This window comes from Watersipora subatra, chromosome 2 (assembly GCF_963576615.1).
Source record: "Watersipora subatra chromosome 2, tzWatSuba1.1, whole genome shotgun sequence".
Classification (NCBI taxonomy): domain Eukaryota; kingdom Metazoa; phylum Bryozoa; class Gymnolaemata; order Cheilostomatida; family Watersiporidae; genus Watersipora; species Watersipora subatra.
In genome coordinates, this window is record NC_088709.1 from 56,384,589 (window position 1) to 56,456,677 (window position 72,089).

Genomic DNA, 72,089 nt, shown 5'->3' on the forward strand with positions numbered 1-72,089 from the left:
AATGTGTGAATTATATTTGTAAAAATATTTCAAAAATTAAGGTTGAATGAAAATGTTAACAAAAGCCATCGTATTTAAATACGTCTCGTTAGAGCCGTTTTAAAGAAGGATTCTAACCTGTCGCTTTTTCATGATGGCTGCGATTAGCTATTCGGGTTTGTGCTTTTAGCACTTAAAAACAGCGAGTAATACATGGTGAATCTTCTGCTACCAAATAACTGCACTGCGAATTTTGTTGCAAGTCAAACTTTAAAAGGATCATGGTTGTTCCATAACTTTTATATCGTTATTTTGTTAGGTTGTTTTTATCTTTTGTCTCTATGTCTGTTCTCTGACTGCTGAAGTTGGCTAGTCTGATACCAAATTCTTCCTCTGCAAACACTGCATGGCATCTTTCCTAAAGTTTCATTATTTGCCTTAACAAGTTTTTGTTCCAGTTGATTGTATTTGGCTTGAATGGCACTGATCTATGGCTTATAGAGTGAATGTTAGCAATAATCAATGATCTCAACTTTTGTTAATTATTATCTACCCTTTTATACTTAACTAATTCAGATAATATCAATGTAGCTATATTACAATTGTCACACACAAGGCTGTGGTATACTATCTGTGTTAAGCTATCTGAACACCACAAAATAAACTGTAAAAAGTGTTTTTTGTGTTTTCAAATTAGTGGCGTCATTTTTAGTTTTAATATATCTTATTATGAAAACACATGACAGGCCACATTGCAATGGTATTAGATACTTTGTTCAAATTTTGCAATTTACGTCACACATTTTTCAATTGGTTTGCAGGTAAAAAAACATTGCCCTTCAATAAATAAAATGTTATATAAATAATACCTAATCCTATCTTTATCTATCTTTGAGTTTGTCATAATGTTGGGAGTTGTATGTCAACATTTACTTAATTCATTCCGGTAAGAAAAGTTACACGTAGTTCAAAGTATGCTGGTTTCATCAATAAACTCTCTGTCTTCTCGACATGCCATATCTAGAGAAACTCAAACTTTCCCTTAGCTTACATATGCAACTTTCTAAAGAAATCTGATGCACTTCCCATGGACTAATTTCTATTTTGTATTGTAAGGCAGATATGAGCAATTATACAAAAGCTAACAAGTTCCTAAAAAAATAACTATGAAAATACATTTATAAATAAGCTTACACAAAACTTTAGTAGGTTTTATTCAAAATTATCCAAGTTTTTTTAGTATTTGTGATTGTTTTTGATGTTTGTCGTAATCTGACTGCAAGGATGTTTTATGATAATAACCTACACAAGTTTTATTGCAGTTCAAATGCTCAGATCAAGCAAAAATGAGATGAATACATCTGCATGTATAGTTGCAAAGAGACCGACAGAATAGAGAAGTACATGTATTATGCTTCATCCTAAACGAGATAGCCGATATTGATTATAACAATAATGGTAACTAGCAATTTAATTTCATACATTATTTTTCAAAATTTTTAGCCACAATGAAGTTTTATAGATTTTAATTTTGAAACATCCTGCCCATCATATTACCACAAACATATAAAAAACTCTTGCAAATGATAAAAACCCCCAATATTTTTTGATAAAATTATCTAAAGTTTAGAATAAGTTCAACTTTAAAGTTTTAAATTATAAATAAGTTTGAGTTTTGAAACAATCTTACATTGTGAGCGTATGAAATCATACTGAAGCATACTAAAACAATAACTATTTATAATTAGGCTGATGGTGAATATATCAACCTGTATTTTTGTTGAAGCTAATAAGTTCCTATCTCACTCTTGTAAGCAATATTCCCATTTATTACAAAATAACTGACCTTTCTCACAAGTGTTTCCAGGGGCAATGCAACTTAGACAAAACACCTGCAGGCACACTTCACAGCCCAAGTTGTAAACTTAAGTTTGTGTTGAGCATATTTCCTTGTTTTCAATTGGTCAGCTTGGTTGGTAAACTCAGTCATAGTCCCAGCCATGTGATCTTTATCTAAACCAAAATTAAATATTTTAAATTATTGCATTTAAAATTTTAGCTGGCATTGCATGATGGTTGATGATTTTTATACTATTTGCATAGGTGCTGCAAAATTTACCATTAATAAGCTATGTTTTAAAATGTTGGCATCATAATTTTTTGACTGCAAAGATTTTTATTACCTAATGTTACTAAGCTCACCAAATTTTGGCTTGTTTCTTGTTACATACTTTGTAGAGTTAAAATCAAAAGTTATCAATACATCTCTTGAGTTAAACTCTTGATTTGAACTGATTGTGTATCACTAGAGAGTGAAATGATTTGTTAAACAGTATATGGCGGATCAGGTGATTCTAAAATGTATACATCACAATGCTCTGCAAACCCAAAGAGGAGTTTAAGCAGGTGACGACAGTAAGTGATAGTTTGTGTAAGGTGGGAAGATTGATAGTGATGAATTCAAGTGTTTTTTTACCTCAGTTAATAGTTCAGGAGCTCTCAGTTGGTTCCGTTATTTGAGCCACATAGAATTTACAGTCTTTATCACCCACTTGCTCTATGAATAAATTTAGCAAAGCCCTAATGCCCATGATTTAACATACCCCAAAAACTATCCATGGGCATGAAGGGGATAGATAGAGGCTGTGAACTGTATGTAACTTAAGGAACCAAATCAACAGAGAGTTTTACTGTCATTTAAGACAGCCTCAGTAGAGATTTCGCCAAATTTACGGTATGGTTTGCTATGTTTAGACACCGAGTGCTAGAAACTCTTTTGGGTTTAGCATTTGTTATGATGGATTGAATTTGATAAATGAATAGGATTTTGGAAAAGGTCACAAATCGGGAGCAAGGTATTGCAAACTCCTGAGGGAAATAAGCAATGGCTCAGGCTAGTCCAGACTATAACAACCACAGTAAAAAAGGTGGTCAGGGATGAAGCCGAAAAACCAGGTTGTTATTTGGTACAGATTAATAATAAGCTGTCGAGGAGTTGGAGAGTACATCTGAGATAGAAATTTAGGTTTTGTATAAATTATGAAAACACCGAGAATATTAAGATAAATTGAGTAGGTTTTGTCGTTGATGGTTCATATGCCCGTAATGTGGCAAATGCAGAGGTAATTGGGCATAGAAAACAAGATAGAGTAATCAAAGAACTATTATGAATTTGTGTTTTCCGACGAGAGAGTTGAAAGTGTGATAAGAAATCAGGATGAGATTGACAGCAAATAACAAGGGAAATTTAGTGGTGAGAGTGAATAAACTGATGAATAGAAATATAATTTGATTATTGGATATAATATATTAAAAAAATATAATTTGATTGGTTGGTTGGCAGAAGATTATGTGATTGATACCAATGGAGATTCAAATGAAAGCTACTTGGCAATAAGACTGTCAGGTACCTGAACATTAAAGGCATCAATTTTATTTGTCAAAGAGGTACTGTGCTGAAAAAAATGACGAATAACCTGGGAAGACTTAAAGTTTGAAGCTAGTGGTCATCAGGATCTAGGCTATTTCGCTACATGATCTATTAATAGCCTGTTTTAAAAATATTATTATATGCTAAGAACTCTAGCAAGACTACTTTACAAGAAGGTGTTATATTAGATCCAAGCTATCCAGGGAGAGAGGTCTCACATTGCTAAAAAATAGGAAGATATACGCGGTAAGAGTCTATACAAAGATGGAACCATAAAAGGGAGATGTTTCGTAATGCTGTGACTTTGAACACTGGAAATTATCAGTTGGGTTCACTTCTAATTGTTTCAAAAACGTATTATGCTAATTGAGCAGATTATAAGCAAGTGGGGTCCAATAAAAAAGATGATTCACTGGCAAGCTTTGCACATGATTATTTGCTAGGTTTCTATTTTACTAGTTAAATATTTTTTGAAGGCAACGTCAGTAAGTGGAAAAACTCAAAGGTCAAACAATCGCTTGCATTCAAATAAGTAAAACACACATTTCACATTCTACATTTTCTTTGCTGCCACTTCTCTTTAAAATTGAGACCAGATTGTAAAGCACTATTCAACTTTTTGGAAACTATATTTTTAACCAATTCACAAGCTTCAAAATATACGTAGGATTTTCTTGTTATTTTCGGATCACGTTAAACATTTCACAACTATAAACCATTTGGCTGCGGTTATTTCCTACACAACCCAACTTTTGTTCATGAACTAAGCAAAATTTTAAACAACTAAAGTTAATAGAAACCTGCACAATCAGTTTCAAATTATGACACATTTACAAAATAGTTTTTAACAATTTCTTTGGCGCGGAGCCAATGAAGTTGATTATTAAAATAAAATGATTCTTGAAATTGTTAGCATTAGTTATAGCTGAAAATCTTGTGTTCACAACAAATACATACATGTATAAGCTTTATACTTCTCTAACATATTGTTTTCATCAATGTTCTTAAGGCAGATTTTCATAAAGACATCCGTGATGAAATGGTTGCTGAACATTTATGAATTTTGACTAGTGCTAAACAGGATCATAGCAGGCCTTATGTACAGTGCAAGAAGTTTCAAAGTTTATATATGCTATTTGATACTATAATATCAACTATTTAACAAGAATATAAATAGTGTTGTATAGAAATTTTTATTATAAATATGTACTAAAGCTGGTATCAAGATGATTTCGCTTATCTTGAAAATTCAATACTTTTTATAGAAGCAGTTATTAGCTACTGTGTGAATATGTGCTGTAATAAGGGCAGTATATCTAGATCAATGGCCAATAAGAGTAAATAGTGCCACCATTTTTATTTTAAAATCCTGATCAGAAGTCATGTATAATGTAAAAACGATGTTACTTGGCTTGTTAGAATAACCCAGCTATAAAATATACCTTATTTAAACGTGTAAGTATTTAAACTAATTGAATCACAAAATCACTTTTTTGAGAAAACCGAATGAAGTGTCTAAAGTAAACGTACAGCTTGAAGCTGTTAAGGTATATATACAACATAAACAAGTAGTAGTAAAGTGAATAGTAAATTGAGAGTATTATTTAAAGTTGTGCTAATTGCTATCTTTGAGTATTAAAAGTCAGCTATCTTTGGAGAAGGTTAAATAGTAGATTGTATTTATTGTTCTTTGTATACGTATCCATATTAACAGAGCTAGTAATCCTCTAGTCTTCTAGGTATTCTTTGTTCTCCAGCTAAGCCCCACCCCTCCTTCGTATAGGATAGCTGGCATTTTGAGTTAAAGGTGAACTCATGCCCTCTGAAAAATCCAGACCAGGTCCCTGCGATCTTGAATAGTCAGCTTCTATTGTAATTATTCATAGTGGAACCTGGAACTTCTGAACTCTCAGAAAAAGCAGAGAAGTTTTAAGTAATGGCACCCAAGGGCTCTCTTTCCGAATAGACACCAGAGCACTCCTGTTTCTTCCGATTGTTACCTTAGCAGTCTGCATATTATAAGAACCTAAATCAATGTTACTAAGTAATGTGCTCTCCTATTTTATGTTTCTACCATAAACTGGTGAGCCAGGCTTGACCCTTTGTAACTTTGGGCTCTGTGTCATTTTTTGAAGTTTATCACGGTCCTTTCTCGTATTTCCTTTTTTTGTATAGCAATAACTCAGTACTCCTCTGCCAAAAAAAATTAGCAAGAATAATTGACAGAGTAGTTTTTTGAAGTCTGTCTTTCAAGAGCTCCGATGGTGTAAAGCCATTCTAAAGCGTAGCTTTGCAATTCGCCAAGATCAGATAAGGATCAGATGGTTTCATTTACATCTTCTCCACAAGGCCAACAGTTCTCGCAACTTATTTGTTTGACTTGGGATAGCGGGGAGATCTTGTAATATTTCAATGGCTATAAAAACAAGATAACTCATAAAATTCGGTAGAGCTGAACTGAGGATCTTTATCAGATATCATGACGTGTGGAATACCATACACTGAAAAGATAGCCTTCAGTTGGTCTATGACAGTAAGAGTCTCAATTGAGTCCACTTGTCTGACCTCTAAAAAGCGGTTATAAGAGTCCACAACCAATATATATTGCTGTTTCTTGAAACTCGAATATGTCTGCCACAAATCTTGACGGAGCATTGTCAATAAGTGTTTTGCTTGATTATGAGGCTCTCCAGGAGCGAGTGAGCTGATCTTGCATTAGTGGAATCTTTGCACTATCTCTTTTATCTTTACTGACATTCTTAGCCAGCAAATTTATCTCCTGGATCTTCCTAGACATTTTTAATGCCCTGGGGAACCTGGTGAAACTGATTCAAAACCTCTAGCTGCATTTCATTGAGAACAACAGTTTGTTGATTATATAAATGAAAGGCAAGACCATGTTTATTGTCACCCATATAAAAATTTTGTTTAAACTTTCTGTGATCATAATTTTCTGCCAATTAGTGAGTAAACCTGTTCAGACATACATAAAAAGGAACGTTTTCATCATGAAATTCTTTTCTCATTATGATATGGGGCATGCAATTAGACTTTCTGGCATAGTGTTTGACACACGGGACAATAGGTCATCTTCTCTCAAACTTTGACATTTTTTCTGAAATAAAGTTTGCTCTTCTTTTATAATGAAAACAAAATCAGTTTTTAGCACAGGTTTTTTTTCCTAAAAAATGCAAGTTTTCCTTACCATTCAGGTGAGCAAATAATACTTTGTCCCGCTCGTCAGATTTTAGTGCATTTATTGCAGTTTGTTCTTCCTAAGTTATCTGATGTAAAACAAATTTATCTATAATTTGATTTTGCGCTACTAAGCCTTTGCTCCACTCGCTAATTTGCCAAAAATATGGCAAGTTTCTTTTTTATAAGCATATAGAAGTATTTGTGACACGCGAGACATTTTTAATAATACAACCATATCTGTTTGAGATTTTGTTTAGATACTTTGCATGTGCAAACAACACTTCATATTATAAGTCAAGAATGTCAGTTTCTTTCAGAAAAATAAAAGATTCGGACTAATTTATGATGTTTTTAAATCAGAAAATAGAATTTGTAGAGATTATCCTACTGATACCCACACTTGGAGTGATGCCACCAAATCATAAGGTAGTCTCCTAACAATATGTTCATTTTTAAAGTATGGCTACTAAAGTTACATGACACGGCAAAGGTGCAAGAGCTGGTATTGAAGAAGATCATCCAACAACTGTTACAGGTTGTTGGAGTATTGTTCCGGAAAAGGTATGTTGTAAACTCGGCAAAGTTATTTGTGGAAGCTGCAACTAAAACAACTTCCAAAGCAGCATAACTTTGACTCTGAAGTTATCAATAGAGAAATTCTCACAGCGGGAGCCAATGAAAGTAACTACACTACGAAGTACATGTACCATGCACACAATGAGTTCATGTGGCCAAACCTCAATAACAAAAAAACCATGCAGAAGAACTTTCCTGCATTTGCACCAGTGAGAATTATCAGGTCACCGAGATACTTTTTTAGAAAATTATGAAATAACAGTGGCAGAAAAAGACGATTTTAAGAAACTATGGTTTACTGCATAAAAGCCTGACAATCTTTTAATTGTATAGGTTTTATGTTTCATATTTAAACAAAATGAGTATAATGTATACTAGTTTTAAATTACCACACGTATATTGATGTTGTAACTCCAAATTGTCACAATGTGTTGTCTAACAACTGCAAAAACGTAGAAAAATTCTAGATTTTACATAATGTTATTTTTGTCTCACCTGTCACATTCCCGCGCGTCACAGGTATTTGCTTTCTTTAAAACTTCACAGAATCATTAAATTTGGGCTTAAAAACAAAACAGTACATATTTGTAGTCGAAGGATAGTAGAGATATGAGTTTGCCAAAGAATAATCTCATGAGTCAAGTGCTTCGGAAGATTTTCGCAATTGATCTCTAATTAGTTTTTCCTGTCAAATTATGGTCCAGCTCTTCACACTAGCTTTAATATTTAATAATACCTCAGTTCATTGCATGACCAAGATAGAATCTCATTTAAAAATAGTTGGTGTCAAGTGCTGCCTCTAACAGCATAAATCACAGTGAAAGTTCAAATGTAGGCGGAAAAGTATTCAAAGCGTTCAAATTTCCTGCCCGTCATAATCAGGCCAAAAATGGCTTTACCTTGTAACACATCAATCTCATTGAAGTGTCCCTCCTCGTTCCAGTATATGATTTTTGCAATGTTGGTATTTGTCTTTTAAGTGGACTAACCTAGTCTCATTTACTTCAGAACCTCCTGACAGATAGTGTCAGCCTACTGCCTTTTTTGATCTTGCTAATCTGTGGATCATCGGTTGCTATGGGTGTAATAGAGATGTTCAGTTGTGAAACAAAGCCAATATCTATGACAGAAGGTTCCTCAACAGGTGCCCCAAATAGAGCATCAGATAGACTATTCTGACTGCCTTGATCACGCTCAAATTTGGGAGTATATCGTATCAATCTAATACACATTCTTTAAACTCTGGCTGGCACCTGATCCAGGTCTTTCACATTCATAAGTCAAGCAAGTGGCTTGTGGTCAGTTTCGAAAATCAAAGCTAGATCTCTCGAGAACTGAACTAACTTGTCACAAGCCCACGCCATTGCAAAGGCCTCCTTCTCAATCACTGCATAGTTCCTTTCAACATCAGTCAGAGATGCAAAATAAACTAGATGCCTTGTTCCATATTTTTCAATCTAAACAATAGTGGTCTCAACTATATACTTTCTAGCATCAGTAGTTACAATAGCTTGTACTAAACAGTCATAATGAAACACGAATGCTGATGAAATGAAGTTCTGTTCAATTTCTTGGAAAGCCTTTTTTAGGAAGTCTCCATACCCATGTCTTGTTCTTTTTCAACAATTCCCTCATTGGTGAACTCATTTACAAAATATGAAGTATAAAGCGAGCTAGCTATTTAGGCTATCCATTTAATTTTTTAGCTCAGTTTTTTAGTTGGTGCTGGATATTCTTGTAAAGCCTTTATTTTAACAGGATCTGAACTCACTCATCTAGCGTCAACTATGTGACCTAGAAACTTTACAGAAGTCTTGCCATTGTCACATTTTGCTTCATGGAGAGTGAGTCCTGCATTTTCAAATCTAGCTAACACTAAGCGCAGAGTCCTGTCATGGCTTTCGGCATCATCCATAAGCAAAAATGTCATCCATGCGACATATAGCATTTTGTATGCCTTTTAGTAACCCTTACATGGCTCGTGAGAACATTTCCAAAGCACTGGAAATTCCACAAAGCATTCTGCTATAACAGTACTGACCAAAAGGTCTCAGAAATTTTGTGAGCTGTCTGGGGCTTTTATTTAGACATGTCTTTAAAAAACTACTGTTGACATTAGGTTTTGAGCACACTTTGCTGTTTTTAAGAGGGGTATGCTATCATCATCTGATGGAATAACAAAGATTTATTTTTCAACTGCTCTTTTCAGGCCAGAAAAGTCCATACAGATTTGTACTTCTCTTGAAGGTTTTAGAACTGGCACTATGCCACTGCTCTAGTCAGTGGCCTTAGTCATACGGAATATCATTCCTTGGTGTACCATATCCTCAAGCTTTGGTCTAGCACTTTCTCCAAGAGGCAGTGATACCTTCTTTGGTGTGAATATACAGTCTGGTTTGCTCTCATGATGACATGATATCTTGCAACAATAACCTTTTAGAAGTCCGAGACCTCTAAACAAACTCGGAAAATCAGTTTGAATCCTTTTTGTCACTTCTAGTTAGTCTTTAATGTGAAAAGTGACCAGCTTTAGCTCTACCATATCTACTCAAAAATGAAACTGGTTGGTTTTTAATGACATTTGCTTTTTCTGCTATAAATCTTTCCTTGTAAGTCCGCCGAGTGATCTGGATACTTAAAATAGAAATTCGTCTATGACATAGCCCCTGTAAAGCAACATGTGATTCCTTTAGTTGCTAGTCTTTCAACCATGGCTCTTGATCACCAAATATGGTACCATTGACACCTGTGTTTAATTTGATTTGGATTTATTTCCATTAAAATATATTTCCTTCAGACAAATTTTCTGAGCAATTTGGTCTATACAGAGTTATTAAGTAAAAAAGGTCTTAGTCATTATTTTCAGAAGCTTCTTGTATTGCTGTACTCCTACACATAGACAGTGACAAAGCTTGCCACAGTTTCTGTGTTTTGCCTCTTTAGCAAGACAATCTCTTTTTAGCATGATATTGCTCCCACATCGCTAGCATCGAATTTGGTATGTGTTGGTGCTGAGCAGAAAAACTCTATGTCATTTCTGTTATGTTTGCAAAGTCTGTTGTTTATAGTCTGTTTGTCTTGTTGGTTGGCTATTGATATGTCCTTGTAAAGCATTACTTGAATATTGACTGCTGTCACTATTGTTCTAGGGTCTGTGCTTACAGTCGACTTAACTTCATTGCTTCTGAAAACCCTAAGTTTTCCGTTAGTTGTGAATTGTTGCCTTGAAAAATCAGTTTCTTTCTTACACTGTCATCTATAAAAATTACTACCATGCAATCTCCCAACGTCTCATCTAATGAAGCAAATCCACCGGGTTTGCGAGACAGTATATGGTATACTAACAACATTGAATTAAAATTATTAAAAACCATCGGTTGTCACTTTACAACCATAGCTGACATAAGAATAGTAGAGTATTGTGTCACCCGCGTTAATTTTTTTTAAAAAATGACCATACTAATAATTACTAACTTGGAATCTAAATACTCAATCAACTCAGCTTGCATATATATATATATGTGTATATGTATATGTGTATATATATATATGTATATATATGTATGTATATATATGTATATATATATACACTATATATATATACTCAGCTCAATCAACGATCTTATTATCCTCTTATAGAAATCATATTATTGTAGCCACTATCAATTTTGTTCTCAATTATCATATTATACCACATTATATTAGCTTTAATTTTTAATTATGAGGTCAACAGAACAGTATTTTCTCATGAAAACCTCAATAAATAATATTCACAACAACACAACAACAACAACAGTAGTTGTAAGCACAGTCATTTGTTTGTCAATGAACGTAAGTCAGCATAGAAAGCATCAAAAGGCGCATTAGGTAGTTGATTTTGTAAATTACCTTTGTAATTCTCTAAAAATAATGCTTCTATCACCTATACAAAACCGTTTAAGAACACCCAATATATTGTTAAGTGACTCGTCTGTCGTGCAGTTATTGTTATTTTCAGTTATTCTAACAGCGTTATTACCAATTGTATATAAGATTAGAGCACGCTGGTTGTCTTGTTTCTCTTCTGAAAACTTAGATAAAATGTAATATGACTGCCTTCTGCTATTAGAACCTCTAGAATTAAGCTAGGAGGATCAATTCAAAAAGCATTATGTTGTACTATAGTCATTTGTGGCTGTTGGGCATCTTCTTCATTTTCCTTTTCAAAATTATATTGCTGCCATCATATGTAAATATGGCTAGTAAGAAAAATTTATCCAGATCTATGATTAATAAGAGTAAACTGTGCAGCCATCTTTATTTCAAATTCTCAACTAGAAAGCTTAGTATTATGTAGAAAAAACTTACTTGACTCATTAGAATAACCCAGCAATACAACAGCTACCTCTAAAGTTGAAATAATCTATATTATCCCAAAACAGGTACTAGTTGTTTCAATTACTTGTTAGAATTATTCCAAAAGTATTTCACAAATTAAATTAACTTCACAAGTTCAACCTGTTCATTTTTTTGTTTTTAACATCGGGTAAACAAACGTGACAAGTTTGAAACCCAGACAAGTGTAATCAATGTAAAGTTAGTAACTGCTAAAATATCACATCTATCATACAAGATAGAAGTTGCTTTCGAAGCCTCTATGATATTTAAACTGAAAGATTAGCCAAATTTAAAGTAACTAAAATAAATACTCCAAACTTACTGAACTTTTTCAATTTTTCAGCAATGGAGTTAGTAGAACTCATGTTATTTCTAGCACTTGAAGCAACACTGCCAACAACCAATATTACTTTAATATTATTTTTGGATCGGGCCCTCCTAACGGTGCCACATCAACCTGAACTGTTTTTTTTATCATTAAATTCTTGTTTATTCTACTCAAACATTAATTAATGATAAAAAAATCAAATACCCCTAGCAAGATAAGTTTCACAGCTGCTAATCAAAAGTATAACTTGGTCACACTGTGTTTTGTAAGTCTGTGCTAAGCTCCATGAATCCATCATTTAAACAAAAACATCATGGTCTAAATCAATTAAGCTAATAGTAATACATTTACATGTATGATTCTTTAAAGCATCTATGAAAATCAACTTCATTTTGGTCTCTTGTAATGCAATTGAGGTCTATAATTAATAGTTTTTTAAATTATGCTCAAAATAAGTATTTACACAAAGATTTATTTATATAAAGAAGTTATGCAACCAAAAGCTAGCTTCTTTTTATAGGTTCACACGTCTTTTAGAAGCTAATATGTTGATTTTGTGCTATAAGATCCAAGCAAATTTTAATTTGGAGAATCTTCAAAGTTGTTAACTACCGGATGATATGGTCAGAATACCTTTCTATGATTTGTCGTCATCTGATACCACCATAAAATAGCAGTCATAGTCTAGTAGATTGCAATACATGACTTGCAAACAACAGGTTGAGGCTAAATTCCCTCAAAAGGCCACTAGTGGTGACAGTAATAACATAAAACTTTACATGGTCTCTGCCACAAGGCATGTCTCCAGTGTCAATGCTCTTGGCCACTAAACCGACAAAAGCCTAGCCAAGCTCGCAGAACCTTTTCTATGTTGTAATTTTTATAAAAACATGTCTCAGTCAGGCAGATATCATTTTCAGCATTTAAGGGATTGCTAACACTATCATCAATCGTCACAGCAACTAACTTTTGAGACAGGTAGTCATTATGTGCTATATCTTAATAGGCATATTGATACCGTTTGCCTGCCAATCAATCAGTATTTTCGGCGCAGGTAACCGCTAGATACTATGACTCGCCTACCTATGTAATTGATTGTGAAATGAACTGTCCCTGAAGCTAAAGAAAAACCACTCTATAACCGCCTTGCTTTTAGTAAAGGTATTTTCTGATCGAAAAGTTGTTTTCAGATTTACTTCGCACTCAATAGTGATTTTGGTTATAAAAATAGAGGAAATTTTGATCTGTTTTAGTATGTATATTATTATTGACAGTTGTTAGTTATTATGCACACGCTTCTGTTTGCTTTTTTTGGTTACAATGCACATGGGATAAATAGTGGCGCAATATTTTTGAGACATTGAAACTGTCAAATAATTCAATGGGTTAAAACATCAGACCAATAAACTATACATCATGATTTTTTATATCATTTTTTTCATAATATTCCAATCGTCACATTATTGATATGTATAGAACTTCAAGGTCGCATGAGATTTTAAATATTTAGTATTACTACTATTGTAATGCAAATACAAAAGGCTTTAACATTGATACTGTAGTTTGCCTTTGATTCACAAGACACTTTTTACAAATGGTTAACATGTGAGACATCTCAAACAATTTTCAGTTGGAGTTTCTTTTAGATACAAGGGACTTCAATCAAATGTGCAATCAGAATTGCTAGACTTTGATTTTGTGCAAAGCCCATTAGGCATGGTTTACAAGAAAAAGCTCATAATTGGCAAAAGATTTTGCAGCATTTCTGGGATTTTGCACAATACAGTCAAACATGGCTAACTCGCCCACGGATAACTCGAACACATAGTTAACTCGAACGGTTTCTTTGGTTCGTTCCCACGTAATGATAAATTGCTATAGATAGCTCGAACTCCACACTGTTAACCCGAACTGATTTTTGCCCAACGACTACCAAAACGGTTGTTATCGCTTCAGAAAATCACTTTATTCCAAGCCATAGAGGTAAACTTCACCTTTTCGTAATTCATAAGCGTCGTTATTACCACTATCGGCCAAATATTTTTGTCAACGACTTTTCTAAAGGTTTGGTGAAATTTGATTTATATCAAACATCCGCTTAGCGATCGTCATTCGGAAGCAAGGAAAGTAAAGTGGTATTCGTTAAAAGCAACACTCCGAGGCAGTTCAATTAGAAGTTTTACGAGGCTTTACGATAAACTGTATATCACTCTATAACTCACGCTTTTTAATGGATTAATTAGACTTATTGAACATACATGTATTCTGTGTTTAGGTCAAACGATGAATAGTTTTTCGACGTTGATTCCGTGTTGAATCAACGTCAGAATGTTGAATGTTTAAAACGTCTTAAAAACTGTTGTAATTAAACGTATATGTTGTCTTAGCTAAAAAAAACTATTCATCGTTGGAGCTAAACACAGAATACATGTGTGCATTCAATAAGTATCGATTCAAAAAGCGTGAGTGATATACAATGTACCGTAAAACCTTGTACAACTTCTAATTAAATTGCATGGGGATGTTGCTCTTAACGATTTTCAGATGAAGTGAGGTAATCTTTGCATAAACTTCAAGAAAAATCGGCAAAATTGATCGTGGGTAAAACGGTCAAAAGAAAAGGATGTATTTTCTTTTGAGCATTTCAACAACAATCAAGTTTTGCCAATGTCAATCTAAAAAATGTCTTGGCAATAACATCACCTCAAACAACAAACCAATCTCAAGTGATAGAAAATTCTCTATACTTTTTGATAAAAACGTTTTAAACTTTACATTAGAACCATTTAATTTGAAACAAGCCATTTGGGCTCTTGATTTACATCATAGTTTGTATATGTACATGTATCTACTAATAAATAAGTAAATACATGGATTTGTGACAGTGCTCTGATAACTTGAACGCTCGGATAATTCAAACACTTTTGCTCGGTCCCGTGAAGTTCGAGTTATCCATGTTTTATTGTATATACAAATGTGTTTTAATCATTTGGTCTTTTAAACTAAGCATAGTTGATTATTTGAATGTCATAATTGCTGTCGACTTTGTTGATAAAAGGAGCAAAACCATAATGTAGTTATTAAAATATTTTTTTAATTGAATAATTTATATACTTTGAGCTAGTTCAAAGTCAATACGCAAACTAGAAAAAATATTGTTACAGCTACTTCAACAAAATTAAGGGGAGCGTAAGCAACAAAATTTCCCTGCCGCAACTATTGCATTAACACTAAAAAGCCCAGTTTTTATAGTGAGTTATGAGTTTAAAACTATGAGACTGCCAGCAAACTCAAACAGTTTTGAAGACATGCTTAATCTACAAAAACAAAAGTCGCATGTTTTTTTTCTATCATACTATGTGCTTAGTATGTCCCGTAAATTGGTATGGCAAATCTGATGCTCTAACCAAACAACATAACCAAACATGCAAACAGTTTAACAAACACACTTTAACCAAACTTTAACAAACACAAACATACTTGAGTATGTTTGTGCACTTTGAGTAGTTTCTTCTGCCACAGGCTACAAATAGAATACTAAAAACTAACATTAAGGCAGCCATATTTCAACGTTTAATGACTACATGCTCAATAGATTCTCAAATAAAAAAACTCTTTTACTATAGTTTTATATATTGTTATGTAACTTGCGATATACATATTTACTTTAATCTGTTTCCAGATTATGTCATAAAACATACTTTGACACCACAGGAATTTTTTCCATTAACTAGCAGTTGTCCAGAAAATACATAGACATCTTCTTGCTTTATCTGATCTTCATGGATTGTTAAGGTATTACCACTCAGACCACAAAAACAACAAAAGCATTTACTGTTAAGCAAGGAACTACAATTAGCCTGATATGGTTAATATTAACTTGGTTTCTTTCAATGTTAAACAAAAGATACCAAGAACCTTTAAAGTTATAAATCAAACTTTGATACCAACAGAAACAGAAAAGCACCAAATTTTATTGATGTAAGCAATAACTTTAATGCAACTGATATAAAATTACATTGTGACAACAGCAGTAAAATAGGCACTAGAAACGAGTCACTCTAGGACAGTAGATCCCAAACCAAGTAATTGAATTGTCTACAAAACTATGACATGGTCAGAGAAGTCAGTAAGAATTGAATTTGTGTAGATTTTTGCTCAAACATTCAAATTTGAAACTAGAGCTTTGGCTGACTTTATCATTCATTTTGTTAAAAGACATGATGAAATATTTGAATGTTTTATCTATAATTTTATTTATTTTAATATTGCATAATGTTGGTCTTATGCACATGGGTTTTGTTGAGAAAAACTGTTTACACATAGTTTTGAAACATCCCATTAGCTTCTTATCAAAATGTTTATTTAATTTGTGTGTTAAAGTCAAAAAGTATCAGAGGGTCAACAAAAACTCAAAATTATATAGCAACTCAAAACAAATAGATCATACTTTAGGCAAACAAAATCATTAAAAAAAGATTTAAACTAGTGATAAACAACTGATGTTGAAGTACAGTAAATCCAAAGTGATGTAATAGCATTTGTTATAGTATTTTGGCATATTGGAAGAGCTCAGTAGTTGTTACATTGATGTAAACTTTAGTCATGGTGATTCAGAGATGTTCATTAGAGATTTTTAATGCTTGTCTGCAAGCTTTACTTAAGTTAACAAAATATTATTTTGAATAACCAGTTTTATTACAAATACCAAATATGAAATTTTTGTTTGAATATCTCAAAGACCCTATTTATGGTCAATCTGAACCAATTGGTTGGATACTTGAATTATTCGCAATCATCTCTCTCATTACTCAAATCAATCCGCATGTGTGATCTATATCACAACCGATGATGATGTTGCTGGCTGTTTTATTCTAGCCTCTATGTTCCGTGTTTCGCCTAAAATTAAAAAAATAATTAAAGTACTATAGAGCAGGCAGCCCATGTTTACAAAAAAGCAAAATTAGCCAAAAAAACAGTGATCACGCATTTGAAAAATTGACATAATCAAATTTTTTTTTTATACAGAGTGAACATTTTTCCTTTATTTTTAAGCATTTGTAGAATGGGAGGAACCATTGTCTATAAAGCTGTAAACGATATTAAAACAAGCAAATTAAAAAACAACATATTAAAAAGGTATGCTTCTGCTAAACTCTCAATTTAATAAAGAGCATTGTCATGAAAAACTGGAATAAGCCTAGTTGTACCTAAAAAATGAATGTGCATTCATGAACTAATGTCAGGCTTATTGAAGTGTGTGAATTGTTTTCAAGGAGTTCTACAAAAGATTTTCAACAAAGCCACAGCAGACCACGATTCGTCAAACTTGGATTGCTGTTTTTGCTCCTAAATTTTGAGTCTAAAACCAACGCCGTTAACTGGATGTTTCATATCAAAGTGTGACAAATAATATTGACATACAGCTAGTCTTTGCGATCACACATTCAAACTACAATTTTTTGCTAGTTTTGCAAGCAGAATAGATTGGTGCCTCTGATATTTTTTTGCCGTGCGTCAAGCTGTAATAAAAAATTCACTTTCATCTTCTTAAAATCATTCAAATGCTTATAAAATTTAGTATTTTCTTCTTTCACGTAACTGATCGGATTTGCCTTTTCTTGACTAGCAATTTCTTAAATAGATCAATCTTGTCAGAATGTTTTAAGTGCCTTGCTATCTTAATTTTTAAATAAATTGGTAAAATGTATGTATTACTCACCCTCATATTGTAGGCTTGATTGAGGTGTAGCCAAGTGTCTATTTTGCTGTCTAATACTGCCAAATACTGATGGCCTACAAAATTAATAAGTGTAGTAAAGGCTCACATGTAGTTTGTCTATTTGTAAGAAAAGCTCTTATATTATATCAACTAAATAATGAAAGCTCATGTACAGTGAGCCTCCAGGTTACGGTGTCCTTGACTTACAGTTCTTACACCTTACAATGTGGCAACCAAAGTTTTGAAAGTGCCTAGTTACGACATTTTCCCATTTTACAATATAAATGTTTTTTTTTAAATTGAATTTTAAACCGCATTGCTTCGTTTTTCTTGTCAAATTAGTTTGGGATATTTTTCAGCTGAAAGTTGTATCAAAAGCTAGGCAAGAATCACCGCAATATAAAATTTAGAATGACAACTCAATTAAAGTTAGGTTTAGTAAAATACTTAAACCTACACGCAGCTTTAAGCGTGTATGTTTAGTAAGCTATAATTACTTAAGTTAAATTCAAAGTTTATATTACATCATGTAGCATCACAGAATTTCAGTGTACCGAACACCTTGCTGTAACATCTTTCCCTCTCTCCTCTCTCTCTCCTTCTCCCTCTTTCTTTCTCTCTCTTTTTCTCTCCGTTTCTCTCTCTTTCTCTCTCTTTCTCTCTCTTTCTCATCCTGTCGTTTGCTACCATGTTTATCTCAAAGGCTAGAATTCCCTAACACAGCATGCAGTGCTGCACACAGTCATGTTAGTTTCTTCTTTTTAATCCAACTGATCTTTTTCGTCTTTTCTTGTTTTTCTTGATTTCATTTCCAGCAGTTTCTTGATCAGATCAATTTTCTCAAAATGTTTCAAAGGCCTTACTCTCATAAACTTTAACTAAATTAACATAATGTATCTATAGCTCACCATCATATTGTCGGCCAGAGCGAGATGTAGCGAGGCATCTACTTTGTTGTTCATAACCACAGTGCTGATTAGCTGTCAAATTAAAAAATAAAGCAAAAACAAGGTATCCACTTGTAAAGAGAGCTGTTATATAAAATAAATGGAACAATGAAAACTTATGGTACAGTCGAGCATCAAGTTAGGGCGTCCCTTTTTCACAGTTTTTCACCTTAGGAACGCAAAATTTTCAAGCTCTTTTTTACGATGCTTTCCTTTGCATACGGCATCAGCATGTTTGTTTTTAAATCAACTTCCACACCATGGTTTAGTCTTTCTTGTCGAGTTAGATTTTTAAAAGTTTGAATAAGGTCGATAAAAAGTTATTGCAAAAGCCAGGCCAAAAGCGCCAAACTGAAAGCAAGTAATAACAAAATAAAGATGATCACACAATTTGAATTAGGTTTAATAAATTACATATTAGAAATCAGATCTGAGCTTCTATCTCAATAAGCTAATATCATTTAGGTCAAATTCAAAGTTTACTTTATGTCACATAGCATCACGTAACTCCATTGCACCAAATTTATTGCTGAAAAGTATTTTTTTCTTACTTACCTGTTAGCTACCACAATTGTAACTACACTACTGTACTCAGTAGTAGAACATTTTATTGCAGATCATGACCACTAAAGAAGTAAGAAATTTAATTCAACCATAATTAACTTTAATCAAAACCTAATTATTTTTACTAGTGTAACTACAGTATGTTTAACAATGTTTAATCATACCGAAAGATGAAAACCCACTAATATGAAAGCCTTACCTTAATCTCTCTTAATGATGCAGATATAATCTAAAATCTATTGTACATAGAGCTAATGTTCTCATAAGAACACATTTTATTACGTTTAGTTCATTCTACGTCGCCAATAAAACTTAACGGCAAAAATGTTGCATAACGAATAGCGATAAAAAAGATTTAGAGAAACTATGATACAAAACTATTGTTTAGTTAAAAACTGAGCTATATATTGGGAGCTAAATTTTGAGGTGATAATCAATAAAAATTATTTTTTGTTAAAACTTCTCTTGTGGTGTAAAAATATATTACACGAAAGTAGGGTTAGTAATAGAAAAGATTTTTGTTTACTTTAGTATTCATGAGAATCAATTAGAAAAACTGATTAAATGATAACCTTTTGCACAGGAGATATATTTGTACACTGTAGTTTATATTTACTACAACTAGTTTCCATTTTTTGTGATTTCTGTCTGTTTCTCTTTAAATTACACACATTGTCCTTTCTAAAATCATTACCAGACAGGCATCAACTTTATCACATATTTTATTTTGTACAACTGTTTTGATGACAAATATGTTTAAATATATTTATTTGTGATATTAGGTTATCTGCTTTATTGTAATTATAGTTAAAACTACAGATGTAATTTATATGTGAATACTTACAACCTAGAATGTGTAGTTGAAACTTAATTGAAGTTAATTTTATGTTTTATAACATTCAAGTAAAATTAAATTGCAATCATTGCTTTTATTGAATAGCAAACATTTAAGAATTAAGTTTTTACACACATAGATAAATAAGGAACTAAAATTTTACACTTCATTATTAAATTAGGCAGCTGATATTTGATTTTAGTTAGAAAAGTTTAGTTTATTGGAGGCAGAAAAAATATATTATTTATGAAAGCAGATGTTTCTAAAAATATTTTTGATATACCAACTAAAACAAGGAAATATTTATCTACTTAAAAAGGATGACTATATTTAATGTATTGAGTAGCTTGTTTTAAAGTGCTAGTTCACAGCTCAGAAGCTATTCTTAATATAGCAAGTAAAGCTATTAGTTTACCAACTTCTATAAAAACATGACTTAATTTTGCTTTGCTTTAGAGTTTGCTTATATAAATTAACAAATAAGCAAAATGACCATGAGTAAACAGCGAGTTCAGTTCTATCATTGTGCATCTAATCTTCACGAATTGAGTAACAAAATGAACAAATGAGGTTTGAATGGCTGAAACGAGGTTGCTCACCTTGGGCTTGTTCTACAGTAACATCAGATACGCCGCTGTATTTCTGAGAGCCATCACCTATAATTGAAAATAATTAAAGATTAATCTTGAGGACACCCAAACAATTAAATATTGGTACATCAAAGTGTTGATTACTATTTAGTCAAAATATGGCATAACTGATACAAATATTTTTGCTTATAGAAGTGTTCACTCATAGATTCAGCTAATCTAGCTACAATGCTGCTGTTCAAAAGCTGCATAAATATTCACTAGTAGGAAAATGATATCTGCCGTCCTAACTTTATAGGCAAATTTTGTAACATAACATACAGTCTCATTTAGTTTGTTTTTTAAACAGTTGGATTACTTAATGAGATAGCTATTAAAATGATGCCAATCGACAGCTGTTAATATAACGTGTTATAGCAACTTCAGTAGACCTATTCTATAAGGCACTAATTTGCTCTGGTGTTGGGATCGTAAAGCAAAGATGTTGTATAGAAGGTCGTAAAAACCCATAGTAATTATCTAATGCGAACGCCTTGGTAAAAACATCCAAGTTTTATGCAGTTAAAGCATTGTACATATTAGAAATTTGTAGCAAAGCTTTAAGGTAATTTTAGTAACTATACACGGATATCTATTTAGTGGTTATTATCAGCAATCCGATAAAATATTGCTATGTACAGTACTGTAAAGATTTCTCATTCTAAAGTCTCACCTTTGAGATGGGTGTATTGTCTAACTACAAGCTAGCAACAACCCTAGACATCCGGCACACTAGATATTTGTTAGGTTACGTGTTTGTAACATTACATAAACTCATATTTTACAATAAATGAATTCAGACTATAAACAAACACACTTGAAAGCCAAGTTTCAATATTGTACTTAAATTTAATTCTATCATCTTTTTAACTTTTATTATCCGTTTCCAACTTGGTGACCGGGTTTAAAGTTGAAATTTAAAGATGCATGCAAATGTGACATGGTCAAAAAGATTTTGTAACAAGGGAGGAGTAAAAACTTTGTGTTTCACATCATGAAGCAAAAAACTGTCAACACAGAGTTTGCTGTATCAGAACGACCCTACATGTCAGCTATTAAAATGCTGTTATATAGCAGCTAGTGAAATATACAGCACTAGCTATATAACAGCTAGGGATTTTATATAGCAGCACTAGCTGTTATATAACAGCTAGTGCTGTTATATAGCAGCTAGTTAGTTAGTTCCTATATATAGCGTCTAGCTCCTACATAGCTAGACGCTATATAGGAACTAGATAAATGATGCTACACAGTGTGTACTAAATTGAGGCAATATAACACCTATTAAAATTACCTTTAAAGGAGTTCTCACTTCTCAATTCCAAACATTTCACGTTCATCAGCTTCAACATTGGAAGTTGTCTTCTCGTTGCTGCATTCATTTCTGACTCCATACTTTTGTACATTTTTATTATATCAACCTACAATTACAAACAAGTCCAATCTTATGTCAGCAAAATAATTAGTTTTATGTTTTATATTCTCTTTCTCTGTGGGCCAACCTAGTAGCAGATTAAGCTAGCCTGTGTTAATAGTAGCAGTAGTAGAATAATTTTATAGCCGCAAAAGCTGTCCTAAAATCCTCACCTGCCCTCACTATCAGTGATCAATGTGAAATTTTTGTTTAGCTGTTTATTACAAATATCAAATAGTTTCATGCTATTGCAAAACTTGTTGACCTCTTCTACTCAGTTATTAGTTTTGATAGTATATAAGTTTTATAAATTGTGGTCTCGAGTAAAAAGATTCAATTTGTAGGCTGACCGTGAATATGAAAAAAGCAACTGTGTTTTCATCTGCATCACTTAGTACGATTTTCTAAGAGCTTTTACTTACTAGTGAACTATGACTATAAACAACAATGATTCAATTTTTTGTTGTTCAAGTTTAAACAAGATGGAAAAATAATTATTGCAATTTTGCAGTCAAACTCAATGATCCATTTAGTAAAACAAGAAATGTACTACGTCTATAAAACTCTACTCAAAGTTTTCGTAAAAGATCTAAAACCATTTTCTTTTTAAATTCAGCTGAAAGCTGTCTAAGTATTTAAAGCTAAAGTTATCTTTCCTAAAATTTAATATGATGACTACATGAGCTGTAAAAACATTAAATTATGGTGATGTTGAATTACAATTAATGCTGAATTAATGTTGAATTACACCTATGTTGAATTAATTTTGCCTCCATAATATTTTTCTTTATGATTATACATAAAAAATATATTGTCACATCAGCACATTGTACATCAGCTTTAGTAAGATTGAGTTTACAGTTATATTTTGTTAAATATTATACTGTACTAAGCACATTGCACTTTTTGTTTTATTCCATTGCAATATTTGACGATCAAAAATTTAGCTGTTTTTAGAAATGCATGTTACATGTATCTCTGGACAGCTAGCATGTATCTCTTTATCCTACCACATTTGACAAAAATGATGTATGCTCGTACTGTAAAAGAATTTTCCGGCCTTTTCTTTGGCATGCCCTAAAATATTGCATAAAGAAGAGAGGATAAGTAAGATTTTTCGTTTCATTTAGAAAGAAAAATTCATTAGTCGAGGAGCTTGCGACTACTGCTCTGCTTTCTTATCGATCGTGCTTCCTTTTTATGCATTTATTTACCTGTTCCAGTTAATGGAACCAAGTAAGAAAAACCAATTATCAATAAAAATAAATGGAATTGCTAATGTGTTGGCATGATTATAATAAATTAACATTACAATATCGGTACAATATAAGCGAAGGCAAAACATAATAGTAATACAGTACAAACAAATAAGTTTTTAACAATACAATATAAGGAGCAAACGCAACAAGCAAGATATATACATGTACATGTATATATATATATATATATATATATATATATATATATATATATATATATATATATATATATATATACTCATGCTACAGACAGTACTGTTTCGGCTATTGAAGCCTCATCAGTGCAGCTCAGAGCTTAGGCAAGGGACACAAATCCCATTACCAATGAGAGTTGAACCCAACCAACCTGTTGTATATATATATATATATATATATATATATATATTTGAGTATTTATAAGAATAAGAAAGCTATGAGTATATATATATATATATATATATACTCATGCTACAGACAGTACTGTTTCGGCTATTGAAGCCTCATCAGTGCAGCTCAGAGCTTAGGCAAGGGACACAAATCCCATTACCAATGAGAGTTGAACCCAACCAACCTGTTGTATATATATATATATATATATATATATATATATATATATATATTTGAGTATTTATAAGAATAAGAAAGCTTTGGCCTGGCCTCCACTACAAACTTTCATCCATTAAAGATCATGTCTAATTAAAACAACAAAGGGGGAGTACCCAGCCGACTCCACATCTCAAACTGCTCAGGGTAATGTTCAAGACGGGTGATTTCTCGACTAACCAATTGCTTGTCTTCAGCAAATAGCTAATTGCTGACCTTGCCTTGGTACTACAGGCCGCCTCTCTGGCCTGGCTTTTTGTTCCCGTAGCTGTTGCTGTGTCGTCTGGATACAAGCGGTTAGCTAGAGGCTATATGGTGATTGCCCTAGCAGCTTGGACAGGTGGCCTGTGCTAGGCTCCTAGGTCGTCTGGTCGGTAGCTTGTCTCTTTTTAGGCGGGAGGCTCCGGTTATGGCAAGGCATCCGGATCTCTTTGCTGGTTCTCAGAGAGGCAATGCAGGGTATCATAGCAGTAGCATTCCACGCCATGTTTCGCACAAACTTTGCCTATCGTGGTTAGTCCACTACATACATTATAGGGTCTGCAAGTCCCACCGAGCAAGGCTTCTGATGTAGCATAAGTTGGTTCCTCGATACGTGTTGGTAGGGGCTGGGGTAGACACATACATCAAAAGTCTGCAGTACATAGGGTTTACCACTTCTGGCAATGGTGGGAAGCCTGCATAATTTGTAAAGTCCAAGGTGCCTTCTAAGTTCTGCTCTAGCTTGTTGCTCAGTTTTTTTTCTGCTAGGAATATCACCATCCTGACTGTGCAGGGCCGTCTAGTCGAATTATCATTATTATTTATCCTGTCTTCCACTGCCTGAATGCGCACTGGTGAGGTGGTTTTTTCAAAAAAGCTTCCTTCCGCAGGTAGGCTTAGCATTGGAGATGCGAGTTCTGTAAGTGAGGCTAGCCTATCCTTCTAGGCGAATATATTCTCAGGTGGAGAAGGAGTGGTTTCTATTGTTGTCAACCAGTCCTATTTCAGCTCAGTTCATAATTTATGTAGTATCACCTCGAGGTCAATATCATTGGTCTGCATACTTGCGAGATGGAGTAGCTGTGCTCCTGCCTCGGCCAGCGTTTGCTTTTTATGTAGTAATTTGGATCCCAATCCCATCACTATAGCATGTTTCTTCTCTGGTAAATCCTATCGCCGTATCTCTCTGGCGTTTGTCCAATATGAGATGGACGGTGGTTTGGCTTTTCTGTAGTGGTTATGGAATTTTATGCCACCCAAGGAGACATTGCTAGGTGTCTGAATTCCAGATTTGTATCTAACTCAGCAGGGCTTTCAAAATGAGAGAGGTTAAGTTACCTTGTAGTTTTGTTTAATGGGTGTGTTGCAGGAGGTTCGGAGTTCGAAGCCTCATTTAAGTTTACGTTTTTGGCATTGACCTGCAGAGTTGCCTTCCCCATTTTGTTGAGCTTAACGGCTAGACTCATTTTGGAAAAGAACTCCATTAACTCATTGTCAGTTTGTGTGTGGCTCTTTGGGAGGGCCGAGCTCTTCTGGCCTCTTTCTTACTAGGCCCTCTTTAAGACTCAGGCGTTGCTGGAGCACATCCAAAGTTTTCAGGACAAATAAGATAGAGCTTTAACCTAGACTCGTGTTGAGTCGAACTTTAGCCCCGTTTTTCCATCACATAGGTGTGGTTGGAACAAGTGTTTTTGACTTGGTAGGAGCCCTTGAACCTAAATTGCAGCTTAGCATTTGCCGCCTTTTGCTGTCACATGTTCACCAGCCACACCCAATCCTAAGGTGCAAACAGTGGTGGGTATTTTTTTCTGCCTGTCGAGTCTCGATTTGTGCCTTCCTGATAGCCTTGTGCTCATCTTCCAGTTTCTGCTGTCTCTGCAGCCTGTTGTCGCTGGTTAGTTGCATGTCTGTTGAAGGGGGTGGCACTCCAACAGATAAAGCAGTCCCAACTCCTTGCCAAAAGTCATGAAAATTGCTGTCTCATCTGTCACTGAGTGGGACGTGCTTCGCTACGCCCTCATGAGCTGGAGCAAGAGTTCATCCCCATTCCATCTGTTCTCATACAACCAACATGGCTCTCAGAAAGTTGCCCAGGCCTCGATTGTTTCTCTATACAATCTAATTTGCTTGAGGATAGGAGGGATTCATCTGTCTTGCTCACCTTTAAGAGCTGGTAGAGCTTCTCCATCAGTTAGCTCTCGTTTAACCCGCCTTGGCTTGTATAGATTTGCTCTGGAAGCCACAAGTAGGAAAACACCCTTTCATCAAGAGTACTGGCCCCCACTCGAGCCGTGACCTCCGAGATGGCAATAGCATCTTGTCATTGAATAAAATGACACCGAGAGCACTAAGATCCACTTATAATTGTCCTTCGGAGTTGTGGGACGAAGGCCCAACAAGTCGACGGTGACCTTCTTCCAGGGTTGGCCAGTGTGCAATCACTGCCAGATTTTGGCAGGCTTAGTTCCACCATGCTTGGTGACTTGGCACACCTCACAGCTGCGTACCAACCTGTGGACAACGGCTGTCCGTCCGGGCAAGCACCATGTAAGCCGGAGGTGGCTTGCCGTCCTCTACATCTTGAGCTCCTGGCTCTTCAACTCCAGCTGTTGCGAAGGCACTCCGGTGTGGCTTCAAATTGCTTGGTACATTATGGCCACGGTACTCTTGCACTTACTCTGCAGTCGCGCCAAATGGTTGGTTAGCTGAGCCAATGCCTCGAATCGCGGGATAGCGCTTGTTTTTTAAATGAAAGACATTGACAACATTGAGCGAGATAAAACAACAAATAAATATACCAATGAGTTTCACATGTTTCAAAGGGCTCATACCTGGTGGTTGTTCTCAACTTTTCTCTCAATATCTGTCCTCTGACTGCTAAGGTTAGCTAGTCTAATGCCAACTTCCTCCTCTGCAAACACTGCTATCTTTCCATAGGTTTCGGTTCTTGTGGCAACCAATTCTTGTTCTAGCTTCTTGTATTTTGCTTGAATGGCACTGATCTATGAATTATAGTGCAAATGCTAGCAATATTCACTGCTTCAGTTTATTTTCTAACCTTTATCTAAACTTTTACAAAAGTAATGCCTACTTAGCGGACTTGAGCTCATGTTAATATCAATGTATTACACTTTTTCAGACAAAAGACAGCAAAGTGTGTTGTTTGTGTGTATTATACTCAATAAACCATAAAAAGATTTTTGTGTTTTCAAATGGTTGCAAAACATATTTCAGTTTTTAGATGTATTATCATAAAATATAGGTCGGGTCACAGTGTTATGATATTACGGACTTGAATTCGATTTTGCAATCCAAGGTGCCAAGTGTTAAAATGGTTTCTATGTAAAATAAATACAGTAATTCAAGACCAGTAATTTTAACTAAAAAGTACCTTATTTTGCCTACATCAATTTTCAATTAATTTACAATGGTGAGAGCAATACATGTATGTCAACTTTAATGCTTCATGATAAAAAATTACAAAAACTTTATTGAGGTTGAAACACTCAGATCAAGAAAAAGTGTGATTATAAGGTGTCTAGTAGCTAAGAGGCCAATAGAATAGAAACATATTTTTTCTATGTTTTACAATTTTTTTGATGTTTGGCGTGTTCTGATTGTCACATTGCTTAAAGATTAAGGTTGACAAAACTAGAAGCGGGTAAAATTATCAAATGAAACCAAAGCATGAGTATGATGTTTATAGTTGCAAAGAAACCAATAGAATAGAGACACGTGAAACTAAGGCTTGAACACAAGTTCAGATATCAACTGTAGCAATGATATCAACTAGTGCCATCATTTCACACATATTTTTGGAAAATCTTACACCACCCCAAACATAAAAAACAACTACAAATTACGGAAACACGCCGATACTTTCTGATAAAATCTGCTACACTTCTTGTAAGTCTATGATCAATGAACCTGTTCATCTCGAGCTGCATTTAACTGAGCCAACATTTCTTGGGTAGCTTTTTCAAATTCAGACATCTCTTCATTGGCTTTCCTGAGCAACACAGACAAAATTTCTTCTTTTTTCATCATCTCCACCTTCAGATTATGAATTTTTCCTGTCAGTATAGTGACAAGCTCTCCCAAGTTGAGTAGTTTGTGGGACATCCCAACTGTCAATCAGCAAATCAAACCTCATTTGCTGTTAAATATGAACTTACAAAAGAATCCTTGCAGAGTTCATCAAAGGTACTGAAAATATTTTATCAGTTGTGATCGTTTTTTTATATTAATACTGAAAAAGCTCGATAAAAAATTAAAACACACAGATCAAGCAAAAGTGGAAATATTTCAGATATAGTTGTGAAAAGACCAACAGAATAGAAGTGCCTAATGCTGCATTTTAAATTTAATATCTGATATCAACTTTAGAAACAATAGCAATGAGCGATGCCATTCTGTACGTATTTTTCTTCTTCTAACCGTAATCAAGTTTTGTCAATTTAGTTTTTGAAAATCTTGGCCATCAGTTGACCTTAAGCATCACGAACAATTGCAAATTGTGAAAAAATATGAATATTTTCTGATGAAACTTGATAAAATGGTATACAAGTTCACCTTTTAAGTGGTAATTTATAAATAAATATGAGTTCTTAAGAAATATTATGCAGTAGGGCATATAAAACCATATTGAAGCATTCTAAAACAATAACCATTTATAACTAGACCATTGGTGAATATCTTCCTAGTGTAAGTTCCTACATGTATGTATCTCAATCTTGTAAGCTATATTCCTCTTCATTAGGCGTAACTGACCTTTCTCACAGGTGTTTCCAGGGGCGATGCAACTTAGACAAAACACCTGCAGGCACACTTCACGACCCAAGCTGTAATCTTGAGTTTTGTTTTGAGCACAGTTCCTTGTTTCTAATTGGTCAGCCCGCTCGGTATACTCAATGATAGTCACAGCAATATGGTCTTCATGAACATCATTGTGAGACTGAAATACACACATTTATTATGTGCTTGCATACTATAAGAAGCTTAAAAGATTAATGTTAGTTGGCATTGTGTGATGATTTATGATTTTCATACTATTTGAAGGAGTGCTGAAAACTTTACTAACTGTAATTTATGCTTTTAAAAGGATAAATAGAATAATGGCATGCTTCGGTCATGTAATGACAATGCTTGGTAGTGTTCTCATGATGCAGAGAAACACAACGCCAGGACTAGTTTTTTTCATAAGATACCTTGGGTGGTCCTAACACTAATTAAGGGCTTATTCTGGAACTGTCAGATTAACCCGAAGGGATGCCTTTTTGCAACACGTCCAGTCTGACAGAGCCAGGTAGTCTGACAGAGCCAGGTAGCCATTTCACTTGCCCAATGTGCGAAGGACAGAGGTGGATCTTTAATGTGCCAATGTTGTCAATGTGGTACACGGGGCCTCCAATTTATGGTCTAGATCCGAAAGACCCAGCGAGTAAGGGTTGAAAGCTTGCTATCAGACTCGGACCACCAACCCCATGGTTGATAGTAAAAGGCACTACCGCTAGGCCAACCTGACACCTGACAGTGCCTTGAATTATTCAACAACAAAGATTTTTACAAGATAATGGTTTACTGTTCCAGGCTTGTTTTAATAAACACCCTATTTTAAGTTAAGATCAGCTGATACCCATACTTAGCATCAAAACATGATAATATAGCTAGAGATTTGTATGCAGCTGTGTTTACAATTTCATTATTGTTTACTAATTTGCAAGAATAAAAAGTGCATAAATTTAACTTATTCCAATACACAGTCTTGTAAGACAAGTTATATGTTAGATCATGAAAAACGAAACAAACGATAAGCATATTTTTACAGCGCTTAAGCTCCCTATTACTTGTGTGGAGTTGTTAACGCTAAGGGCAATGAGAAATTTAATCAAAGAGACAAAGATTAGATAGGTAAGTTTCTGATTGAAAGTCAATCATAGCTTGAGCCAGTGGAGATTGAAGTAGTATATTAGCTAAAATTGGGTTTGATCAGGAGGACTAAGAAGACAAGGGAGACACGAATATCTTAAAGAGTTGAATTAACAATCATCCTTGTTATTTTATTGTGTATGACATATTGCATTAATTGTATATCTTTTGTCCTTAAACCTTTGAGTTAACTCGAAAGGTTAACCTGTTGGAAATTTGGACATTTTGCCATTTTGACATTGGTTTTGGCTCTCTGATAATTAACAACGTGGGACAAGTGTCATGACAAAGTTGCCAAAACAAGTTTGACAAGACAAATGGTGAGTAGTTTCTTTATCAAATATGATAAGTTGTCGGTGTTAAGTTGGTTCCATTAGATAGACAGCTACATGTAGTAAGTGAATGTGTCAGAAAAAAAGGAGTTTTATAAAAATGGGAGGTGTCAGGTAGGATTTTGACCTTTAAAACTGGCAGAAAGGGGCCTCGTGTGAAGCACATAATAGAAGCCTGAGAAAGGAACAATTACATGAGACTGTTGAGAGGGAAGTGGGCAAAAAAAAGTTGATACTGTCTTGTGAGTTTTACAATAACATAAAAGGTTTTATTGCATGCGTCCAGTCTTCTATCATACTTTTTCAATTAAAGGCAAAAAAATGTTGTGTAATTTAATATTCCGTAAGCCTGTGCCAAACACAATACAAATTTTAACTAGATGTAACCTTCGGTTGGTTTACCTCTTGATGGGCTTTACAATACTTCTTTGAACAGTCTCGGCAGTAGATGATTGATGGCTTAACATTTTTGCCCTTTTCAATACATATATCACAGTCATGCTGAGGGATGCCAAAATTATTGATTGGCAGGTTGTCTACCTGAACATGAAACGCTCCACTACAAAAAGTAAAATGAATCATAAATAAAAGTGAGATACCAAGTCATAGGTATGTTTAAATTCTTATTATTATAACAATATTAGGAATAGATAGCTGATAGAATAGAATAGAAATGCTTGAAAGAAATATTTATTCCAAAATGAGATAACATCATATTTACAGTGTTCTTTGTTATTCTTGTTCTGGTTCAATTTGTTAATAAAAGTAGTAAGGGATATCAATGAGATGTATTTTACATGTTTCACGTTTTGCTGAAGCAAAGATTTAAGTACTAAATTTGCCAAATAAGTTCTAGTTTGATAGACAAAAGCATTACTTTTGTTTAATCTATACTAAGAAACAAACATTTTAGATGAAGATTAGGACTCACTAACATTTTATGCACCTGATTGCTTTCTGCGTTTTTAGCTGACCATTTAAACATTTTCTGCAGGCAAGGTGAGTACATGGAAAAACTCGAGGGCCAACTAATTGCTTGCCTTTAGACAAGCAAAACATACATTCCACATTCTGCAGTCTCTTTGCCGTAGCCATCTTTCTAGAATAGAGATCAAATTTTAACTAAATATTTGATCTTTTAAAATGATGAGTTTAAATAGTTTGTTATCAGCAACTCAGAGAAAGTAATTTGCAACTAAAAATATTTGTCTCTAATCATCTCTTAGACAACCTGATTTCTGTTAATAAAGCAAGCAAACTCGCAAACAACAAGAGTTAATACAAACCTTCAAATTTAATTCTGCATGGCGACACACTTACCAGAAGTTTGCGGCGTTTCCCTCGACGCAAACGAACTCATGCAGATTATGGAAAATTATCAGCAAAGGCAGTGCTGCCCAACGTCCGGCCCGCGGGCCGGATCCGGCCCATGAAGCCTTAGAATCCGGCCCGTGCGTCAGTCTTTAACTTATTCCTGTTATTAACGCAGAAGCTTACAACTGTTATTTTTCTTCGAAGATGATTGGCTACTAATCAATAGTTTTCAGTTTGAAGAATTCAGTAGCGTTAGGTCAAAAATTAGTGTCTTTGCTGACATTGAAAAATTGATAAAAAGTGAAGTATCACAGCGTGTACGATTGATTGATTCGATCGTCGAATCAAAAGCCTCAGGGCGCTCACCTCAGCTGGTTGAAGAAGGACTGCTGGGAAATTACCATAGATATTTCAATAGAAAACGCTGAACTTTTTACCGCTTATTGAAATATCTATGGTATTTTCCACCGAGGCGCGCACGCCTTATTGACTTTCCGCATCAATAAAACTGGCTTTTGAGGTGATTCAATTTCAAATATACTCCAGCACAACCTTTGATAAGGAAGCCTTCTTATACCGATGAGCAAATTACAGTAGTTTCTTTTTCACAATAAATTTCAAATTTTGTTCATCCATGGCGTCGGCTAGAAAAATCAGAAAAGTAGACAAGGAGAATCGCAGGTTTAACGAAGCATGGACAAATTTGTATTTCTTTGTGGAATCAAATGCAAAATGTCTTTGTCTGATCTGTGGTGAAACAGTCGCAGTTCTAAAAGCTGAAAATGTGAAACGGCATTACACATTAAAGCACGCTTCGACCCATAATCGTTATGAAGGAGATCAACGCAAGGAGAAAGCACTTTTACTTCAAAAGAATTTAGTCTCACAACAGAACATTTTTCGGAAAGTAGATGATGAATCGAAAAAGTACGCCAAAGTGAGTTTCGTCATTGCTGAAAAGATTGCACGCAACATGAAACCTTTTTCGGAAGGAGATTTTGTCAAAGAATGTATCACCTCGGCGATTAAAATTCTGTGCCCAGAGAAAGAGAAAGCTATAAAATGTGTTAGCTTGTCGCGTAATACAATAACCCGAAGGATTGAAGAACTGGCCAAAAATACGAAAATGCAGTTGAACGAACTTTGTAAAAACTTCGAAACTTACAGCATTGCCATCGACGAATCTACTGACATTACTGATACACCACAACTGGCGATTTTCGTGAGAGGTGTTGATTCAACTTTTAATATCACTGAAGAATTACTTGCTCTATGCCCCATGAAAGGAAATTGCACGGGTGCTGCTGTTTTCAAAGAAATCGACACTGCACTCGAAAAGGCGGGACTGACTTATGATCGTCTGGTGGGAATTGCTACCGATGGTGCACCGGCCATGATCGGCAAGGAGCAAGGCTTGCGTGGTTTCATCCAAAGAAAACTGGAATCCCTGAATGTGAGTAAAGACCAAATATTGTGGTACCATTGCATTATACATCAGGAATCACTTTGCTCCAAAATCTTTAAGTTTGATCACGTCATGGATAATGTCGTGAAAGCTGTCAACTTCATTAGGAGTCGTGCATTGAATCATCGACAGTTTCGAAATTTTCTCGATGAGATAAACGCCGAATTTTCTGGCATTCCTTACTTTACCGAGATCAGGTGGCTCAGCCGTGGACGTACTTTGAAACGCTTTTACGATATTCGAGAACATGTGGCAGCATTTCTTGAAGCAAAAGGAAATTTATGCATCAATTTTGATGACGACAAATGGATGAATGATTTTTCTTTTCTGGTGGACATTACAGACAAACTGAATGAGTTGAATGTGCGGTTACAAGGAAAAGAAAAACTCATCCATAATTTGTTTGGGGAGGTGACAGCTTTCCAAAAGAAACTGGATTTGTGGATTGCTCAAATTGCTGACAGCAATTATGCCCACTTTCCTTGCCTTCAGAAACAGTCGCACATTTCAACCATGAACCGGGAATTCTTTGTGAGTGAGTTAAAACGGATGCAGGAAGAATTTGCCAGGAGATTTAAGGATTTCCGTGCTTGTGAAGACCAGCTGAAATTTTTTTCAATGCCTTTTGACGTGGATCCTGCTGATGCCCCCGTTGAGCTTCAAATGGAATTGAATGAATTACAAAGTGATTTTGATGTCAAGAGTCAATTTTTAAATAGGAATCTGATGGACTTCTACAAATACGGTCTGCCTCACACTCAATTTCCAAATCTTACATGCTACGCAAAACGCTTTCTCGTTTTGTTCGGTTCGACATGGATGTGTGAATATCTCTTCAGTCGCATGCAATTAATAAAATCGAACAAAAGAAATTCTTTGAGTGACGCTCACCTCGAAGATGAACTCCGACTGGCCTTAACAAATATTCCGGCAGACATCGAAAAGCTTCTTGATGACTCGAAACAATTTCAAGTTTCTCACTGATATTTTCGTTCATTACCGGTTTACATCTAAAATGAAATTGTTTTATTATTGAAATACAAAGCCATTTGAACAATGTTTTTTTTAATCTTGATAAATTGTTGAATTTATTTTATAGAATTTAAGGCACTAAATCAAAATTTCTAATGATCATTTCGTATTCATGTAATATCTGGAGACTATAATCTTTTGATAGCAATAAAAGTAATAGAAATACATGTAGTATCATATGTAGGACCCCCTATGTTTAAATTGAGTTATGAATTATAATTGTATAAAGGGTAATTTCTATAAATAAAAAATACAATCAATATTTACAGTTCTGAATACTTTTCCAAACCATTTCAAATAGTTCTATTAAAGAATGTAAGACTAGAAATGTGAGTCCGGCCCACTGGCGTCATTTTTTTTTAAATCCGGCCCATGTTCGGAAAAGGTTGGGCAGCACTGAGCAAAGGTTTTAGCCAAGAATTAACAATAAATGTTCAGTGACATAGTAAATATAATTTACACTTTGCTGAGTGTTTGCTATAGATACAATTTTTTCGTCGGTTGATCTTATTGCTTTCTCCATTCTTCAGAGTTGAAATAAATACAGTTTTTATGTTGCTTGAACATATTGCTTTTGCGATTTTTCTTAAGGCAGATGCCTAAAGTTGGTCGCCTAAAATATTCACTGAAAAGATCTTAGGAAGCTAAAGCTACTTTTAAATGTTACTAAAAACACTGCATAAGGGTGACAAAGCTACTTTATAATGGATGGTAAAATTTTTAATATGGTGCTTCTAGAGCCTTTTTATATTTGAATAACACTGTTGCTTTTGTTGTTTTTTCCAGGGTGTTGCTTTGTTTGTTATTGAAAAAAATTATTTTTGTCTGTATATATAAATGCAACATTTATATACATACACGCACACGCACGCACGCATGCATGCACGCATGCACACAAACACACAAGTGTGTGTGTGTGCGTGCGTGCGTTTATGTGTGCGCGTGTGTGTGCGTGTATGTATATATATACAGTGAAACTCGGATAACTCAACCTTCAAGGGACCGAGCAAAAGTGTTCGAATTATCAGAGTGTTCAAGTTATCAGAGCACTGTCACAAGTCCATGTATTCACTTATTTATTAGTAGATACATGAACATATACAAACTATAATATAAATCAAAAGCACAAATGGCTTGTTTCAAATTAAATGCTTCTAACGTAAAGTTTAAAACGTTTTTATCAAAAAGTATAGAGATTTTTCTATCACTTGAGATTGGTTTGTTGTTTGAGGTGATGTTATTGCCAGGACGTTTTTTAGATTGACATTGGCAAAACTTGATCGTTGCTGAAATGCTCAAAGAAAAGACATCTTTTTCTTTTGAGCATTTTACCCACGATCAATTTTGCCGATCTTTCTTGAAGTTTATGGAAAGATTACCTTACTTTACCTGGGATTCGTTAAGAGCAACACTCCGAGGCAGTTCAATTAAAAGTTTTACGAGGTTTAACAGTACGTTGTATATCACTCACGCTTTTTGAATGGATACTTATTGAATGTACACATGTATTCTGTGTTTAGGTCAAACGATGAATAGTTTTTTTAGCTAAGAAAACGTATACGTTTAACAAAAACAAATTTTAAGACGTTTTAAACATTCAACATTCCGACGTTGATTCAACACGGAATCAACTTCGGAAAAATATTCGTCACGGGCTAGCCGGGTCACGCACTCAAGGATTTTCGCCACGCACATACAAAACAACATGCGATTTTTGTTTTGTATGTGCGTGGCGAAAATCCTTGCGCCCGTGGCCGGGCCAGTCCGCGCTATTCATCATATAGCAGTATAAATCAAATTTCACTAAACCTTTAGAACAGTCGTTGACAAAAATATTTTGCCGATGGAGGTAATAACGACGCTTATGAATTACGAAAAGTTGAGGTTTACCTCTATGGCTTGGAATAAAGTGATTTTCTAAAGCGATAGCAACCGTTTCGGTAGCCGTTCGGCAAACAACAGTTCGTTATAACAGTGTTGAATTCGAGTTATATAGAGCCATTTATCATTGCGTGGGAACGGACCAAGCAAATCCAGTCGAGTTAACCATGTGTTCGCTATATCCGAGGGCGAGTTATCCATGTTTCACTGTATATATATATATATATATTTCATATACAAGAAATATATACATATATTTCTGGTATTCGGTAATGGCTTTGTGACATACCTCACGAAGCCGAGGTACGTCACAAAGCCATTACCGAATACAAGAAACGCCTTCGGCAGGTCTTACGGAGCCAGCTCAATGCCAAGAACCAAATCATGGCAATAAATACCTACGCACTGCCAGTAATAAGATATCCAGCAGGCATAATAAAGTGGACTGAGGAAGCCATCAAAGAAACAGATATAGCAACTCGTAAACTGCTGACAATGCATGGATCACTTCACCCAAAATCTGATACTACTAGATTGTATCTTGATAGGAAAGATGGCGGTAGGGGGCTCAAAAGTGTACATCAGACAGTGAAAGAGGAGGAGCGAAGCATCAAAGCATACGCAGCCTCCATGGCCATTTCAGATAAGTTGCTAGCTGAATTTCAATCGGCTGCTCTTACAACGGACCTACGCCCTGATGATGAGGAAATTGACTGGCACACAAATCCTCTTCATGGTGCTTACTACCAACAAATATCTAAGGTTGGCGATCTTCACCAGACATATATGTGGCTGAACAAAGGAAACCTAACGGCCAGTACAAAGTCGCTAATCATGGCAGCCCAGGAGCAAGTGCTCCCAACAAGGCAACTCCAAACAAAAATCTATTACACTAGAGACGATCCTAGATGCAGACTGTGCAAATATGCATCTGAGATCATCCAACACATCATCAGTGGATGCAAACGGCTAGCTGGAAACACATACACTGAGCGGCATAATCATGTCGCAGGTGTTGTGTGTAGAAGTCTATGTGATGAATATGGCCTTAATAAACCACAACACTGGTGGGAAGCTCCTGGTAAGGTCAATGAAAATGACTGCGCTAAGATCCTCTGAGACTTCTACATCCGAACTGACAAGCATGTCCTAGCAAACCAACCAGATATAGTGGTGGTAGACAAGGAGAACAAGAGGGCTACTATAATAGATATAGCAGTACCAAATGACTACAATATAGCCAGCAAAGAAAAAGAAAAGGTAGAGAAATATCTCCCTCTTGGAGAAGAGATTGAAAAATGCTGGAATGTAAGAACAACTGTAATCCCAGTAGTCATTGGGGCACTGGGCGCAATAACACCGGCGCATAAAATGTGGCTTGCCCAACTACCAACAACAATCAACTCAGGTGAGTTGCAGAAAAGTGCGCTATTGGGAACAGCTAAGATCTTTAGGTGAGTGCTCAAACTCCCAGGTCTCTGGTAGGAGACCCGTGTTAGAGCAGAATTTACCACCCATACGGAGTATCTGGGGTGAGGAAACCATTTTTTTATATATAATATATATATATATGTGTGTGTGTGTATTGTGAAGCTGTTGTGCACTATCTTTTTTGCTCCACCAGTACAAGACTCAGTGCAAAAGTTTATACATGTATTTCTGCTTCATTCATAAGAGTACAAAAGTAATCAAGCGCATGCAATGAACAGGCCTAGAACAGATCTGCTCTCTAGCACAATTGTACAAGCTTATATATCGAGTAGCCCCGCCTGTTGTTCCGCTTGGCTGGACATGACTGGACTAGACTTGACTCGACTCAACTTGACTCGGCTTGGCTCTGCTCTGCTCAACTTAGCTTGGCTTGACTCTGACCGGCTCAACTCTTTTCACTTTGTTATTCCGCATGGCCGAGCACAGCCCGGCTTGGCTTAGCACAGCCCTAGGCTCAAATTTCGGTGGATCACAATCTACAACACCCTCCCCTCCATTGGTGACCACGGGCTCCAATTTAGACCTTGGGAAAGAGCTTATGATAGCCACCTGGCAGACATCCTCTCTTGTCATGATTTTGTGCGAGTCCTCCTCATTCGCTTCTGAGACAGCTGCCCCGGGGCAGCTCGTGCCGGCCTCGGTCATCGCCTTCTCCAATTCCTTATCTTCTTTGGGTGCTGCGAAACCTACTGGCCTTGGGGCATCCAGTGCTTCCTCAGCTTTGTTCAAGCTCCTGGTGACCAAAGCCAATAGTTCTGGTAGATATGCATCACACGTGTTATCTATGTTCTCCAGCAAATCGAAGTCGTCCGGAGTAAATGAGTGCTTTTAAAGGAAAGCTTTGGTAGCAACCGGGAGACCCGTTTTGCTACTTTCCTTTTTGAACTGCGGACCGTTTTTCGGCCAGTTTAAAGAAGTATCATACTCCCTTTCCGTATCGCTCCGGCCTACTAGTGGTTTGGGCTGGCCTTGGTTCGTGTTGGACCAAGCTCGACGGGATTTCGAGCATCAAAGTCGTTCCAATTTTTTATGGGTTTTTCCAGGTTCTCCCGGAATTGCCCAAGTGAGGCCGGATCATTCATTACTGAGCTCCGTCTTTGCTTATCCCCCTCTTCTGGTCCAGCCAGATTTCTTACAGGAGTTGATTTCTGCACTCGAGTTCTTTGCGGCCTCTATCAGCAGTTTTTCCCAGCTGGGAGTGGCATTTCCTCAGGAGTTGTCTCTGGCCTGCTGTGTCAGGCTTCGTTCATGTTATGGCCTTCCTTGGGTCTAAGGTGGCTTGGGCTTTTCCAAGCCTTTCTGGACAAGCGTGGTAGGGCTTCAGTTTTGCTTCACTCTGAATTGAGGACTGGCCCTGCCTATCTACCAGATAAATGTGGTTGCGCCAGGCCTTCAGGACATGGTACAGTCCCACGAACTTTGCTTGTAGCTTGGGATTTTCCCCCGTCTCTGGTGTTTGTTTGTGAGACATACCCAATCGCCTGGGGCGTACAGCTGTGGCTTCTCTCCGTCCTCCTGTCTCACCGTCATATGGTTCTTCAATTGTGTTTCAAGTATGGTATGCAACCTTTGCTGCACTTCAAGGGCATGTTCTTCGGTAGGGAAGAACTTGGTCAGTGAGGGTGGCTCTCCAGCTGGTCCGGCAACCTCAGCTCCCAAACCAACATCAGCATATTAGCTGTCTCTTTGGTTGTGCAGTGGGTGTGCCTCGCTATGCCCTCATCAGCTGAAGAAGTAACAGATCCCACTCGTCCTGTACTCGAGCTAGTAGGAATGCTCTAAATAAAGTCCCCAAGTCCACGGTTGTTCCGCTCCACAATTTAATTTGCCTGTGGGTAGTAAGGAGAGGTGTGTGTTTTTTCAATGTTCTTGAGTTTGCACTGCTGGGCCATCAGTTGGCTCTCAAACTGGGCCCCCTGGTCGGTGTGGATCTGTTTTGGTAGCCCCAGGTAGCATAACACCCGCTTGTTCATAACGTTTGAAACCATCAGCGCCGTGGCAACTGGCAGTGCCAGTGCGTTCTGCCATCAGGTGAAATGGTCAGTGCGGACCAGCGCCCACCTATTTCTTTTTGGTGTGACCAGGAGTGGCCTGGAGTGCTACCAACACGCCGTCCTGTCGGATGTGCAAGGAGCCCTGCATGTGATTCAGGATATCCAGCTCTCTGCTTCTGACTTCTAAGTGCTTTGCACACACCTCTTGTCCCGTGGAAATTGCACGGTACATGATGGCCACTGGTCTCTGCAATGTGGCCTGTAGCCTTGCCAGCTCGACTTTTGGTCCTGGCTTCTTAAATGGGGCTGGTAGCCCCTCAGGGGCACCACCAATATTCAGGTTCAATCCGCCACGGTTGGGCAGGAGTCCCATGCGAGCTGACGAGGTATGCGACGTTGCCCAAAATCAATCTCACCCTATCATGAGCAGGAGTCTTATCCAGGCAACTGGTCGGTACCCACCCTGGCCGGTTTTACAGCTAGTCTACAATGCATCAGTTTCAAACCACTCAAATCGGAGTTGTCCTATTTAGTACATTGAACTGATAATTAAATTGATATTGCTAGGCAAACTAAGGTTCTTCAAACTGGCAGTATTGAAAAAGTTTTACATATTTTAGGAATCTTCAAAAATGTTTTGCTATTGCACTGCTGAACTATCGCAGGCATTTACTGAATTAAGATTTCTCCAAGCTTTTAACACAAATCATGACTCATCAGTTCTTTGTCTATTGCCTGTGTTTTGACATGGTATATACAAGCTGTGTAGCAGTAATGTGGTTGTGTTGATGAAATTTATTATCAGTAAAATTTGCTATAAAAACTACATATATAGCCTCTTGCCTTTCCAATGTAAGGCATTACATCTGGAGCATTACATTGAACATTCGTTCCATAAAAAAATCGGCCCTATACTGTGTTGCAGGATTGTAGTCATGTGCAAAAAGTTCTGCCCATGCAGGGCGCCTGGTAGCAGCTGCTGTAGTTTGTGCATCTTGCTGTTGTTGCCGTTTCCTCTGCTCTGGAACCTCAGTTTGCCGAACAGCTGCTGTAGCTAGTGCATCATGTTTTTGTCGCGACTGCATCTGCTCGGAGATTTCTGCACATCTGACCACTGTAGCGGCTGATTTAAGCTGTTTGAGTCACTGCTAGGTCGACTCAGCAGTCTCTGCATTTTTAGCAGCTGCAGCATCTATTCTGGCCTGCTCTTGATGTAGCTGTGTTTGTTCAGTGGTTTCGGCTCTTCTAGCGGCTGCAGTAGCTATTTTGTTGTAAGCATAGCTGTGTTTGCGCTGCAGATTTTGCACTTCAAGCAGATCCAGTAGCTATTTTGTTTTGTTGTAGGCGTAGCTGTGTTTGCTCTGCAGTTTCTGCACTTTTAGCAGCTGCAAATTTGCAGGTCTGGCCTTTTCTTGCCGTAGTCATGTTATCTGAGTAGTTTCTGCTCATATAGCTGCCGCTTTGCGAATTCGGTCTCTTTCTCTATGAGAATCAATCTGTTCTTGCATTTTATCACTAGGTTTTTTAGGAAGCATTGTACTGCTTCAAGCGTTTCTAAAAGTGAATGAAATGGTGAGATTTTTGGTAATATACCCTGCTGTCTGTCTTCTCACAGTCATGTATCGCAACGCTCGGAGTACCCGTGCAAGTTCTGTAGTAGCTGTAGTTCTGTAGTACTAGTAGCTGAAAAAAAGTAAATTTAACTCACTTGCGGAAGCAATTGAACATGTTTACTATGACAAACAGTGGCAAATCCAATGTTTTAACCCTTCCACTAAAGTAGACTAATATATTCGTTTTCTATGGTCGGGTCGATCACCGTAGACACATTTTTACCACTTTCCCAGCAATTGCTAATAACTGAATTTTATTAATCGTTGATAAAATAACCAACTATCTTCAGGACTTCTATGGTAGTGACAGTGCTTTCAGACGTGTTCTCCAAAAAATTTGCCCAAAGTTGGATTTGAAATCTCTGTTTGAGAATTTCCAACTTGAAAACGAACATTTTTGTGTAAGGTCTGTAAACCCCTCTGAGTTAGAAAACGAATAACTACTTATTTTGATGACATTATAGCCAATTCAGATTTTTGTGATTCTGCTGATAATTAAAATAGCAATAGCGGCACTGACTTTGATGGTGGTGAAAGCAATGGTCTTGTAAAAATAAGGAACATTGTAGAGGATCATTTTACCTTCGTAGCTTCACATCGCTTTATCAATGCACAAAGTGTAGATAAAATGAATTTTTTGCATAGTAGTGTTTGTTAACATGTTGGAAAAATTAATAATATAACTAAAAGAAACGTTCTACGTGGAGTCTGAAATTAAAGAAATATTGTATACACATCATGAAGCAAAACTGGCAAAATGGCTGGCAGTAGGCCGATAGCTAAATTTGTTTATAAAATGTCATAGCCCATACTTAACTGTAAAAATCGTGCAACTTTTTGTGATTGTAAAAGTTGCAGAAATGAGTTTTTGTTGACTTGGCTTCTCTTATTTTTATTCGAGTACTCGAAATGATAGCACCAAAATAAGCTTCGTCAAAATTTTGTTTGTGAAAACTTGTATATTAATGAACTAAAATTATAGATTAACTATAGGATGAACGTTAGAACGTTTTATTTTTTGTGTTCCATTAGCAGTAGTTTTAAGTATGTGAATTTTTATTTAATCATGCAATTCTGTTCATGTAGTTAATTAAATGCTTGAAATGCTAAAAAATATGGATCTCCAAATTTTGGAAACCCAGTTTATTATTCTGATGTTTTATCTACTTAAGCTAGCCAACCATGTTTCAAAGTACCAGAAATATTTTGGCTGTATCTATTCCATGCGCATTGTGACAGAAAATACAATCTGACAAAATTGAAAAATAAACAGAGAGCAACCGATATTAATATGATAAATGAAATGTTCAAAACTTTGTCTAATTTGGGACCCAATCCTATAAAATTCTGCTTATTAGACTTGTTAATTAAACCAACTGAGCTGATCATCTATTCTCAGAAGCCTCAAAATGATTGTATAAATACTGATTATTTCAACAATGTGACAGACAAAAGCCAACATATGTCTGGACATATAAATGAGCAAAAATAAAAAATGAATGTACATGTAGATATCGTGATATCTCAAAACTTTTTTTTTCTCTATGGCCAGAGTTACCATTGAGTGTGAGGTACACTTGAAAATACCTTTGCAATTAGTAAAGCTTCCAAATCTTTTTTCTCAACTGGCCATTGTATCTGGCTGCAACCCAACAGTTTAAAGTAGATGGCCTGGTCATCACATTAGGTTACAGTGTAATGTAGAAGCAAAAACTAGGGTAGTCTAATTATAGCATCTAGCGACTACGTATCCTGGAGAGGGAATGTCTGATCACCAAGCTAAAGCATTTGGTTGGACCATCACTGTAGAGATGCTCATCAAGATATAACACCTAGTGACCTAAAGGTTGATTTCGGAAATTTTAGGTGATATTGTTAGAAACTTATTACAGATCAAATATGATAAGTACCAGAGGCTGTGCATTTATGGCTTTTGTACCACAAAAAAACTTAGTGATTTTTGCTAGGCATGTTGGAGTTTGGTGCCAAGAAAACTTTGACAATGAAGATGTGTCTAGTTAAAGTGAGCAGGTTAATGTATGATGCCATTTTGGTTACTACCAGTGACATTTTTGGTAGATGAACCTCAACCTGTTATTTGCAAGTCATGCAGCCTAGACGACTAGGTCATAGTGACTATACAATGGTGTTATCAGGTTACGATGAGATAGGCATTGGACATTTAATCTGACCTTAGCATCTGATGGCTGCCAACCTTTAAAACCTCAAGATTAAAAATCATATAGGTATTTTGGCAAAAATCAATATATATATATATATATATATATATATATATATATATATATATATATATATATATATATATATAGCTTTTAGAAGACTAGTGAACCTATAACAAGAGGCTTGCTGCCAAATTTATGATTATTATATATACATGTAGATAGCTGTTTGTCTAAATACCTATATCTGTCATTATTTAAAAGGCAATCCATGATAAAACTAGTTTTTTTTATGAAAATGAGTAAACTGGAATAAGGATTAGTATAATCTACTAGTGTAACTAACCATAGATGCATGACTGTTAGCTCTATTAATGTAGAACCTAGTGTTTGTGTAAAAAAATCTAGCCCCAAAGCTTAGCATAGACTAACAAGCAGCTTCATGACTAAGCTTAGCTTGTGCATAGGAGTTGTAAAGTTTGTTTTGCTTGGAAGATCAAGCTTCTTTTCTTATCAATTTACTCTGAGTAGAGTTTGATAGCTTGTAATCAGTTGACCCTTATTGATCAATTGATCTTTAGTAAGACTAGCAGTTCATATCAATGCGGTGAGGGTGTTCTAACCATTTAGCCTTATCACAGCTTAAATATAATGGTTATCAGCATCACGCTTCAAGTAGTGGGAATAGTCAGATGACTACACACTACATCACGGAGAAGGCTGACAAGTGCTCCATAAGTTTGTAATCTTTATTCTTGTTACAATAATTGTTGTTAACCATTCTATCGTGTCATGTGTGTTTATGAGTTGGCTTCTCGCATCTTATATTTAAAGTGATATTTTACACATTCACTATATTTGTACTAATTACACTTGAAGCTTGTCTAGCTTGTCCATCTGATGTTTATAACCAAATAATAAGCTACACTAACTGTACTTCTAAAGTTAAAATAAATGATATAAACTAGTACTTCAGATAAATAGTTCCCGTTTGGTAATTCTGAATGATATTGAAAATATGGAAAACAACTTATAAACATTTCTGTAAAAATAATAATTCTGCCAGATTAACGAAGACATCAAAATTTATAAGGCATGTAACATATTTATCATACCAATCTCTATAAAATTATATTTATAATCTTGTTAGATAGTTGATATCATAGCATCAAATAGCATATACAAAATTTGATACTTCTCGCCCGATACATAATGCCTGCAGTACTAGCTGTACTGCAGACCTTGTGTAGTTCTTACTAAAACTCATTACTGTTAAAGACAAACTTGTACTAAACTATTAGTAAGTTTTATCAGAATCATTTTGTATTTTTCTATCATTTGCAATTCAATTGTATGTTTGAGATGATCTGATGACCAGAATGTTTTGAAATTAAAACAGATCAATCTTGGTTGGTATTAAACCGCTCAGATTATGCAAAAGTGTAGTTATGACATTAGTAGTTGTGAAGAGACTGACGGAATAAAGACGCGGAATGCTGTAACGTTAACACAATGGCTGATTTCAATTATTGCAATGATATTAACTAGTGACTTCATTTTGCACATTTTTCAGCGTTTTAATAGCAATTCGCCAATTTTAATCTTAAAACAGCCTGGCAGTCTGATCACCTCAAACATCAAAAACAATCGCAAATGATAAAAACATACTGATACAGTCTGATAAAATCTACAAATATATTGTGTAATGTTCATCTAAAGAAAAAATGTTAAACACAGGTTATTTAATGTTTTATTTATAAATGCAAACAAAAAGAAGTTATCCAATAACAAACAAAAATATACAAATGAAAAAACAATAAATCAACAGTGTTATTCAAGTAAATAAGGCTCTGAAAGCATTATTTTAAAACTTCTAACTTCTTTTCTATGAAAATTTTATCATGGTTGTTTTGGTTCAGCCGTTTTTTTAGAAAACTTTAAATGTGGCTCAAGTTTCATTTGATCTTCTCAGTCAATATTTTAAAGAGCAGCTTTAGGTATCTGCCCTAAAACTGGCAAAAAGCATAATGTACGCACAACATCAAGATTGTATGAATCTCAAAAACTCAGAAAAATGTAAATTTTATTCATTGTGTTGCTGAATATTTGTTGTAAATCTTTAGCTAAAACTTCTGCTGAAAACCTTTCCCTAGTCTGCATCAGTTGCAGTAGCAAAAATCTGCCACAAACTTACAGTAAGTATGTTGACCATTCACAATTGAGCGCGAAGGTTTCTATCAACTTTGATTGTTTGTGAGTGTGCTTAGACTATGAACAATAGTTTGGTTGTCTAAAAAGTAGTGAATGACAAATATTTTTCAGTTGAAAATTGCTTTATTTGAATTGCTGATAACAGGCAAATCATAGAATTTGATGATGATGAATTAATTCAACCTATCGTTTCAAAAGATCAAATAGTTATTTAAACTTTGATTTCTATTCTAGAGAAATGGCGACGGCAAAGAAACTGCAGAATGCGGAATGTGTGTTTTGCTTGTCTAAAGGCAAGCAGTTAGTTGACCCTCGAGTTCTTCCATGTACTCATATTGCCTGCAGAAGATGCTTAACTGGTCAGCTAGAAACCCAGAGGGCAATCAGGTGCAAAGAATGCAAGTGAGTCTCAGTTTTCAGCTAAATATGTTTGTTTCTAAGTGGAACTTAAACAAATGTAATACTCTTTGGTCGAGGGCTGTATGACAGGGGAGTTTCTAGTAACCTCTTTAACAAATTTATTAACCGAATCTTTGCTTCAGTAGCACACGGAAAATGTAAAATATATATCATTGATACAACTTACCATTTTTACTAATAAATGGTACCAGAACGAGAATAACTAGAAACACTGTAAAATATGATAATAGCTCATTTGGAATAAGTATTTCTTCCATTTAAATCTATTATATCTGTAGTCTACTTGTTTATATTGCAATAATAATTAGAATTTGAACAAACTTATGACTTGGTATTTTTCTGATATTTATGATCCATGTTGCTGCTTGTAGTGAAGTGTTTCAACTTCAGGTAGACAACCTACCAGTCAAAAATTCTGGAAGTCTTGAGCCTGACTGTGATATATGCATTAAAAAGGGGAAAAGTGTCAAGCCAGCAGTCATCTACTGCAGAGACTGCTCAAAGAAGTACTGTCAAGCTCACCAAGAGGTAAATCAACTGATAGTTACATCTAGTTTAAATTTGTATTTTGTTTGGCACAAACTGACGGGATTTTTAATGACACCACATTCTGTTCCAAATAATTGACAGAGTTTGAAAAATGCTAGTCATATGCAGTAAGCCCGTATATGTTTTTGTGAACCTCACAATTATCCGTATCTGTTTTTGTTCTGCCCCACAGCACCCTAAACAATTTCTGGTTATCGTTTTTCTCTCAGGCTTCTTTTCTGTGCTTTACATGAGGCACCCTTTTGCCAGTTGTCAAGGTCAAAACTCTATACAGGAACCTCATGAAGATCAATTTTATGAGGTTTCTTTTTCTTCTATTTATTTCCTTTTGTTAGTCCATTCACATACAACCTGTCTATCTACATGTACAGCTCACTGACTTACTATCTGTCATTTATCATTATTTTACCATTAGCCTACTTAATATCTCCATTTAACATTTTTGATAAGATCTATTCACCATTTGTCTTGGCCTTCTGATGTTGTCGATAAAAATTTGTTACTGTCTATCTTGGCTTTTGATGTTGGTGATAAAGTCATAAAGTCAAGAGATCTACAAGTAAGGATATGATTATATAACTGTACAAACTCTCTCATCACCAGCACATTGTTTCAAATGTCTTGAACCCTGGGCCTCTCATTCCTCACTTTTTCTTCTATCTCTTTATACCTATATTTCTCTCAACCTTCTATCATTGCTCCTTCCTTAACACTTTGGGTTAACTATCTGAGTTAACTTACAGGGTTGAAGATAAAGAAGCTACAATTGACTCTTTGGGTTGATTTAGTTGCAATCGTTAAGACGTAATAAAAAGACAATGGTAACACGGTTAACTCTTTGAGGTAACCATATCCTTTTATTGACATTTGTTGTCTTTTAATTGTGTCTGACCAAATCCAACTCTTGCTAATATGCCTCTTTTATCTTTACCCGGTCATGCTTTGACTGTCTCTAAGTCCTGAACTTATCGCATACATGCCTCTTTAAATGCGCTCCTTATTGCCCTTAACGATAACAATGCCATTCGAGTAATAGAGAGCTTGAGCACCTTACATATATGCTCATTGTTGATTCTTGTTTTGTAGATGGAACTTGCCTAATACTTCAGAGTGTATATTGGGATAAATTAAATTCAGGGACTTTTTATTCGCAGATAATTAGGCAATAATAGGAATGTAAACACAGATTTATACAAATGCTCAGCTATATTAAAATGTTTTGGTGTTATGTATGGGTATCAGTCAATGTCAACCAAAAGCTGTGTTTTTATTTAAAACAATTCTAGTTTGGTAGACTTTTAATTTGTAAAAAACTTATTTTAAAGAATTTAGGGTGCCAACCTTGTAAAAAGATAAATTACTAATAATAGCTTTTCAAAGACTCATTCAAATAGCATAAAAATCATTAATTATCTCATCTCGCAATTCCAACTAACGTTCATCTCTTCAGTTTCTTATAGTATGCAATAACAAAATAAATATGTGTTTTTTAGTCTCACAATGATGTTCACGAAGACCATGTAGCTGTAACTATCATTGAGTATACCAAGCGGGCTAGTCAATTAGAAACAAAGAACTGTGCTCAACACAAAACCCAAGTTTGCAGCTTGGGTTGTGAAGTGTGCCTGCAGGTGTTTTGCCTAAGTTGCATATCTCCTGGAAACACCTGTGAAAGAGGTCAGTTATAATTAATAAAAGAGAATATAGTGTAGAGAAATGAAGTTGGAACTTATCATTTCAGTTGACAATACTGGCTGATAAATCCACCATCAGTCTACTTGTGGGCAGCGTATGTTTTGGTTAGTTGTATTGTTCACTATTGTTGCTCCAGAAAAATGGCATATGTTTTTTTCAAAATAAAATATTGGAAAAATCAGGGCATTCGGTCTGTTGGTAACTACAACAACACAATAAAAATGATTTTAAACTTTCTGAAAAGAATAATCAACTGACAAAATATATTACAACGCACAGATTCACGACTTTAGTTCAAAGTATTACTTCAGAGGGAATAAAAGATTTATTATATTTTAATAGCGTTACAAATGAGCTCGCAGAGATTTTTGGTAGATTTGGTCAGAAAGTATTGGTATTCTTCTATTATTTGTGATTGTCTTCAAAGTTCAAAATTATCTGACTGTCCAGATTTTCCAAGATTAAAATTAACAAAACTTATTTGTGGGTAAAAGAATCAGAGGAAAATATGTGTCAAATGTCGTCTCAAGCTGCTATGGTTGTGGTAATATATAGCAAGCTGAAGCACTATAATTTTTTTAATCTATCAGTTTCTTTGCAACTACGAAAGTTATAATCCCATTTTCATTTGATCTGAGCATTTAACCACGATCAAGTTTTTTCAATTTTAATTTTGAAGCGTCTTGGCAGTCAGAACCCCTAAATAAAACAAAAGCAAGCAGAAGTTATAATAAAACATCAATATTTTGGTACTAAAAATTCCCCTGCTACACAGCCCAAGACCAACGTGATATTGGAAAAAAGAAAGGGTACTGATGGTTGAGAAATGCAATATTAGCAATCAAATGGTACTGCAGTGCAATAGAATAACTGCAATGGTAGCTGCAATGTACTGGGTGTGGGTGTTATTATGTACAACAAACAGCAATAATGAAAGCAAAATATTATATGTTTATATCTCTCCCCTGCAATAGGAGAAATGCAATATTAGAAGTAAAATGCACTGATATTATTAGAATAACCAATATTGTTAATACAGTAACATTAGAAACATAATGGACAATTTTTTTTACATTTCAAAACGTCATAGCTAACAATATAAAGAAGTTGTGGTATTTATATAGATTTTAAAAAATATATTTAACAAAACTATTTAGAAAAAGTAATAACAGTAACATATTTCCGATCATCGATGTTTTTAGTGTGACTATAACACTTCAATAGTCATCCAAACTCATAATTAAACATTGTAATAATCTCATAGGAATCGTTAGAAAAAAATATCATCGTCATTTCCTTTACTTTCACTGCTTTGGACATCAGTTAGAATATCAAAGTACTCAAAAGTGTCCAAAATGTCAGTTACTTTGAAATCGGCAAAAAAAGAAACGATTATATTTCAGTACTTCTACATTAATTACAGAAACCTTCGGCAATTCGACAATGCTATAGACTGGTGAAAATTAATTTGCACGTTATTTTTTTGTGAAATGCTCACAACTTAATGGTTCTATTCTCTGTCGCTCGGCGTTTCGTTTGCCAGTCTTAATTTTGATATAAATAAGGCTTGGGAAGTTTTAATAACGATTTTCAGCCAAATTAATCTGTATATATGTGTATAATCTGATCAGATGGGTAAGTTTTAAGATATTGTCGACAATTTACAAAGACTTTGTAACATATTTAAATAGGTTTTTATGCGTTTTGTATCGTTATTATACTTAAACGACTCTATTGAAAAATGGTTAAATTTGTTGATGAGATTTAGGTACAAGGTTTGCGACGTTGTTGATGAATAATTTTCGTGAGTTGTGTGCACATGCATTTATCATAAAACTATCAAACATTTGCTCCGCTTGTGTTTGGTCGTGGAATAAAATCTACAGTTTTTTGAAACTTCATTTTTACCAACAAATAAGGTTTGTGTTGATTGTTTGACTGTAGGCCAGTCCCACAAGCTACTCAATTTGGGAGAGCTAGTCACTAGACTGACAGGAAAAATCCATAATCTGAACGTGGAGATGATGAAAAAGGAAGAAACGTTGTCTGTGTTGCTTAAGAAAGCTAATAACGAGATGTCTGAATTTGAAAGAGCTACCCAAGAAATGCTGGATCAGTTAAATGCAGCTCGAGATGAACAGGTTCATTGAAGAACTTAACCAAAATTTTAGTATATTTTATCAGAAAGTAACAGTATGTTTCAGTAATTTTCAACTGTTGTTGATGTTTGAAGTGATCTGATAGACAAATCTAGATATTTGCTCAAATGCTTGAAAAAAGAATATCTTCTAAAATGACATCACTAATTGCTATCATTGCTATAGTTAATATCAGCTATTCTGTTCAAGTCGCAACATTAATCATTTTTGTTCTGTTGTTCTTTTTGCAACTATGAACATCATAACCACAAGTTTTTTAAGGTATTTTTAACCGCAATCAAGTTTTGTCAATTTTGTTCCTGAAATATCCTTGCAGAAAGATCACCGCGAACATTAAAAATCATTGCAAATACTCAAAAATAGTGATATTTTTTGATAAAATCTACTAAACTTTTGCGAAAATTCATCTTCAAGTATCTATTTATAATTATTGTATTTTTTGCTAATTCATGAACTTTTGTATAACTACTCAACACTGCCTTATAATGCTTTAGCCTGTGGTAAGTTTATTACCACAGGCTAAAGCTTTCTGTAGATGCTTTTAGAAAATTGCATATGTAACCTATCGGCAAGTTTGAGTTTCTCCAGATATAGATTTTCTCTAGATATAGCCAGTTTAGGTTATGCCAGATATGTCATGTAGAAATGACAGATAAAATTACTGATAAAAACAGTATACTTTGAAGTAACTTTTCACACTTGAGTGTATTTAGTAAAGGCTGACATATTGCTCTCACTATTGCAATAAATTGATGATAGATGTAAACTAGATGAGGTATTATATAAGTAAAAACATACTAGTTGGGATATTATGTTTATTCTTACATGCAAGCTACTTGAAAATGTTGTGTCTTGGATTGCAGAATACAATCAGTATGTATTGTTATTATTGCAATGTAGCCTGACCTGTTTCTTTTTATGATGATACATGTATGTTTGGAAACTAAAAAATGATTTTCTTCTACTTTAAAAAGCATAGAAAACTTATTATAATTTATTTTGTGGTGTTTAGATCAAGCAACACAAATAATGCATATTGGCAGCAGTAGACTAGTGTTTTATGTGTGAAAATTGTAAGACAATGATAATGATAATAATATTTGCTAAAGATAGCTAAGTCAGCAATACTTTTGCATAATATTTGAAACTTGAAACCTTTGCATCTTAAATTGCATAATTCAACCAGTCTGTAATATCATTGCAATGTAGCCTGACCTGTTTTTTAAGATGATTTGTTTAGAAACCAATAAATGGGTTGCAACCAATTTAAGAACATAAAAATGTTGCTTTTCTATGATGACTAGCTAAGTGTCAAGTGTTGCCCGGGTAATAAAAAAAGCCAAAAAATTTAATTTTATTTAACATATACAAAGATTACAATTCTAACTTTTAAACTTCATATCACAGGAAGTGTTTTTTGTGCAGTTCAAATGAATTAAGAGAAAAAATAAAACAACTGTAAAGATTTTCAAACTTTGTTTCAAGCAAATGTAGCTTTCAAATTTCATATCATGAAATAAGTGTTTTTTTAAATAAATTATGAGGAAAAATAAAACTGTAAAGGTCTTTAAATGTAAATGTGATATCATTAGCAAGTAATGGCTAAATATAGTCTGTTTTGCTACAATTACAATGAAAAAATTATTTGTTGTGCGATTATATGATTTTAGTTTGTTACCGTTTGGCATCAAAAGGCAAAAATATCCTGTAGACGTATAGAGTGGTATAGAATCGCATAGCAATAATCTAATGGAATCACTACCTGGTAAAAATCATCATCACTGAATAATAGTAACTAAACAATATGTTAACCTTAGTAAGTATACTTACCTTCAATAACTTTAGTGCACTTTGTGGTTATGATCTGCAAGAAAATGTAACATTACAATGTACTATGTGCAGAGTTCTTACCTTCGAGACAGACGTATGAGATGAACGCGGAATCTAACTTATATGAATTTAGCTTAATATAAAAGCCTGAACAAAGTTTTGTATGCATTTTAGTAAACTTTTAATCAAAACTTTATCACTCATTTGTTTGCCAACCTGTCTTCACTATAACAGATGAAGCTCAACTGAGATACAATCACTAAATTTTGATTTTCGTGGAGATTTAGTCTTGATATGGTTTTGCAGAAAACAAATTAGCCCTATTACGACGAAGACAAAACAAACTATATAAAATTCTATCACCTTTCATATAGTTAATAGAATTTCAATTGATACATCATTTAACGTATGAAATCGAGAAAAGGGTCTATACAGTATATAGTAAGCATTGAGTCGTAAATCCGTCATAGTCTGGTGGTTAGACAATTGGATTTCAAATCTGCAGCTGCAATAACCGTGAGTTTTAAACCATAACTGTCACATACAACTTTCATCGTATTTATTAGGTAAATCAGACACGCTGATTTTGATTTTGTACTCAAACTAAAGATTGATTCATTAACTTTCAGAGTAATAAAGGTTTTGTTACTGTATTTTAATATTGGTCCCGAAAACAACACAATCAGCACAACAAGCTCCGCCCATAAATATGTGACGTAGCCTAGATTTTTAGGAACGAAAATTAGAGATGTTTAGTTCAACTTAGAATGATAGAGATGGGTGTCTTAAAACCCATTATTATCTAAACTCGGCCTTTAAAATAAACTCAGTTTTTTCTGAAAGGTAGATAAGCTATTTAACTTTGCATATTTAAAAATGAGCTCAAAAAAACGCGATAGCAACGATAGCTTGTGATAAAACTGTGTTTTTTTGAACTCATTTTTTTTGGTGTTCAGCCTATTAAACATCATGTAACAACCTACAATCAATTTTAAATATTTTACCCAACTTTTATAGAAGACTGAGATCATTTGACAGACTTAATTTAGATAATAATGGGTTTTAAGACACCAATCTCTATTATTCTAAATCGGTCTAAAAATTCCTAACTTCCGTTCCTAAAAAGCTAGGCTACGTCTCATATTTATGGGCAGAGATTGTTGTGCCGATTGTGTTGTTTTCGAGACGGATATTAAAACGCTTTAAAAAATCCTTTATGACTTTGAGGGTTAGTGGATCAATCTTTATTTTGAGTACCAAAATCGGAATAGTGTGTTTGATTTACCTAGGAAATTTGATAAGAGTTTTACGTGTTCGTTTTTGTTTAAATCTAGCAAATCACAAGCTTTCAGTTCGAAGATTTTAATAGATATATCTGGACTAAAAGACATATATCCAAACAGACAACGACAGACAAGAAACGGGCAAACATTGAGATTTTTACATGTGTTCGAAAATTAGAAAAAGGATTTGCAACCCAATTAAGAGCATATAGAAAGTTTTCTATGACTCAATTTTTGGTGTTTAGAAAAAGCAACACAAATAATGCACTTTGACAGCTTTAGACTAGTGTCTTATGTGTGAAAATTGTAAGACCGTGATATTTATATTTGCTAAAATCAGTTAGGTCAGCAATACGCCTGTAAAGATTTAAATTCACAACCAAACTTTCTAATAGAAAAAAGTCTTCTCTGATTGAATGGTATTTAAATTAAGTAAGACTGCTAAAAAACTGCCTAACAAAGGCTAAAATATTACAATAACAATATTGATGTTATCTAAAGATATCTAAGTGTAAAAATTTAGATAATAATTGGGAAACAAGTTGAGGTCAGTTAATATTGCAAACATTTGCTTTATAATGTGTAGATCAGTGCCATCCAAGCAAAGTACAAAAAACTGGAACTAGAATTGGTTGCCACACGAAGACAAACTTATGAAAAGATGGCTGTGTTTGCAGAAGAGGAAGTTGGTATCAGACTAGCTAACCTTAGCAGTCAGAGGACAGACATAGAGACTAAAATTAAGAACAACCACCAGGTAAAAGCCTGTTGAAGCAACTGGCGGTTATTGTTTTGTCTGATTGTTGCTTCTTCCTCTCTTTCAAATTTTGTCAACTTTCTCAAATTGAACAGAAAGTATACTTTAATTTTTATATCTGCAAAATTTTGATGCGCTTATGAAACTTACTGAATAAACCAAAGTTTATATTTTTTTAGGTGAATCATAATCATATTTTAAGCAAAGCAGGCCTTTTTAGAGCTTGTCATTTTCTGATAACAAAAACTAACAATATTAAGAAAACTTTGCTTTTAGTTTGAATATGAAGTTTTAAGCTTTGGGCTTTAAGCAAACTAGCGTATTAGATTATGAACCTAACCTACTCACAGCGACTATAAAAAGTGATTGATACAGTGGACATCATGTAGTGTACCAGTAAAGTGTACATAATATATGTAGTGTACAACTGAGTGTACATCATTCTGTTTTCATAACTAAAGTACATATATATAAAACTTGGCTCCTTTCGAAAAGCATATTGATGCACTTGTAAAACTACTTTCTAGTTTTAATAAGGAACTTGACCAGAGAGAAACTTATTGTGAAATAACCAAAAATTTCTTCAAACCTTTTACTAAGATTTCAGTAATGCAGCACCTCCAATTAGTGACTACTAAATCATTAATATTGCGGGGAGTTACATTCTATATAGCTTACTAAGTGTGGCTAAACAACTGAGGCATTAACACACCAAAAAAACACCCCCTGTTTCCGACACACCAACCTTTTATCTTTTGTTTGGGTATTTGTGTCTGTTCATATGAAACCCCTAAAGTAATTTGCCACTAGATACTGTAAAGGAATTTGCCGGCCTTTACTTGGCGCGACCTAGACTATTTCATAAAAAAATAAATTTCGTGTGGTTTCGTTCGATTGTTTTATTAGAGAAGGAAAATCCACTAGCCGAGCAGCGTACGACCATTTGCTCTGCTCAACTAATTGAGGGCGTTCCTTTATATATAATAATATCACCCATTCTGGCTAACGGCAAATGGTAAGAATACCCGCTAACAAGGTAAATAAACAAGATGGCTAGTGCATTGGTATGACAACAATTTAAGTGACGATAACTGATAGCATAACAAGTAAAAAAATGATATAATAAACAGAATGAACAATAAAATAAGACCACAAAATAAGTGACGATAAGTGATACCATAACAAGTAAAACAACGACATAATAAAAAAACAACAAATACAATAGAATAAGAAAGGTAACAACATGGCCCGGCGTTTGCCACAATACTGTTACAGTAGCTATGTAGCATCATAGCTACTCCATTCACTATTCTATTCATGTTTTCTGTCCTACCACCAGATGCTAGGGACCAACTGTCTAGAAACCTTACAGCAGGAGCAGGTGGCCATTAAATGCTGTTACCCCACTATTGAGCTGTGAGGATTTAAAACTTGGCCAACTGTTTGATGCTGTTACCAGACTAGTTAACAGCCCTGCAATGACTGGGCTACATAAAAGTTCTGTTTTTCAAAGTTGAACTAACCCAAGCTACTAATAGACTTTATCAAACCTTGTCGGTACTTTTATATCATTTAATATTGTTTGTGATTTTTGAGGTGATCTGACTGCCAGGGTGCTTCAAAATTAAAATCGATAAAATTTTATCATGGCTAAAATGCTCCAAAGAAGTATACAGGTCTATATTTTTGTTATTAATATTGGCTATTACATTCTACAAAACACAACAATTTTTATTACTATGATATTGGCTACTGCATACTCTAAAGTTTTTGTATATTCTTTTAGAAAGTATCGCTGTTTTCATATCATTTAAAAAATTTTGATTTTTGTGGTAATCTGACTGTCAAGATGTCTCAAGATTTTAAAGTTGACAAAACTTTGTCACGCCTAAACCAACAGAAGAAAAGTATGTTTCAAAATGTCACTAGTTGCATGGTTCCCTGTCAATCTTGTTATTAAAATTGGCTATTGTGTTTAAGTCACAGCGTTATGTGTTTTTATTTAGCTGGTGTCTTTGCTCAATGTGTACCCAATCAGAGAACATAGGAGCTTACACCACTCTGGTTGACTGTGTTAAGATAAAAATATACATTTCAGCATTCTAAGGAAACTTGTAATTCCAAAAAGGTTGAATTTTTAAGTACCAAATAATAAGTCAACAAGGAAAATAATAAAGTGTTATGCAGTTAGTGTAGTACATTTAATAACATAATATATCTACAATGTATATATTTCATTTTACTAAGGCTATTGTACAGTCAAATATAATTTGTTTTCAATGTACCATAAAACAAATGATATCGCAGGAATCAAATCAAAGTTTAATTTTACAGCTTGTATAGACATCCTTTTGAACTTTAAAAAGAAACTTTAAATAATTAAACGGCTTTCAACTGAACGTAAAGAAAAAATTGTTTTAGATTTTTACCAAATAGTTTGAGTACAACTCTATCAATGATGTAAATGTCTTGTGTGACTAAATGGAGAATCAGGTTTGACACCAAATCTTAGTTATTTTTATCCTACAACAGTTTTACATTGACCTAACAAAATATGAATTATAGTTACTAAAAGTCGTAACCTGTAATATATATAAATGCTAAAGTTGGTGTGTCGTCTGTGATTTCTACAAATCGGTGTATCCATTTTTACGTATTATATCTTGGAATGGAAAACCCACTGCGTGCTCGATCTGAACTCACGAAGATTCCAACTGCAAGTTTCTAACTAAGCATTTAATCACTGAGTTACACAGTCATTAGAATTATATTACTCTTATCATATACCATATACTCTTTTCTCGATTGTGCACGCTAAATAATGTATTAATTGATATATTGCGCCTACGCATTGCGATGCTCCTGTTATAAAATATTGTTTGTGTAACTTTATTTTTTTCACTAATTCAAATTATTTTCCTGCCATGCGATATCAACAATCGTTTTTCTTGAAAGTAAAATTTGGTGACTGTGTCTCAGTTCAGCGGCATCCGCTACGGTAAAAACGGCTTCGCAAACAGATAAGTTATAAAACTTTGGTTAAAAGTTTACTAAACTGCATACTAAACTCCTTTCAAGTATGTTCTTAGTAAGCTAAATTCATTGGAGCTAGATTCAGCCTATATGTTACATCTCTGTTTTGAAGATGATAATTCTGCATGTAGTACATCATAGTGTTATATTTTCTTGCTAATGATAACTACAAAATGCGCTAAAGTTAATTTAGGGAGCTATAGTCACTATGGTTAGCATATTCTTTTGTTACTATTTTTAATGAGGTTGATTTTGATGCTTCTTACCAGGTGATGGAATTAGATAATTACTATGAGTTTCTATACCACTCTATACGTCTTTACAATATTTTTGCCTCATGTGGCCAACACTTAAATAAACTAAAAATATACCAATTAATCTATTATATCCAAAATCTATATCAATTAATTTTTTTACGTAATTGTAGCAAAATGGACTATATTTAGCCACTACTTGCTAATGATTTTACAGTTAAATTTAACTACCTTTACAATTTTCTTTTCTCTCCTAAATTATTTCAGCAAAATACGCATTTCGTGATATGAAGTTTAAAATATACAGTTGTTTAAACAAGTTTGAAAACCTTCAGTTATTTTTTTTTTTAGTTCATTTGAACTGAACAAAAACATTTTTCTCACAGTATGAAGTTTAAAATTTAGAATGATAAGGTTGTATATGTTGAATAAAAAAAAATTCTGTTCAAATACTTCTCTATTACCTGAGCAACATCAGGTATTCTCCTAGTTTGCAAATAAAGAACAGTTCTCAATAAATCTTACTCGCTAAAGCATATGAAAACACAACTGTTTTTTATCTTCATGGTCATCCTGAAAAATGAATATTTTTACTCAATGCACCGGTTTATAAAACTTATAAACTGTCACAACTAAAACAGTGAGTCACTGATTTAAACATTGCAATAACATCAACGTATTTGATTTGCAATTCAGAAATTTAGGTAAACATTTTCAAATTGATCACTCCTAGCGAATGCAGGTGAGAAATCTGAAGCAGTTTTTGCTGCTATATAATAATAGTGTAGTGGCATTTGCGTTTACTGTGAGAGACCGTCAAGTGTAACAAGTATGTATATAGTTATTATGTACATAATATTGCAGTGACAAATTGTACTATGAAAAGCAGACTACCTCAAGATGTTCCTAGATAAGCTCACAGTAAATAAACATATACAGATATAAAACTAATATTTTTACTGAAGTGACATTGCATTTGGTTGTTATTGTAGGTTGACATAGTGAAAGCGTACAAAAATATGGAAGCAGAAATGACTACAGCAACAAGAAGACAACTTCCAATGTTGAAACTTGTGAATGTGAATGCTTTGGAATTAAAAAGTTAGAACTTCTTTAAGCATTCCTTTAACAGCTGATATATAACATTGTTGTTCTAACTGCTACATAGCGCCATTTTACTGGAAGCTATATAGCATAACAATAATATACGGTATAAAAACTTGTCTTAGTAGCTATTATACATCATTCTAATATATGATATATAGCAACATTTTAATAGCCGCTGTTTGGCATAATTTTGATAGCTGCCTCATTCACTAATCAGACTGTTTGAAAAAACAAAATGGATAAGACAACACGTTTTATGTTTTCGTCTCTTGCATAAAATTAGACTTACAGCAATCATTTTACTATTAGTGATTATATATGCAGTTTTTAGGCAACAGTTTGTATGACTGGATTGGCTGAATCCGTGAATGAAAATTTCTATAAACAGAAAAACCTTTTCATAAATACTTTGATGTAGCAATATTTTAATTGTTGGGTGATATCAGTTATTATCTGGAAATGTTTTTACTTATAGGTGCTGACTCCCATAAATACAGTGGGACATCTAATGACACTGCAGGCCAAGCCCGAAGTGAGAAACTTCGTTTTAATAATTTAAAATTTATTTGTTTATGTTGCCATTCGATTTCCGATGCTTGATGTTCAGCTACAAAATTTCAAAACTAAATTTGGTTCTTACTTGGAATTTTTTGTTTGGTAGATTATGTACACAAACTTGGAAGCAACACAAAATTTAAACATATTTTCGTAGAAGTCAGGAAACAAAGGGTTCTACTTACTATATTAAGAATAGCTTTTGAGCTGTACTAAATCTGCACATTAAAACAAAATAGTCAATACATTGAATGTGGTCACCCTTGTAGATTATGTAATTAGTTCTTTTTAGTGAGTGTATTTAAAATATGTCGGAAAACCTTTGCTGCCATAAGTAACCTATTTGCTGTCATCTATAAACTGAGCTTCTATAACTAAAGTAAGAAACCTCTCAACATTTTCAAATCTCTTGGTAGTTAATGAGAGGAGTGAGTGTAATGTAAATGCAATGAGAATATTCTACAGCTTTAAATGTGTTATATATATATATATATATATATATATATATATATATATATATATATATATATATATGTATATATATATATACACTGTATATATATATATATGCATTCATATATACGTGCATACATATATATGCATACATATATTTAATTGTAAATATTTTTTTCTGTATATATAAATTGTATATATATATACAGACACAGAGAGATATGTATATATATTTATGCATATAACAATACTTATATATACAACATACAACAATATTTATGCTACTTCATGCCACAAAAATTCATCATCATTTTTGTCTTTTTCGAAAGACAAAAACAACATGCAAATTTATGGTTTTTCTCAATTAGAAAGTTATAAACATGACAAATACTTTTTTTACTCTATTTTAGTTGGCTCATTAAATATATGTATGAAATACAAAATGTAAAGATTTGCTATATTATGTACAGTAAGAATTTCTGCTACTATGAGATTTCAAAGTTCAATTTATATTATATAAAAACTTTCTTTTCAGGTAGACAATCATAAAGAAAACTTGTTGTTAGCTAAAAAATTTTTAATTTTGTAGTTTATCAGCACTTTGGTCGTAAAAAGAAACATAGACGTCCTGTTACAGCTTACTCAGACCAGGAATATGATCAATATGATTGTGAGTAATGCATACATAACACCAATTTAGTTTAAATGTAAAATGGTAGACACTAAAAATATCTTGAGGCGATTTATTTTCTTAAGAAATTGATAATCAAAAAAAGGCGAAGGAGATTAATCACATAACAAAAATAAAAAACTACCCATAAAAGACCTTCTATTGATTCTAACTGAACCTGAATATTTTGTCTCAGCTTTTGCTTAGCAGAAACAACATAATGGCACAAAATCTTTCAGCCTGCGAATCTAGCAACAAATTTGCAGTTTGAGTATGTGATCAAAAAATTAAAATCAATTCAAAACCTTGTTCGTTACAGCCTGGACTGGAACATCTACACCTTGGTTTGGGCATGTTTGGTCTGCAAATCCCGCACAAAGTGCACAACCCAATTTTGGTGAGTCATGATATGCTATGGCTTCTGATAAAATGGTACATTCACTAACATATATGTACCATTTTAAGAGATGGTACAAGTACATACATGTTCATATCCTAGCTTGGATCTAGCTAAGACATAAACATGCCTGTATAAACTCACTAGTTAATACATGCGTGTTCCTGTCTTAGCTAAATCCAAGCTTGATCTACTTAATAATGAATACTCTAGTCAGTAGATAGAGATTGTAGCATAAAAGTAATTATTGATTTTAACCACTTTCACAGCTTTCTAGAAAATGTTTATTTTGTTCTAATGGAGTATAGATTTAAAGTTTATGTCAATTTTAGGTGTGTGATCATATTTTCTTTTCTACTGGTTTTGGTTGTACATAAACTGCCTTCTCTATTGTAATCTAGTTTCTCTTGATATTTTAGGAGAAACACGGAACATAGAGGCTAGGATAAAAGCAGTCGACAACATAATCATCAAATGTGAATAAAAACTTGACTACAAAGACATGTATTATCAGAATTGTCTGTCAGCCTCCTTTTAAAGAGCTTCAGTATCAAGATGATTAGTCTAGATTGACCAAAAATGATATACATCTAAGATATTAAAACAATATTTGTGCAATTTTTCATGTTAATCAAACTTGTTATCTAAAATAATATTTTGTTAAACTCAGTTCAGTTTGCGTACAAATGTTAAAAGCTCTGATTGTAAGTGAGCAGCTTTGATTCACCCTTACTAAAATTTACAGAGATGTAACATCTACTGAGTTCTCCCAAAATGCTACTGATTTATAGAAAATGTTATTGCTTAGTTTTAGATACACTGCCATTGAACAACTCTTGTTTATCACATATTTCACTATTTTTAATCATGTAATTTTTTTTGAAGTATCATCCTATCTTCTCGCTATATATGGTTGATCGGTTGCAAACTTTCTAATCTATTTTTACTTTAATACAAAAATTCAACACTCGTATTTGGATAACAAAATAATGAATTGTAGTAAGTCTACCTTTAGATGGCTTTTTCATAAAAAAAGTGCGTAAAACTATATTTATATAATTACTGTGTGATGTTTTTTTAATCAAGTTAATAAAAACCAAAGCTACCAGTCTTCAGTCTCTAAGCCACTCTCAAGGCTCATTTATACTATATCACCGTTTGCCAGCCTTTTCCTTTTGGTGTTCATTGTCGATTATGTGAACCGTTAATTGATGGCATCAAAAAAACATAGCGGACATGTCGGGAAAGTTTGATGCTGTAAAACTTTCCCAATATTTCGTCGAGCATTGACGACCCCTATCAAATGTGAACCATTTTGACGATGGTAACTTGCGGTCACTTATAGAGTGATTCATCCATATCCGTTTATGATAGCTGCTGCGGGACTAGTTTTTGGTTATAGCATGCAAAAACAAAGATGTTTTTCGTAAAGATTTAAATAGATTATTGTATAAATACTGCTTACCTAATATTTGTGACAGAAAAAAGCAAACGAATGAGTGGACATATAAACCACTAAAAGTCAAAAGGAACGTAGATACTGAAAAGGCTCAAAATTTTCACTTTCTTTCTCTATGGCCGGAATCACTGTTTAATGTTAAATAGACTTGGAAGTATCTTTGTAATCAATAAAGGCCATGGTATTTGGCTGCAACTCAACAGTTTAGAGTGGATGGTTTGGTCATAGCGTCGGGTGACAGTCTGTTCCAGAAGCAATTACTAGGGTAGTATAATCATAGTATCTAGTGACTACCCATTCTGGAGAGAGACTGTTTGATCAAGGTAAAGCATCTGGTTAGGCCATCACCATAGAGATCCTCATTAAGATATAGCACCTAGTGGCTATCTGTCGCAAAGGTGGACTTTTGGAATGTTTGGTGATATCGTTAACAATCTTTTACAGATCAACTATGATATCTAGCAGAAACTGTGCATTTGTGGGCTTTGTGTCACAAACAATAACTTTGTGATTTTTGCTCAGCATGTCTGAGTCTAGTGCAAAAAAGAACTGACACTAGTTGCAGAGAGCAAATTAACGTTGGATGTCATTACTACCCGGCGCTTTTTTTGGTAGATGAACCCCAACCTGCAGTTTGCAAGTCATGCGTTCTCAATTACTAGGTCCAAACAACTATTTGATGGTGGTGTCAGGTGACGACAAGATCGTTATGGAAAAGGTAATCTGACCATAGCATCTGGTAGCTACCAACTTTGAGGAATTTCCACATTAAAATTTGTATGAGTATTCCGACAAAAATCCAAATGTGGCTTCTAGAAGACTGGTGAACCTATAAAAAGAGGTTAGCTTTCAGTTACATAACTACAATATATAAATATTTGTTTGTCTGAACACCGATTTCTATCATCATTTAAAAAGCAATCCTTGATAAAACTAGTTTGCATCGAAAATGACTAAACTGGAATCAAGTTTGGTGTAATCTATTAATCTAGCCAATCATAGATGCATTACTGCTAGCTCTATTAATGTATACTATAGTTTTTGTGTAAAAAAATGTAGTCACAAAGTCTAAGACAGACTAACAGGCCGCCTCATGGCTAAACTTTGATTGTGAATAGGGGTAATCGAGCTAGTTTTAGTATGGAGATTGAGCTTTTTTTTGTATCAATTTATTATGGGTAGATTTCAAATGTATGTTTTGTAATCAACTGATCTATAGTGATCAATTTACCTTTAGTACAGCTAACAGCTCATTTCAGTGTGGCATGGCTAGGGAATACCCTAACTGTTTAACCCTAATGCTGATTAAATATAAACGGTTATCAGCATGGCCGCTTCAAGTACTGAGAATAGTCAGATGACTACAAACTACATCGCTGAGAAAGTTGACAAGAGCTCTGTGAGTTTTTATGTTATATTAAGTGTCATTATTAATTTTATTTAAACATTTTGGGTGTCTAAGAGATGGCTTCTTGCATCTTTTATTTGAAGTGATGTATTTTGATTCCCTAACTTTACATTGAATGCACTTGAAGTTTGTCTAACTTGTCAAGCATTTCTCTAAGGTTATAAACCAGGAATAAGCTAGCTGTATTTCAGAAGTTAAAATAAATAATATTAACAAGTACTTGAGACAACAAGCACATGTTTGGTGATATGAAACAATATTAAAATCAACTAGTAGCTGTTTCTGTGAAAATATTGACTCTGCCAGATTAAAGAAGTCACCTTAATGTATAAACTACAGAGCATATTTATCATAGCAATTTCTATAAAACTAGACTTATACTTTTGTTTGGTACTTGATATCATAGCATCAAGTAACATATCTAACATTAGATACTTGTTTCTCTATACAGATGGCCCGCAGTGAGTCTTTGTAGCTCTTACGAAAACTAATTAACGTTAAAGCCGAACTTGTACAAAACTTTCGGTAAATTTTATCAGAAAGTATTGGTATTTTCCTTCATTTGTGTTTGATTTGGAGGTTTGAGGTGATCTGATGACCGTGATAGCTTGAGATTAGAATAGATAAAACTTGATTGATATTAAAACAGATCATGCGAATTTGTTGTCATGACATTTGTAGTTGCATCAGCAGAATGCGGCCAAAAGAGTAGAGACCGGTAACCCTTCAATGTGAATGCAATAGCTAATACAATAATACCAAATAGTGCAACCATTTTTCACATATTTTTAGCGTTTCAACTGTGACTAGTCAATTTTAATCTGGAAACAACCTGGCAGTCTGATCACCTAAAACATCAAAAACAATCATAAATAATAGAAACATACCTTACTTTATGATAAATTCTACAAATTGTGTAGTTTTATCTATAGAAAAATGTTAAAAACAACTGATTCTCTGTTTTATTTAAAAATACAAACTATAGCAAGTTATCCAATAACAAATAAAACATACAAAAGAAGAAAACAATAAAGCAACAGTGTTATTCAATCATAAAAAAGGCTCTAGAAGCATCATTTTAAGACTTCTATCACATTTACTATGAAAGCTTTGTCATGGTTTTTAGCCCATTTTTAGCAAAAACTAACGCTGAGATTTTTTTTAAATCTGCGTCAATTGCTGTGGGCCAAAGGAATTGCCACTAACCTTCGGTAAGTTGTCACCATTTAAAAATCTAGTGTGAAAGTTTTTATTAACTTTGGTTGTTTGAGAGCGTGCTTAATTTTTGAACAAAACTCAGGCTGTCTAAGAGATAATTAAAGAAAAATGCATTTTAGTTGCAAGTTGTTTTATTTGAGTTGCTGATAACAAACAAAGCATAGACTTTGAATATGATGAACTGTCTAAACTTATCATTTCAAAAGATCAAAAAGCTACTTAAAGTTTGATCTCTGTTCTAGAGAGATGGCGACGGCCAAGAGACAGCAGAATGTGGAATGTGTGTTTTGTTTGACTAAAGACAAGCAACTAGTGGACCCTCGAGTTCTACCATGTACACATCTTGCCTGTAGAATATGCTTAACTGGTCAGCTAGAAACCCGGAGAGCAATCAGGTGCAAAGAATGCAAGTGAGTCACCTTTTTTGTTAAACTTGTTTGTTTCTAAGTTGAACTTAAACAAAAACAAAAATGTTTTTCTATAAAATTAGAACTTCTTTGACAAACTTAGTGACCAAATTTTTGCTTCAGTGGCACATATAAAATGTAGAAGGTGTCTCATTGATATCCTTTACCGCTTTTATTGTAGTGAAGTGTTGCGTGTTAAGGTAGACAACCTACCAGTCTATAATTCTGGCGGTCTTAAGCCTGACTGTGATATAAGCGTTAAAAAAGGGAGAAGCGTTGAACCAGCAGCTATCTACTGCAGAGACTGCTCAAAGAAGTACTGTAAAGCTCATCAAGAGGTAAATAAACTGAAGGTTATATCTAGTTTACATTGTTATTGTGTTTAGCAATGTCTGACAGAATATTTAATGAAACAACATTCTGTTGCACATAATTGACAAACGTTGACAAATGCTAGTCATATGCAGTAAAACCATCATTGTTGTGATGAAGCTGACACATATTGTATCTACTTTATATCTGTCCCACTTCACCCTCATTACTTTCTTGTTATTGTTCTTCTCTCAGGCTTCTTCACATGAGGCCTCCTTTTAAGAGTTTTCTTGGCCAAATCCTTAGGCAACATTTATCCTTTTCTATCTACCTTGTTGTTTTCTGACATACTAACTTATTATCTGTCCATCTACACAGCGCACGTACTATCTCCATATATCATTTTTGATAAGGCATCTATTCACCCTTGGTTTTGACCCTGACACCGTTAAGTATGAGATAGTCAAAACAAATGTTGAAATGAGAAAATGACAAGACTTCAAAATGGTTTAAACTAACAGTTAACCTTTCCTGTGCCCAAATAGTTAGTCCTTTGGGTTAACTATTTGGTTTAAATCCAAGGAATAAAGACAAGAGACATACAATTAACGCAACATGCAATGACACAATAAAATGACAAGGGGGTACCGTCAACATTTTGAATTAGCCATATGTTCTTTTTCATTTTAGTGTATCTGATCAAACTTTTGCTGATATGCCACCTCAATCTTTGTTGACTCAAGCTATGATTGTCTCTCAATTGTAAGCTTATCACATCTATGGCTCTTTGAATGCATTCCTTATTGCCCCTAAAGATAACAACTCCTACTGAGTAATAGAGAGCTTGAGCACAATAAAAATATGCTCATTGCTCGCTTCTGTTTTGTAGATCTTGTGTAATACTTTAGAGTGTGTATTGTAATAAATTGAATTTAGATAATTTTTCTTTGCAAATTATTAAATGATGATGAAATTGTAAACACAGCTATGTTCAAATGCTCAGCTAAATTATCATGTTTTGAAGCTATGTATAGGTATCAGTTGATGTTTACAAAAAATATGGTCTTTATTAATAACAAGTCGGGTATGGTAGACCTTTATCTTGTGAAAAACCTTGTTATGAAAAAATTTAAGCTATCAACTTAAAATTATAAACTACTAAAAGTAACTTTCCAACACTCATTCAAATAGTTTAAAAATCATCAATCTTCCCACAACGCTAACTACCATCCATCTCTTAAGCTTCTTATTGTATGTAAGTATATAGTACATATGTGTATTTCAGTCTCACAATGATGTCCATGAAGACCATGTGACTGTGACTATCACTGAGTATACCAAGCGGGCTGGCCAATTAGAAACAAGGCACTGTGCTCAACACAAAACTCAAGTTTACAGCTTGGGTTGTGAAGTGTGCCTGCAGGTGTTTTGCTTAAGTTGCATATCTCCTGAAAACACATGTGGAAGAGGTCAGTTATACGCAACAGAGGATAATATAGTGTACAGAAATGAGGTTGGAACCTATCACCTTAGTTGACAATACTGGCTGATATGTCCACCATCAGGCTAGTTATGCGTAGCGTATATAATTTTGTTAGTTACTTTAATCAATGTTGTTGCTTCACAAAAATTGCCTTATGATTTGACAAAAGGAACTAAAAATTTACAAAAACTTGGGCAATGTGTCTCTTAGTAGCAGCAATAACACATTAAAAACATTTTTTGACTTTCTAAAAAACAAGATCAACAAACAAAACATATTTCAACACTCACCAATTTATTGGTTATTTCAAAATACTTTTTCAGAGTGAGTCAATAACTGATTATTGTTCAATAATATTTCAAACGAGCTAGCAAATATTATTTGTAGATTTTACCAGAAAGTATCTTATCATATATACTTAATATATGTTTTTGATGTGTGATATTTGATCTGACTGTCAAGGTGTTTCAATATTAAAATTGGCCAAACTTGTTGTGGTTGGAAGAAAAAGAAGAAAAACATGGGCAATATAGTGCTACTAGTTGCTTTTCCTGCTATAGTTGATACATTTTATTTTAAGCATTGCACTTATAGATTCTGTCAGTCTCTTTGCAACTACAGATGTCATAATTCAACCTTCGCTTAATCTGAGCATTTTAACCATGATCATTTTTGGGCAATTTTAATCTTGAAACACTTGACAGTCAGAACATCTCAAACAAAAAAATGAAATCACAACTAATACAAGAAATTTGATATTTTCAGATGAAATCTACAAGGTTTTTGTTGAAGTTCATCCCTAACAGCAAATTTGGTTTGATTTTCTGATTGACTGTAGGCATGTCCCACAAGCTACTCAATTTGGAAAAGCTTGTCGCTAGACTGGCAGGAAAAATTGGTAATCTGAAGGGAGAAATGAGAAAAAAGGAAGAAAAGTTGTCTGAGCTGCTTAAGAAGACCAATAAAGAGATGACTAAATTTGAAAGAGCTACCCAAGAAATGCTGGTTCAGTTAAATGCCGCCCGAGATGAACAGGTTCGTTAAAGAAAAACTTTCAAAAGATTTTAGTGGTTTTTATCAGAAAGTATCAACATTTTTCAGTAACTCGCTATTGTTTAGGATGTTTGAAGTGATCTGATTTAAAGGATGTTTTAAGATTAAAATGGACAAAACTTGATCTCTGCTAAATTGCTTAAGAGAAAAATATCTGCCGAAATGACATCACTAGTTGCTATCATTGCTATAGTGATATCAGGTGTTTTGTTCAAGTTGCAGCTTTACGCATCTTTTTTCTGTGGATCTCTTTGCAACTACAGATGCCATCACCACATTTTTCATTAATTTGAGCTTTTTAACCACAATTAAATTAGGTCGATTTGAGTCATAGAGCATCCTTGCACTCAGATTAGCTCGAACATCAAAGACTATCGCAAATACTAAAAAATAGTGGTAATTTTTTATATAATTAACTAAATTCTTATGGAAGTTCATATTTAAGTATATTTTCAAAATTATTGTATTTTCTGCTTACTAACTGATCAGTTTTTGCATAGCTACTCAGTAATTCCTTACACCATTAACATAAATTAGTCTTCGGTAAGTTTAAAAGATACTTTTAAAAAGTTGCATATATAAGTTAACAGCAAGTTTGAGTTTCTTCAGATATGTCATGTAGAGATGACAAACATTTTACTGTTAAAAAAATCATACATTGAACTAATTTTTCACACTTGAATGTGTTTAGTAAAGGCTGACATACCGCTCTCATCATTGCAATAAGTTGATGATAGATCTAGACTAAATAATGTCTTGTTTAGGTAAAACATACTAGTTGGATTATTATGTTTATTTTTACACGCAAGCTATGTGAAACATTTGCGTCTTGAGTTGCAAAATACAATCATGCTGTCACATCATAACAATGTGGCCTGTCCTGACTTTTTTGCGATGATACATGAAACTAGAAAACGATTTGCTGCTACTTTACTTAAAAACTATTCAGTGGTGTTTAAACCAATGTTTAGATAATCGCTTTGACAGCAGTAGACTGGTGTCTTATGTGAAAATTGTAAAATAATGATGATATTTGCTAAAGATAGCTAAGTCAGCAACATTTTGTAAAAATTCGCAATTGTAACAAAATTTTCTAATAGAAAAACTTTTATCTGATGGACTGAAGGGTATTAAGATCAAGTAACACTGCTAACACACTTGTGGGAGAAATGCTAAAAGTTTGCAGTAGCAATATTGGTATTATCTGAAGATTTCCCAATGTAAAAATGTAGATAATAGTTAGAAAATGAGTGAGGATTAGTGAATATTCCTAGCATATACTCTATGATGCATAGATCAGTGCTATACAAGCCAAATACAAGAAGCTAGAAGAAGATCTGGTTGCCACACGAAGAGAAACCTATCAAAGGTTGGCAGTGTTTGCAGAGGAGGAAGTTGGTATCAGACTCTCTAATCTTAGCAGTAAAAGGGCAGATATAGAGAGAAAAATTAAGAGCAACCATAAGGTGAAAACCTTTTAAAGCATCTGTCAGTTATTTTTCGGTCTAATTGTTGTTTTTTTGACATTGTCAACTTCCTCAAACTGAGCCCAAAGTCTACTTTGATTCTTTATATCCGCAACGATTTGATACACCTATGAAACTTACTGGATAGACCAACATTTTTATTGTTTCAGTTAAAATATGATTATGTTTTTGAGCATATTAAGAAATTGTTAACCTTCTGCAACACTGCATAGTCATATTTTGATAACAAAAGCTAACAGTAACAGGCAAATTTTGCTTCTAGTTTAAAGATAATTAATTTCAGGATGAAGTTTTAAGCTCTGGTCATTAGGCAAACAAACGTATTGGATTTTGAACCTAACCTGCTTACAGAGACTGTAAAAGTATGATTGATATAGTTTACATCATGTAGTGTACAAGTGAAGCGTATATCATCCTGTTTTCATAACTAAAGTGCGCATACACACACAGCACAGCGCGGCAGAGCACAGCACAACACAACACAACGCAACACATCACAACACAACACACACACGCACACGCGCGCACACACACACAGCACAGCATAGCATAGCACAGGCTCACAAAAACTAAAAATTTTGAAACAACAAACTAGTAAATTTTACTGAAATAAAATTGCATTTGCCTGTGGTTGCAGGTTGATATAGTGAAAGCGTACAAAAACATGGAGGCAGAAATGAATGCAGCAAGAAGAAGACAACTCCCAATGTTAAAACTGATAAACGTAAAGGCTCTGGAAGTAAAAAGTAAGAACTCCTTTAAAAATTCCTTTATAAGCTGATATACAACGCTGTTTTAAGGGCTAAATGGCGCCATTTAACTAGAAGCTATATAGCATTGTGGCAACATAAGCCTTGACATGTCATTTTAATAGATATTCTACATCGTTCTAATATACATTATGCTATATAGCAATAAGTCAATAGCTGCTATATATATATTTTTTTTTCCTTAAAAGCTGGAATATCACATCATTTTAATAGCTGCCTCACTCATTTACTAACCTGACTGTTTAAAAAAACAATGGATGAGAGTGTGTTTTTTTCTCCCTATCATAAATGATAGTACAGCTATAGTTGTACTACTAGTGATTATATACACAACTTTTGATCAGCGGTTTTATAGCTAGATTCGCTGAATCCATGAGTAAAAATTTCAGTAAACTTAAAAACTGTGCATTGACCTCTGCCACCTCTTGACTAATTTCTCACAGATACTTTGTTGCAGGAATATTTTAATTCTTTGGGTGGCATCAGGGATAATCTGACATTTTGTTTAATCATAGGTACTGATTCTCAGCAATGCATTGGGGTATCTGATGTTACTACAGGCCAAGCACAAGGTCAGGAATTTAGTTTCAAATGTTAAAAAATGTTATTGGCTTATTTTGTCTTGGAGTTGCGCTTTTTCATAAATACTCTATTGTCGCATAGATATTAACAATAATTGCTGGTCTGAAATCAAAAAGATGCTAGAAATTTATGTAATCACAGGTGCTAACTTTCAGCGACCCAGTTGGGCATCTTATTTTACTCTAGGCTGTTCAACAGATAAGGAACCTCCTTCCAGCAATTAGGGTGTTTTATTGGTATATAAATAGCTTATCAAGTTTTGATGCTCAGCTACAAATTTTAGAACTAAATTTGGTTTTTACTGGGGATTATTTTGTTTGGTAATATTTAATATATTACACAAGCTAATACACAAACTTTCAAGCATAACAAGATTTAAACATGTTTTTAAAATGGTTCTACTTTATATATCAAAAACAGCTTTTGAGCTGTGAATCAGCAGATTAAAAACAAAACAACTAATATATTAAATTAGGTCAGCCTAGTGAAGTAGGTAAGAAACTCTCTGTTTTAGGGAGCATATTCAGATTATTTTTGAAAGCATCCGCTGCCATCTATAAACTGAGCTTCTATATCATTAAAGTAAGAACTCAGTCAACTTATTTGATAATTGTGCATGAAAACCTTCTGAAAAGAATTTTTAAATATCTTACTATTTAATGAGAGTAGTGAGTGTAATTTAAATGCAATGGAAGTATTTTGCAGCATAAAAAGTATATTTCATTTTTTTTAAATTAAATAATCGGCGGCATATGTAATTTAAACAATGACCAAAAAGAAGCTCAGAGCTTAATAACTCAAAAGAGTTATGTGTATGTGTACATATATATGTTCATGTATGTTTATATATATATAATACTAATAATGTACATGGATTCATATATAAAAAATAATTGTATATATAATGACAAATATATGTATATTTGTCTTTATGTACATATATATATGTATATATATATATATATATATACATATATATATGTATATATATATATATATATATATATATATATATGTACATAAAGACTCATCAGAGACATCTTGCAGTAACACACTTTAATGAGCATCTGCAAAATGGACAGCGAGTATACTTCAATGAGGACAAAATTGACGCCAATGACGCCAACAATTGAATCACCTTCAACCGCAGAACTCTTCAGATTCAACATAAAAATTTTCAACATTGCTTTGATTTTGTTAGAAGACAAAGTCATTAAAATTTCCTGTATGAGACTAGAACAACTCGGATTCACCTGTCATGCAGGTATTTAGACCTGCTTCCACAGGCAGAATTGCTATGAGAAAACAAGTATGAAATCGCAAATTTGGATAATATCTAAATTTGTATATATAACAAATATATTATATTTGTTAGCAGTGCAGAACCAAACTCTACAATTGATCATACTTAAGTTTATGGAAAAGTCATAGAAGCTGTAGTTGGCGAGGGTAAAGCAATTTTTCTTGATGCTTCCACTGGAACTG

The 72,089-nt window shown here is 34.2% G+C and overlaps 1 protein-coding gene and 1 long non-coding RNA gene across 2 annotated transcripts; both read left to right on the forward strand.

Annotated features, from left to right (window-relative positions):
- Positions 1 to 32,030: 32,030 nt before the first annotated feature.
- On the forward strand, positions 32,031 to 33,845 carry LOC137388351 (general transcription factor II-I repeat domain-containing protein 2-like). The gene has a single exon (XM_068074838.1). It carries the CDS (start codon positions 32,031 to 32,033, stop codon positions 33,843 to 33,845), a length of 1,815 nt encoding a protein of 604 aa, XP_067930939.1.
- Positions 33,846 to 45,566: 11,721 nt separating this feature from the next.
- On the forward strand, positions 45,567 to 47,814 carry LOC137386821 (uncharacterized). The gene is made up of 3 exons (XR_010977844.1): positions 45,567 to 45,665; positions 46,055 to 46,211; positions 47,726 to 47,814. It is a non-coding gene; the product is annotated as an uncharacterized lncRNA (long non-coding RNA).
- The last annotated feature ends 24,275 nt before the right edge of the window (positions 47,815 to 72,089 follow it).

Coding starts and splice junctions, on each gene's coding strand:
- LOC137388351 (XM_068074838.1), top strand. CDS start 32,031: ATGGCGTCGGCTAGAAAAATCAGAAAAGTAGACAAGGAGAATCGCAGG.